Source organism: Sminthopsis crassicaudata, chromosome 2, assembly GCF_048593235.1.
Source record: "Sminthopsis crassicaudata isolate SCR6 chromosome 2, ASM4859323v1, whole genome shotgun sequence".
In the NCBI taxonomy this organism is placed as follows: Eukaryota; Metazoa; Chordata; class Mammalia; order Dasyuromorphia; family Dasyuridae; genus Sminthopsis; species Sminthopsis crassicaudata.
The window spans coordinates 436,146,691-436,207,688 of record NC_133618.1 but is presented as its reverse complement, the minus strand read 5'-3'; the positions used below and the strand labels follow the sequence as shown (position 1 = coordinate 436,207,688).

At 32.9% G+C, this 60,998-nt stretch overlaps 1 protein-coding gene across 4 annotated transcripts; it reads left to right on the top strand.

Moving 5' to 3' along the window:
* The first annotated feature begins 483 nt into the window (after positions 1-483).
* CNOT6 (CCR4-NOT transcription complex subunit 6) lies at positions 484-50,394 on the top strand. 4 transcript variants are annotated; one of them, XM_074292330.1, is made up of 13 exons: positions 486-768; positions 9,253-9,372; positions 22,829-22,942; positions 26,012-26,198; positions 27,937-28,022; positions 36,127-36,231; positions 36,316-36,384; positions 37,347-37,504; positions 38,401-38,555; positions 39,346-39,500; positions 40,044-40,274; positions 42,553-42,755; positions 47,502-50,394. In XM_074292330.1, the coding sequence occupies exons 3-13, from the start codon at positions 22,831-22,833 to the stop codon at positions 47,712-47,714; spliced, it is 1,674 nt and encodes a 557-aa protein (XP_074148431.1). In that variant the 5' UTR covers positions 486-768; positions 9,253-9,372; positions 22,829-22,830; the 3' UTR covers positions 47,715-50,394. The 4 variants fall into 4 exon arrangements, with proteins under 4 accessions (XP_074148433.1, XP_074148431.1, XP_074148430.1 ...); XM_074292332.1 differs by lacking the exon at positions 9,253-9,372 and having other exon boundaries at positions 484-768; positions 36,127-36,216; XM_074292329.1 differs by lacking the exon at positions 9,253-9,372.
* The last annotated feature ends 10,604 nt before the right edge of the window (positions 50,395-60,998 follow it).

Below are 60,998 nucleotides of genomic sequence, written 5' to 3'. Positions count from 1 at the left end.
GGGAGAGGAGGGAAGGGGAGGGGAGGGGAGGGGAGGGGAGGGGAGAGGAGAGAAGAGAAGAGAAGAAAAGAGAAGGAAGAGAAGAGAAGGAAGAAAAGAAGAAAGAGAAGAGAAGAAAGAGAAGAGAACAGAAGAAAGAGAAGAGGATAAGGAGAAGAGGGAAGAAGAGAAAGGGAGAGAAAGCAAACGGGGCAGGCTAGCTCAACTGTAGCCCTGTGGCGGGGGGAGGAGGGGAAACAGAGGTGTTTGTTGTGTTGCTCCCCACGCTGGTCCCCACATGGTCGCGTCCAGAGCCCTCGGCCAATGGGCGGCGGGGATGTTGAGAGCCGGGGCCGCTGTGTGGGCTCTCGCTGGCTGGGGACGGCGGCCGCCGCCATGATGCTTGTTTGCTTTCAATGAAAACGAGGGGGGCCAGGAGGAGGAGGCGGCGGTGGCGGCGGCGGCGGCGGCGGCGGCGAGGAGGAGACGGCGGTGGGGAAGGCGAAGAGGGCGGTGGCGAAGAAGAAGCGGCGGCGGAGGGGAGGTGCTGGTGGAGGGAGTAGCGGCGGAGGCCGGGCTCAGGGCGGGCGGCCGCGGGGCCCTCGGAGGGAACAAAGAGCAGCGGGAGGCTGAGGCTGAGGCGGCGGCGGCTGAGGCGGGAGCGGCGACGGCGGCAGCGGCGGCGGCGCGGCGGCAGCTGGGGGGACTGGTATGGTGGTTCCAGAGGTCAGACCCCGCTGCACTCACAGGGAGGAGGAGGAGGCGGAGGAAGGAGGCGAACCCCGAGAGGTAAGCGCTTGGGAGCGGGACCCCTCAGGCAGCCCGGGGCACGGAAGGGGCTGAGGCTGAGGAAGGGCCGGGGCCAGAGGACGCGGGCAGGCGGGGGGAAGGGGGGGAGGGGGGAAGGGAGCCGGGGCGGGGTGGGCGCCCTGGGCCGGGCTCCCCTCGAGGGGCTCCCGGGCACCGAGGGCGCCTCTTCGTGCCCCCTCCCCCGTTTGCCCCTCCAGGAGCAGCCGTTCACCCGGGAGAAGTTATCTTCCTCCGAAACTTCCTATCCTTGACCCACCCGGGTCGAGGGGCGCACACACGCCCTCTCCCCCGGGATGGGGAGACTTAGCATGACGCGCGGCTGCCACCTCCGTCTCCGCTGTTGCCACCTTTCTTCCTCCTCTCTTAGTGCCCTCTCTACCTCGAGCTCCTTTTCCTTTCATTCATCTCAGCCTTAAGTACGATTTTTTCTGCCTCTTCTTTTTCCCCTCGCCCCCCAACAAGCACGGAAGCAGTAACACTTTTAATAACAACAACAAAACCACAACTTTTTTTTTTTTTTTTTTTTTGGTCTCGTGAAAGGGAGAGAAAACAAAACAAAACAAAACACCGCACCACCTAGCTGCTTTCTTAAAGCAGGGCTTGTCGGTTGTTGTGATAAGAATCTGCAACTGCTGTTGCTGCTGCCGCTGCAGGTCGGGATGCTGAGGCCTAGTTGGCACTAAAAAAAAGCCACCACGGCAGCTAGCTGGAAAGAGAGTTAGGGCTTTGATTGACACAAAGCTCTGGGAAACCGAAGGAAAGTGGGTGGGACTTAAGATGACTAGCAGGTAAGTGACTGAGACTATGAGGCTTACACATTCAAAGAATCAAAGTAGAAAATAGCTTCCAATTTCCTTGTTTGGCATAACTCCAAGAATATGCCTGCTACTTGGAGATGGTGTTTTTGAAACTCAGAGTGGGTAATTTTGTATCCCGCTAGTAGGAAAAGGGCAATAAGTTAGGCTTGTAACAAGGATGAAATAACTTCTTGGGTAATTTGTGTAACTTTGATTTTAGAGGAAGGAATTGCATTCTCTTTGGTTTCATGTGCAGATGGATATATGCATGTTTTATATGAATATTCTTGTATCCAATAATTCATAGGAGCAGATTAAAAAAAAACTATTAACTGGAACAATAACTTTGTAGAATATTTTTATAGATCCTAGCATGTTGGAACTTGAAAGACCTAAAAGATGCTGTAGTCCAAACTCCCTTATTTTGTATATGAGGAAATTCAAGGTCATAGAAAGAGTTAGTGGTAGACACAGATCTTCTGACTACAAGTTCAGTGTTCTAATTCAGACTTTTGAATGCAAGTTTTGCATTATTAATTAAGAGCGTTGTTAAATATATAGTGCTATATGGTTTGCTGAGTACTTAAGTTGACTTTTTTTCCCCTTCATTACAGTTATATGAGAAATGAGGCTATTATCTCTTTCTTAGATAAGGAAACTGAGACAAAAAGAGTAAATTGCTTGCCAAGGTCACACACATGGAGTTTGAAGTCCTCCTGGGTTGTGAGTTCTTCTGTTCTATGTGTTGTTCTAATAGTGCAGCAATTAAGTTCTAAACCACAGCTATTATTATACTTGTTTGAAACCATTTTCCCACTATTTTGGAATTGGACCTGGAATCAAGGCTGGACTTTAGAAAATTAATTCAGAAGAATTAGGTATATTTCCAATGGTCATCTTGATATTCTGGGATTTGCATTGAGAAACAAATGTGTTAAATAAATATGTCTAAATTTGAAGCAATGCTATTTACATTTTACTTGGTTGTATAGATTCAATAAAATTGTTTTCTCTTTGGATTCTTGAAATGTTTTTTAAAAGGAATAAAGTTGATTGTAAAGAAATTAAAAACATTTAAATGTGACTAAAACTTTAAAACATTTTAAAAACAAAAATAATAGAACTTATATATGGAAAATGACAGTTTTGTCTCTTAAAGAGTACTTTGGGAAGTTCTATATTTACTTTAGTGACAATTCTGTTCTATAAACATTTTTTAGATTATCTCTGGGATTTGTCTTGAGGTTATATCTATATTCAAGTCTTGGCAATTTTTAGTTATTGAGTTAAAATTTCAAAGTAGGACTTTTTTTTTTTTTTTTTTAAGAGCTTTAAGGTGCCTAGGAGTATATAATTTAACTCACTTATTTTGCAAATGAGGCCCAAAGTAATTGTTATTTAGCTATTGTCACATTAAGTTGTAAAAGAGCTTGAACTAGAACCAGGTTCTTTGACTACCAGTTCAGTATTCTTTCTATTTTTGGGGGGGGGGGGAGGGAGGTTTCAAGATGGTTTCTGAAAACAGCTAAAAGTCATTGAATCTGATGAAGCTAAAAGAGTCATTGAATCTGATGGATAAGTTAGGTAAATCAACTGGGTAATTCTGTTCATTTGTATTTATTTATTTATTTTCTCTGAGGCTGGGGTTAAGTGACTTGCCCAGGGTCACACAGCTAGAAAGTGTTAAGTGTCTGAGATCACATTTGAACTCGGGTCCTCCTGAATTCAGGGCTGGTGCTCTGTCCACTGCGCCACCTAGCTGCCCCTGGTCATTTGAATTTAACTAGTTTAGAGAGTAATTCCAAATGTGGCTTAAGCTTTACTAGATTATATCTTCCAATGTATCTGCTTAGTACTCAATATAATTAAAATTTTATTCATATTCTGTATTAGTGAAAATATTTCACTAAATGATTATAAAATTCCAGAAGTTACTGGGAAAAATTCAATTGATCAAGCAAAGTTGGTTAGGAAAATTTCCAAATCTAAGGGGGAGACTTTATTAGTTGGAAAAAACCCCAAATCATATGCCTAATATAGGATAATTCATTATTTCCTGTTATGTATATGATTTTTAAAAGCATAAACTTATTGAATTGATACATTGAGATTTGTGGATATATATATGTATATATATGTATACACACACAGACACACACACACACATATATATATATATATATATATATATATATCTTTGTATTTATGAATTTACAGGCTTATAGAGACATATATCTTATATACAACACTGGAAGAAAGGGGGAAAAATTTTAATAGGGGCCATTTAGCACTGTGAGTTTTAATGCTAATACTTTTGGGATTTCTGGGTAAGTATATTTTAAAGGGTTTTTTCTGAGTAAAGCTTAGTTGTTACAAAGCTGCAATTGTAGCTCCAGACTTTTAGTTGCCAAGTAAAGTCATTAATACTGACACATTTCTTAAATTTTTTCTTCAAAAATAGTTTAAATTTGGAAAGGTTGCCATGATGGGAAAGGGGAGTAGGCTAGTCATATAATGAGACTGAGTGATAACTCAAGCTATATATGCACTTACATAATGTTACAAGACCTGAAAGGAAGATAACTCCCTGAAAAAGATGCACATCATCCCGTTTCTTCATCTTTTTTCCCCTTAGGACTGATTATGAAAAAACATGAACATAAGTTACATAGGATAAAAAGGATTGAATGATTTGAATCAACTGTTAAGAGATTGTCAATGGAGATAAAGTTCATAGATCCATAAGATCTGTTTGGAAAAAAAAAAATTATCTGTGAAACCTAGAAAAGGGAAGAAATAGATTAGCCCTTTGAGCTCAGGACTGGTTTTTGTTTATTTTTATTGCTTCTCTCTGTAACCTGAATGCTTTGAAGAATACTTGGCATATGGTAGGCATTTAATAAATGCTTGTTGACTAATTTTAAAAATCTTTTAAGATTTTAAATGCCTCTTGATTTTTACTTATAATCCATGTGCTTTGGTTTATAATAAGGTATATTATAAATTACTTTAGACTTTTAAACTAATTACAGAGCAAACTAATAGAGAGCAAGAAGGTAGCATGATAACTGGGAAAAAAATTAGCTGACCCCTGATTTTGAATCCATTTTCAACACTTAATTTCATGTATTACCTTGGACAAATCATTTCATTTCTTTGGCCTCCACTTTCATCGTTTGAAAAATGGAGACAACAGCAATAATATTTGTACCAACCACCTCACAGAATTGTTTTGGAAAAATACTTTGTAAACATTAAAGCACTATATAAATTTGATTTGCAGTTAATGTTGAATTTGTATTACAAAAGTAGAAATGTGATTTGGGCATAAGACTGGTACTTAAGATGAATTTTATTGTTGACTTCAATTCTTTGGTTTTACAGTATTATACTTGTACCACCATTTCATTTCTCTTGGTAAACCAATAACATTTCATGGAAAGAGTAATTAAGAAGTCCTGCTTAGTATATAAAACCATCTATATCATTGTTAGATGTTAACATAGGTATTAAATAATCTGAAGATATATTAAAGTGCATCTATTGTTTCCCGAATTTTGATTTTATTGGAAATACCTCTCTAACAATCCTGTCCAAATATATATCATTAAGAGATTATTTGAAATAAAATAAATTGATATACTTAGAAAAGGTTTAGCTATAACAAAATCTGAAACCCATTTAAAGGTATACTTTTAAAACAGTCAAGCTTTGAATTCTAGGGAGACAATATATTTAATCCTTGTGGTCAGAATTTTTTTTTTTTTTTCCAGACTTTAGGTGGGACTGGTTTTTCTCTCTTGTAAGTGAACTAATAATTACCTTTTAGTCTGATGATTAAAAGCTCCTCAAGTACAGGGACTTTTTACTTTAGTGTACCTCTAACAGTTGTCTTGGTGCTTTATACATAGTAAACACTTAAATATTGGTCAGATTGAAATGTTCGTTTGAATTGTTTTTCTTTTTTAATGCACTTTTATTTAAATATTTCTCAATTAGACACACATTTAAAAATATTTTTTAAAAAATTGATTTCCAAATTCTACCTCCCTCCTATTCCTCTACCTTGAGAAGGCAAATAATATGGTGTTAAATATAAATAGAAAACTTTTCCCCTTTAAATTGTTCCACCTTTTCATACACTTATCAAAATTAACTCCTATTCTGTTGTGTGTCCTTTTCCTGGCATGGATGTATGACCCCGAGTTCTCAAACACCTTGCCAGCAGAATGGAAGCTTGTAGCAAGCTGTTTATGGTTCAAGTAGAGTTTGGCAGTGAACTTTGTATCTGACATACAAGAATTATCCTAGCTAAATGTGAAAAGGTTTATTTACAGAAAATTAGCCAGTAGATGATTTTTTTTTTTTTTTTTTGGCTATAGTAATATAAAAAACATATATTGTGCTACATACATGTTAGTCTAAGTAGGCTGAAGGAACATCTGCTCTACTACACTAATAAAATTCCATCTCTTAAGTATTACAGTTGGGGCAAAAATAGTTTTTAATACTTATAATCTGTGCTCATGGTTTTTAGATTAAATACAAATTCAATAATACAGATTGGAACATAAAATAGAATTTATGATTTAAAATATTTGCAGCACCTGTTCCCTTGCCATCTATAAAGCATGATTTTCTGTTCTTTGTAACTTTTTTCTTAAATCATTTTTTCCATGTTAAAACTTTTTTTCTTACTGAGAGGTCCAGAAATACTAACTAGACATAGTATCAATAAATTAGTTATTTTATGTTGTTTGACATTTTTATTAAATTCTATGTGATTTAAAAAGTAAGAAAAAAACCATCATTAATGGAGTAAGACCATTCTGAAATAATTTCAGTAATCTGGGATCTTCTGTTATGCAAACTGATTCACATATTTAAGAGAATGCTGAGCTTCTGGAGTGTTAGCACTAATGGAATGGATATACACTTATAGATTAATGAATTGATTTAATAATGGACTCCTTCCATTGGCATGGAAGGAAGTTTTTTTTTTTTTTTTTTTTTTAAATCAACTTAAGTGTTAGCATTGAGAGTACAAGTGACAGTTTTCTTGTTCTCCATAAAAATATGCATAATTTGAAAAAAAGCATGTAAAAGTTAAAGAATGTGGCCATGGATGAAGGAGCCTTCCAGTTCTCATTCTATGGTCCATTTAAGTAGTTTCATAATTGGTTGAATAACTCTGCAGAGACTGTTGATTAATCACCATCTGTGAAAAAAGTTTCGTTAGTAGTATCCACAGTATTCTTTATCTGGCCATGTTCTGCTGATATTTATCAGTGACTTGTTTAAAAAAAAAAAAAAAAAGATAACCCTGCTTAGCACAGTGATGACAAAATTAGGTAACAATAGATTTTTATTATTTCCATCTAAGCAAGAGATTTTAAAAGTCATCTTCTCCTACAATAACATTAAAATGTAATCAGGAAATTTTTAACAAAATAAAAACACAATAGCATAGATGATGTTAATTTGTGATTTTCTAAACCAACATGTTGCACTCAAATATCCCTTTTTATTTAAATTTGATACCATTGGTATAGGAAATTTATTGAGGGGGAGGGAAGGAACTTCTTTTGGCATTGATGATCGTTGAGAGATTTCAATTTTCAAGGATATATTAAAAATGGGATTTGAATCCTGTTTTCCAACTTTGAGACCAACTTTCTATCTCTTAAGCTAAATAACCTCTCCTAGCCATAATACATGATCATAGAATTTAAAACTAAAAGGAACCTTTGAGGTAATTTAGCTGTAGCTTTTTTGTTCATCAATTTCTTCCTTTATGCAATTATGGGATTTGAGCTCAGGTTTTCTAATTAAATCCAATCTTCCTTTTATACCATACTGGCTTTTTTGATTTGCAATTATTATGAAATGGTTTTTGCTATTTTGTTAGTCCGAAAGTTTTAGGGCAGTTTGAACCTTTAATAATCTAAAACTGCACAAAGACTTTTGGGAGACTCAGTATTTTTCACTTCATTACCCCTCAGGTATTTGAAGACAATGGTCATGTATGCTCTAATGTCCCTTTTTCAGACTGAATAGTTTCACTTCGCAGAATCTGTTTGAAGGGACTCTAGAAATCACTTAGACTAACTTATATTCAAATAGTATTCTCTTTTTCAAGATCTCATCCTTAAATAATAAGGATTTCCAGTTGAAGACTTTTAGGAATGAAGCAGCCCATTGTTCTAGATAACACTAATTTGTAGGAAGTTTTTCCACATATTGGACAAAATCTGCCTCTCCCTAACCAGCAGTTGATTTACAGTGCGCAAAAGCACACAAATCTTATTTATAAATAATATTGTCAGGCCATGACTGCCATATAATGTGCTTGTATATATCTTATTGATCATAATCAGTTTTTCTGTTCATATATATATATTTTTAAAAAAGATCTACTTGTAGAACTTTACTTATTGATGGGAAAAGAAATAATGCATTTGGGGTAACGAGGTGGTGCTCTGAAGTCAGGAGGACCTGAGTTCAAATTTGGTCTCATACACTTAATACTTCCTAGCTGTGTGATCTTGGGCAAATCACTTGCCTCTCCTCTCCCACCAAAAAAAGGAAATAATGCATTTATTAATTACTTACTATGTGCCAGGCAGTGCTTTACAGATATCTTATTTGATCCTCAAGGTGTATCCTGGGAATTTGGTACTCTCATCTCTATATTACAATCAAGTAAATTGAATCTCTCACAGATTAATAGGTATCTGAGGCAGGATTTAAATTCAGGTATTTCTGACCATAAACCTAGTATACAGATTTATGATACTACCTAATTGCCTCTATCAAATTTCATTTCCCTAGTCAGCCTGTTTATTCAAAAACATATGCTGTCTATAAGGCATATTGCTATGTATTGAGATATCTGAAGACTGAAACAGAACAGTCTTTGCCTTGGAGGAATTTAACATATTTATAAAAATAAAACCACACACAATAACATAATAATGGAAAGAAGTGTCAGGAAAAATGAGATGATACCTGAGATAAGGTTTGAAAGAAAGTAGAAGTGAGAGTGGTTCAGAAATGAGGCATATGCAGATCTGATGGTATGAAACTTATGTAACAAGGATGACTGACACAACCAGTGGGACTTTATAACCAGATCTACAAATCAGTCAGTTAATAAATATATAGGTGCCTACAATGTGCTGGACTGCTTAGGTTCTGAGGATTCAAAGACAAAAACTAAAACAGATTCCTGCCCTCAAGGAGCTTGTTTTATAGATTGAATAAGATAGAATGAGCCTATATTCCAGTTATTTTAGCAGATATAAAAATAATATGTACAGTTTCTAGTACATAGAATAGGTGCTTATTAAATGCTTATTAAGTATTAGTCAATTTTGTTATTCATTTGATCTGTTGAACTAGACAACTATGAAAACATCTAGATCAGAAGTGATTTGATATTATGGCTATCTAGAGAAGAGGGAATGAGGATTATAAAAGAAGTAAAGGAGGATAAAGGAAATCTGGGAAACCTGCAAGGATTTTACTATTTGTATTTTACCATTATAAATAATGAGTATATTATTTCTTGTTTGGCTTTAATTTTGTCCTATAACATCCCAAATCCATAACTGTGATATTAGGAACCCGACCTGTTTTCCATATTTGATGTTTTTATGCATTTCAGATTAGCATGACATAGTGGATAAAGGACCAGCCTTGGAGTCAGGAAGACCTGGTTCAAGTCCCACCTCTGATACATACAGTCTGGCCCTGGGCAAATCACTTAATCTCTCAGTGCCCCCAGGTAACTTTAAGACTTTTAAGTTGCAGAACAGTTCTTGATCTGCATTAGTAGACAGACTCCTCAAATTCTTTAAAATAATGAAATTAATAGTCTACAACTAAAATGGTCCAAGTCATTTTTATCAGTAAATTAAGTTTCTTGTAAATTGGGATTGTTTCATTCTCAGTCCCTCTACCAAGGTGCTTAATAAATATTTATTTCTACATCTGATTTCCCCCCCTGTTTTTGAGGATGAAGATTATGGACTTTCACCAAAATTAATCTCTTATGTCTAGCACTTATATTTATAACATTTTATTTTACTGAAGGAAGTTCATTTATATGTAAATAAAGCCCATGCATATTGAGTTTTATTTTATTTGAGCTTAGATTCAGGATTATATATCTGTTGAGTTTTGTTATAGTTTTAGAATACCCTTTGTAATTCTAGTAGATAATTTTACATTACCAACTAATAAATACCCAAAATGGCAACAAATCTGCATTATAATGCTTTCTCCAAGATTTTAGAGAGATTTGGGGGTGGCTTCAGACATCAAGTCATTTCAGAGAATCAGAAAAATAGAAATAACTTTAAACAATACAGATTTAAATGTGCATCTAATTGTTATCTTCAACAAAGTGAGAAGGAGTTTTAGGGAGAATAATTTGAAGTGGTTTGGAGAACCTGGATAAATTTAGGAGTCTGATACCAGAATTGCTCATTTTAATTTAAATACAAATGGAATTTAATATGGCATTTTTTAAAAGGAAAAAAAAATGTTTAAGAAAATATTGGCAGGAAAAATGTTACTGATTAAGTTCCAGTAAACTTAAAGTTATAAGAATACTTGGAAATCTTCTTTCCCCTTGCCAGGAATAAGAGAAAATGATCTTGATTTCTTGATGTATTAAATAATTTTACCTTTTAGATTAGGAAATACCTTTAGAGCTTGAAGTGTCAAAGTACATGCGAAAATACTCCTCCAAGCAATTTGGTTAGGAAAGGTACTTTTCTGTGTTTTGGCCTAATTAAGTCAGCTCTTCTGAAAATCTCAATTAACAAACATTTATTGGTGACTTAAAATGTGCCAAAAATAGCCAGGGGATAAAAAATGAAACAATTTTTGTCCCAAAGGAGCTTATACTCTATCTGGAGAGATAATACATGTTTAAATTTTATGCAAAATAAATGCAAGGTAATGAGTCTAGTGATATTGTTAGATCAGCATGATAAAACTTGATATAACTTTTTGAGCATGGTTTCAAATTGCTCCATGGAATGATTGGATCAATTCTCAATTCCACTATCAATGCTTTAATGTCTCATTTTCCCCACATTCCTTCCAGCATTTGTCATTTTCCTTTTCTGGCCCATTAGCCAATCTAGTAGGTTAGAGGTAATACCTCAGAATTGTTTTAATTTTCATTTTTCCAATAAATAGTGATTTGGAATGTTTTTTATATGACTATAAATATCTTGATTAGTTCATCTGAAAACTTATATCCTTTGCTCACTTATCAATTGTAAAATGTCTTTCTTTTTTTTTTTTTTTTTTTTTTTTAATAAATTTGACTCACTTCTATATATATTTGAAAATTTTGGTCTTCATCATAGAAACTTGCTTCAAAATTCTTTTCAGTTACTGTTGCTAACTGTATTCTCCACCTTTCCCTCAATACCCCCAGGCATTTTTCTCTGATCCTTTCTCAAGTCTGGAATGCTCTTATTGCCCAAATTTGCCTTCTGATTTCCTTTAAGTCCTAATTAAAATTCTATTTTTAAAAATTAAATTTACTTAATATTTTCTCCAGTTACATTCAATTTTTTTTTATATTCTTAAGATTTTTTTGAGTTCTAGGTTCTCTCCCTTGTCCCCACTCACAATTAAGAAACCACATGTGAAGTTATACAAAACATTTTCATAAAAGTCAGGTTGTGAAAGAAAACAAATCTCCCACCCTAATGAAAATAAAAACCATCAAGAAAAATTAAGTTAAAATGAAAGGGAGAAAGAGAGAATGTTTAAATCTATATCAGACATAATCAGTTCTCTGGGTATGGATAGGATTTTTCATCATAAGTTCTTTAGAATAGTGGTGGATGATTGTGCTACTGAGAACAGCAAAGTTATTTACTGTTGATTGTCCCAGGTCATTGCTATTACTTTGTATACAGTACATTTCAATTTGTTCATGGAGGACTTTCCAGGTTTTTTTTTTTTTTTTTTTTTTCTCCTGAGAGCATGCTGCTTATCATTTTCTAGAAAATGATAATCATATTCCATCACAAAAACATACCACACTTTATTGAGCCATTCCCCAATTGATGGGCATCCCCTCAATTTACAGGCTTTTTGTTTCTAGAAGAGCTGCTATGAATACAAAATCCCATCTTTTACTGCCTTTTCAAACTCTTCATCCTTCTACGCTCTCTTTGTTAACTATTTGTCCTGTTTAAAGCTTGTTTGTATATATTTACTTGCATGTTATCTCATATTGTGAATTCATTGTGAATAGTGACTGTCATTTACTTTTTTCCTATTCTCAGTGCTTAGCCTACTGCCTGGCTTAATGTAGTAGGGGCTTAATGTTTATTTATTGATAGGTTGATTGATATATACATGTTACCTCTTTTATTGGAATGTTAACTCTTCAAGGTCAATGACTTCAATTTTACCTTGTATCTTCCATGGTTAGCATAATGCTTTATACTGTGCTTAATAAATGTATATTGATAGTCATTCAAATTAGCCTCGGATTCAGCTTTTCTCCACTCTTCTATTTCTTTCTTTTTTTTTTAAAGTATTTTTAAAATTAATGCATTTTGGTTTTTTATGTTGCATTCATTTCCAAATATACCTTTTCTGGTAAGCTATTTCTTGTAAGACAGATTTTTTTAAAATGGGGAAAAAACTTGTACAAAGTCATTCAATATGTTGAGTTTGAGAATAAATTCAAGGGGCAACTAGTTGGCACAGTAGATAGCATATCAGCTACAGAGTCAGGAGAACCTGAAGTCAAAGTTGGCCTCAGACACTTAACACTGCCCAGCTCTGTAACTCTGGGCAAGTCACTTAACCTAATTGCCCTCCCCATGAGAGAAAGACAGACAGACACACACACACACACACACACACACACACACACACACACACACACACACACACACACACACACACAAATAAATTCAGTATTTCATACTCAGAGTCCCTGACCTTTACAAGGCAAAAAAGAATTTAAAAAAAAACAAAAAACAAAAAACCTTTTGACAGTTGTTAGTTTCTATATTCTATTGCTTTATTTGTCTTATCTTCCCTTTAGATTTTTCCTGAATGCAGGGATGGTCTTATTTTTGTGGCCCTCCCATTGACTATAATTACAAAATTTTGCACTCATCACACTTTTTTACTACATAGAGAACATTAATTTTTAGATTTTATTTGTTTTGCCTTATTCATCTTTGCTCCTGAATTCGGAGACAGAAGATCTGGGTTTGAATCTTACTTCTTCTATTAAAATCTTTTGATAATCTCATATTGCTTAGATGCCCTTAAAACAGTTCATTTTCCCTTAAAAAACATTTTTTTAGATATCTTTTAATTTCTGTCACCTTTATTTTCTAATAACTCCCTTTCTCACATATACATTTTACTTTGTTAGTCTTCCTTTTTAACAATTTTTTTTAAAGAAAGAAAAAATTAGCTTAGCAAAGCTAATCAAAACATCAGGTGAAAATTATAATATATACAATGTTCCACAACCATACCCCTTCCCCTTTGCAAAGAATAGAGAGAAATGCTTTTTCTTATTTCTGGAGCCAAGTTTAGTTATTATAATTATATAGCATTCAGATTATTTTAACTATTCTTTACATTTTATCATTGTTTTTTAATATATTGCTTTTCTAAGGTCTTTTTTTTTTTTTTTTTTTTTTTTTTTTTTTTTACCGTGTATCCATTCACATAAGCCTTCCCTTGCTTCTGAATTCCTAATATTCATTTTTTTATTATAATAGAATAATATTCTATTCATGTACCACAATGCCAGTTATTCTCAGTTCATGGGCTTCTACTTTGTTTCCAGGTCTTTGTTACTACAAAAAGTGCTGCTTTGGAATATTGGTATATATCCCTTTTCTTACCTTTGATTTTTTTGGGAATATACACACCTAATAGACCTTGAGGATTCCTGATGACAATGCTGGCGGAGCACAGAGTTTGGCAGCTTCTCCCAAGCTAGAAACTTACTTTGGATCTAGACTGTATCTGTTGTTCAGTTGTTTTTCAATCTTGCCTGACTCTTCATGACCCCTTTGGAGGATTTTTTTTTTTAAATTGGCACACATAATGGAATGGTTTGCCATTTCCTTCTCCAGCTCATTTTACAGATGAGGAAACTGAGGCAAGTAGGGTTAAGTGCCTAACCAGGATCACATAGCTAGTAAGTATCTGAGGCCAAGGCCAGAGTTGAACTCAAGAAGATGAGTCTGATTCCAGGTTTGGTACTCTATCCATCATGCCACCTAATTGCCCATTGTTATGTCTGTTAGCCTACCACTAACAAGAGGTTCATTATCAGGTTACTTGCAAGATTTTTTTTTTTTGCAGGGGGGGGCACTACTGCAATTCTGGAAGACTCTGCTTAGCTATAAGGTGATGTGGGGGAGTTACTACATTGATGAAATCACAGATCCTTGAAGAAAAGGCCATTTTACTCTTTTGTATTTTACCTATTGACTTATTGCATGCCTTTAGACATTTTTGAGCATTACTAGAATATAAAGACATTAAGAAAAATTATATTCTGTTCGGAAAGATAAGAATGTAAATACTGTTTTTGAAGAAAATTCCCATCCAATATAGTTAAAATAAAAAGATACTTATAAGGGTCAAGATTTAGCTATTTTAATTATCCAAAACATAAATTCTTTGAGTGTTCAAATAACAAGATTTTGACATGGCTAAACTTTGACTATGTTTATTAATGTCATTAATATTCTTTGGTAGGCACTGAAGATCAGATCATACAACTTGTGATACATAAATATCTTAATTAGATTGTGTATTCCTTGAGAACAAGGATCAGATCTTCTACCATAAAGACTCCACAGACTCCACAGTTCTTGCCATGTTTACTTCCCTATGGTAATTGCTTAGAAAAATATATTTTGATTGCTAAATTATTTTAATTTGACTTTGCCAATAGCCCTTCACCCCCAAATTAGCCTGCAGTCATATGCTAAACTACCATAAAGAACATCAAAATTGTACACGTTAAGTGGTGGTTTTTGTTTTTTTTTTTTGTTTGTTTTTTTGTAGAGTTAGGTGAGATTTTTGGCAGAAACTTTGGAATTACAATTTATAGATTATGTTAAAGGATAGCAAAACTTTAAGAGGAATTTTATTTGTAATCCTGATAATGAAGTAGAGTAATGATTGAATTGTCAGATTAAGAACAAGTGGGGAGAGGTGACTTGCACATTGAAGAATAGTTTTAAATTGTCTCTGAAAAACCAGAAATGGTTAGGAACTTACTGAGTGAAATTAGTAGGAACAAATGTAAAATGATGCATTAAGGAATAATTGTTGGCAGAAAAGCAAAGAAAAAAAAAGCTTTAGGCAAGTTATATCGTATTTTAAAACATTTTCCTTTTTACAAACTTGTAAAACATGAGTGCTTCTTTATGCATAGAACAGAAAACAGCATGTGAAAATGAATTTTTATTATATATAGGGTTTTTTGGGGGGAATATAATTAATTTAACATGGAATTTCTAAAACTGCTTTATATGTCTGAATAGCCTTCTGAAATTTTAAAATAATTTGTTAATAAGCATTTTTTAAGCTCTTGCTATGTGCCTGGCACTGTACTAAGTACTGGGGAAACAAAGATCAAAAGGAGCTTACAGTCTAATGGGGGCAACAACATGCAAAGTACTCTGTACAAATAAGATATATGCAAGATAAGTTGAGAATACTTAGCAGAAGGCAAGGGGTAGCATTAAAGAGCATCAGGAAAGGCTTCTTGAAGAACAGGATTTTCGCTGGATTTCAGGAAAGCCAACATGAAGAGATGAGGAAGGAGAAAATTCCAGATATGAGGGATAACCAATAAATATGCTCAGTTAGGAAATGGAGTGTCAGGTATGAGGAACAACAAGGAGGCTAATATTACTGAATTGCAGAATTCAGGGCAGGAGGAGTAAGGCATAAGAAGAGTATAAAGATAGGAGAGGGCCAGATTGTGAAGAGCTTTGAACACCAAACTGGATTTGTATATTTGAACCTAGAAGTGACAGAGAGCCATTGGAATATATAATGGGGGGAGGGAAAGTAGGGTACAAGATAGATCTGTGTCTTAGCAAGAGTGTAGAGATGAATTGAAGTAGGGAGAGACTTGAGGTAGAGACTAGCCAACAGGCTATTATAATACTAGTCCAGGTGTAAGACCTTTATTAGGATGATGTCCCCACCAGAAGAAAGAGGCATACACAAAAGTTGCTAAAAAGGTGGAAAAACAGGACTTCGTCAATGGTAGGATATGTGAGTGAGGAGTATGAGAATAGGAGCTGAGGATGACAAGCTTTGAGCTTAGTTGTATTAGGAGGATAGTGGTTAGATGATCAAAAAAAGGGGGGGGGGCAATGCTTTCCGTTTTCAAATACAGCACAGTACCAAAAATTGTCCATTTATGTCACTTCTAAATAGTATGCATCCCATATACTCTTGACTTCTTTAGAATGAGGGCTCAGATTTTATTCCTGTCTTCTTGCTAGAACTCAGTTTGGAATAGAAGACAGCAATGAAAGTAAGCAGGTTCCAAATTCGCCTCCTTTTGCTAATCATCTATAAAATATACTTTGTTTTTTCCTTTCACATAAACTCCCAAATTTCTCAGCTCCTGATCTAGATCAGCACTTGAGTTTCAATTTAAAAAATACTTTTAAAGGGTAGTGTATTTTTAAAATGGCATTTTCTACAGTTAACATCCTAATTCTATTAGCCATTTAAAATGGTGGAATCATCCCAGTTTGAGAATTGGGTTTCAGATCACTTTTTATAAGACTTTTTACTTCAAATGGCAAGTTTACAAGAGATGAAGAATACAAATTCTATTGGCATTTTGCATTTATGCTATGAACTGTTTGTAATCTTAATTTTTTTTGCCAGATGCTTCTTAAGAAACCAGTTTCTATTCTTGTCTTTAAATTTAGTGAATTTTTTCTTATCTTTTAATCTTGATACTTTTTAATCTGTGCCCTATTCTTTCCTCCTTTGCTCTTTGAAGAAGTGGCCTTTGTCATTAAAGCTAACCCTTTAAGATGTTTCTTGATTCTATTCCTTTCCTTGATCTCAACTTCTCTGCCACTTCTCAAGCAGTTCCTTCCCTACTTCTACAAACTCTCACTTGGCCCTATCAGATACACTCCCTCCCCTTTCAATGTCAAACTCTTAAAAATGTGTATGCTTTGTAACCTCCACTTCCTGTTATCTTCCTGTTATCTACAGTCTAACTTTTGTAGCCTCATTACTTAGAAGACTCTTTCTTCAAAAGACATCACTGATCTCAACAGCTAAATCTAATGGCATTTTCCTCAGTCCTTAATTTTTTTCACCTGTATACAACCTTTTCTTCCTGGATACTCTGTTAATACTGCTTTCTCTTAATTCTTTTTCTTACATACCTGATCTCTCCTATTCCCTCTCCTTTGCCAGATCATCATCCATAGTTTGTCCCATAACTGTAGTATGCCTACAGTTAGGGAGCAAAGTATGGTTTGGTTCTATGCTAAAGTTCTGTTTTGGATGCTTCTCTCTCTCTCTGCATTCACTCGTGGGTAACCTCATGGGTTTGATGATTTTGATGCAGTTATAACTTGTATTTATATGTTCTTTCTCATCTCTCTCCTGAGCAAAAGTCCAACACCATCAATATTTTGAACTATACATCTCATAGGCATCTAGATTTAACATGTCCAAAATTGATCTTAGAACTTTTCCTCAAACCCATGTCTTTCCAAGCTCTCCCTTTTCAAACTTTGAGATGACCACCATACTTCACAGTTCACAGCCTTTGTGTCATCTTCGATTCCTTTCCTGTCCCTTACCCAACTTGTACGGTTACTTGCCAGATCCATAAGTTTATAATTCTAAAACAACTCTCACATCCACCCCCTTCACTCCTTACAGCCACTATCCTAATTCAGGCTTGGGATGCATTAGCCTTCTAATTGGTCTCCTTACCTCAATTATAACCCCATTCTAGTCCATTCTTAGTTCAGTGTTTTCCTGTCATTCTCCACTCTATGGATCCTTTTTATCTCCAAGGTTAAATTTAAATTCCTCGTTTTGTCCATTCAAAGCTTTTCATAGCTCGATCCCAACTTACGTTTTTCAGTCTATTTATACACATTACTTCCCTTGAGGCACTGTGGTTCAGCCAAATTTATCTTACTACTGAAAGTTATATATAACACTGTATTTCTCATCTTTATGCCTCTATATTGATTGTCCCTCATGCCTAGAATTCATTCACTCCTCACCTTTACCTCTTAAAGGTTCTTGTTTTTCCTTAAGGCTAAGTTTGTGTACTCTCCAGCTTTCTTCCCAATGATTACCTTATGTCTTCTTTAAATCTATTTTGTTATGCACTTCATTTGGCTACCCTATGGAATAGAAACTTTTGAGGGCATTTTTTTTTCTTGTATCCTCAGGATCCAGCATATTACCTGATACATATTGGGTAAATAAATGATTGATGATTGATTGCTAATTAAGTTCATGGGAATTGTGTGAAATACCAAATTTCGAAAGTCCACTTCTGAAAATTCCCTCATAGCTATAGTTTTCAAACTACTTTGTGGAAACACAGATTCCTTACAAAACCCTGAAGTTTCTTAATCAAAAGGTGATCCTGGTGAGTGTTTAACAGGTGTTGGGTTTGAGACTTCCAGACTCTTTGCAAACTGTTAGGTTCTGGGTCAGGGCAATGTTTACTTGTCCCCAAGGATTGAATGTTGTTTCTTTTGCATATATGCAGAGTACCTTCAAGAACTCTTGCTAGAGCTGAATGAAATGAAAACATTGTAGAAAAAAGAAAATGATGACTATAAAGATGTGAGGAAATGTTTTGTCTTAAAATTGGCATTTTCTTTGCTGAGCTGAAATTTAGTTTAAATCGTATAATTCTTAAAAATAGTTCGCCAAAGTACTAGGAAAATAAGAGGAAGATTTGGGGTGTTTTATCTATTAGAATAGTTTGATTTAAAAGTCTTGAGTAAGATTGTTACAAATAAAACAACTTAAAATTATTTTATGCTCAATTTTTATATAGTATTTGGCGTGGGTTTTTATGAATTTGCTACTGAACTGATAAATTCCTTTATTTGAATTTTTGTCATTAAGCAAGATTTTTTGATAAGGTTGGATTTTTATTTTATTTCATAAACCCTTTTTCACATAACAAAAAATCCCCTCAACATCATCTTAAATTAATCTATACTTGTGGAAATGTAACCAGAGACTGTAGTCAATGCATCTAGCAAATTAAATAATTGTATTTGTAATATGTTTTGAATATTTTAAATGATCTCAATTCAGTTAAAGACAATTTGAGTATATTTTAGCTTGTTACGGTCCCTTTATACAAAGTTAATATAAAACAATAAGATTATTAGCCACATACATATACACACACAAATATTACAAACCACAAGTGATTTGAGAACATATTTTTAACAATTTTCATATGTTTAATTTAAGGGTATCATTTGTAGCTAAGTATTTAACACATTTCCTATTTAGATTGATAAATATCATGTACCTCATGTTAAAACAAATAGTATTCTCTGATATATTTGAATATAGCTTTGATGCTAGAGAATCACTCCTATAAAGTGGTTCTATGAAATAAAAGTATTAATGTTATCTTTGCAGAAAAGGTACCAAACTGTATTAGTTAGAGGCAGTTAGGTTTCTCATCTAAGAGTTCTCTGTGCTAACTAAATCATAGCTTTAGTCCTATTTCATAACTAAATACAATCATTTTTTCATCATTTGTTTTAATCTAACTAGATTTAAAAATTTTTATTTTCCTACAATATGCTAGCTATTGTTTTTTCCTCTTTCATTTTCATTTCTTTTTTCTTTCTTTTTTATATTTATTAAGTTATTTTTGCATATACATTCTTTTTAACATTTCCATATGAGTCATGATGGGAAAGAAAAATAAGAACAAAAGGAGAAAATCATAAGAAAGAAAACAAAACAAAGCAAAAAAAGGTGAAAATTACATGCTTCCATCCACCTGGATTCAGATGGCATTTTCTATCCCAAGTCTATTGGAATTATCTTGGATCACTGCATTGCTGAGAAGAGCCAAGTCCATTACAGTTAACTATCACATAATCTTGTTTTAGCTGTGTAGAATTTTTTCTTGGTTCTGTTCACTTTACTCAGCATTAATTCATGCAAGTCTTTCTTACTTCATTCAAGGTTTCTTCCAAGCCTTTCTGAAGTCATCCTGCTTATCAATTTTATGCTCATCAGTAACAATCCATTGCCTTCATATAGCATAACTTTTTCAGCCATTTCCCAATCAGTGGGCATCCATTCAATTTCTGATTGCTCACCAGCACAAAAAGAGCTGCTACAAACAGTCTTTTTCCCTCTTTTATTGATCTCTTTGGAATATAGACCTAGTAGCAGTAGTATTGCTGGATCAAAGGATCACAGTTTTATAGCCCTAATTCCAAAGTACTCTCCAGAACAGTTGGATCATTTCAAAACTCCACCAATAATGTATGTGTTACCATGCCATGCAAGTATCTCCGTTTTCCCACATTCCTTCCAACGTTTATCGATATCTTTTTCTGTCATCTTAGCCAGTCTGATGGGTGTAAAGTTACCTCAGAGTTGTTTTAATATGCATTTTTCTAATCAGTAGATGCCAGCTATTTATTGCTTTGCCAGCTGTGAATTCATTAGGAAAACTTTTGATATCTTTAAGTACTTGATAATTTTAAATACAATGTGACCCAAATTTTGAGGGTCCTTTGATACATATAAACACATACTGGCTTCTTATACTTCCTTAAGGGACCATAAGTCAGCTTTTTATTATTTGTTCTAAAACTTTCCCAGACATTTGGTGTCATATTTGCCCATATTTTTAAATCAATTTTTCCCCCTTCATTTGAAAATTGGAATCTTTTGTCCATCTCCATCTTTATTTATCTTTCATTTGCCATTATTCCTTATGGCTCTGAGGTCGTCTATTTCTTTAGCACTTTGGAATATAATTCTTTTGGACATAGAGGCTTGAGGTTTTTAAATAATTGGTAACCAGATGAAATAGTAAATACTATTTTTAGTTTAATGTATTTGAATGTCTGCCAAATGCAAAATACTATTATTTGTAATGAGGGACATACAGAAATGACTAATCTGAATCATGGTTTCTTTTTTGAAGGAATTAATTAACAGGAAAGATAAGACATGTTTAATTAAATAAGTATAATGTAGAATGTAATTGCTGCTGAAGTGTTAAGAAAATCTGAGTAGGGAGCTTTTAGATTGTAAAGCTTTCCTTATGGTGAACAGCTTTTCCAATTTGAAGATCCTTTCCTTGTCAGAAAAGAGAGTAACAATTTAGGAGTTTTCTTTTTTATCATCTTACTTGAACAATACTGCCTATTCCTTGTTTCTATTCTGTTTTGTTTTAACATGGCTAAAAATACCTTTTATATATTTTTAGATCTCCCCTTCTACTTTGGCATATCATGAGTTTTTTGCCTTTCTGATGTTTAAAATTGTGCCATTTAAAAATATTTATATAATATTTTATATACTTTCTTTAAATTCTTCACTTTTTTCTCTTTCTGTCTGCAATAATTTGTATTGTAGGAATTTCATCTTTTAGAACTTTCTATAAGAAAACATATTTTATTATTCCCCAGGTTTCCTTTCCTTTATTTTTATTAATTTTATTTTGTAAGAATCCCATTTGGGGGTTTCTGTATCACTTCTATATCAATATATTTCTCAATTCATGGCCAGTAATATTCTAGCAATGATAGTATTAGCTACCAGGATCATTTGGGAAATTTCTATATCTTTCATTTGAGTGAAAGTTATTCTCATTTTATTCTTTGTAAGATTATTTTGATATACTTAAAGTTGTAATTTTGATTGTCAAATATTCTAGAGGCATTTTATGAAATGAGAGAAAATATTCTTCTGATGTCTATGAGTAATTTCCTTTGGGTAGAATATTTGGGTGAAATTCTGTATGGCATTTTACTGAAATTTGTGATCTTAAAACCCAAGAACCAGGTTATTTTATTTTATACAGTTTAGGATGCACTGCTGCCCCCTGGAATAAGGGTTCCTAATTATAGCAACAATATACAATAGAAAAGACAGTTAAGAGTTTTAAAACGTTTAAGTGGAAGTCCCCTGTGATTATATTGATGTTTACAGGTAGATATTGTAGAATTTTACTTGTGAGAATTTTTAATTTAGTGTAACCCATACATACATATATATATATGCGCCAACTTAACTGCTGCCACATTATATACCACACTACTTCCCCCTAGAGTTTTTCCCAAAGTTACTGATAGAGAATACATTGTAACTGGTAGTGATACCACTTCTGGCATTCTTCTCAAGAGTTCTAATACTCTTATTTTATCTTTTTTTTCTTCATGGTTGCTTGAGAGCACCTTAGGTATAACCCTCAAGTGCTCTCGGAAGGCAAAAAAATTTTACTTTTATACACACACACACATACACACACAGAGAGAGAAGAAATTGGGGTCTGATAGCAAAGAATGATTGTACTTTAGAATACTGAATAATGAATCATGTCAGTAATTTTCCCCATTTAATATGATTAGTTTTGGATTTAAACAAAAATATTACAAAGGGACCCCAAAGGTAATTAAATAAAAACAAATCAGCAAATAAGCAAATGTTTTCATTAGTGCACAAATCCCTTAAGTTATTCTCTCCTTTCTTCATGAATCTTCTTTCCAATAAGTATCTAATGGTAAAGTCAAGGACATTATAAATGCATATTGGGTAACATTTTGTTTTAGAGTTTTTCCCCCCAAACAAGAAAAAAACATTAGTAACCATTGAATGGATACCATCCCCTCCCTATTAATTTTTCAGTGGTTTCTGATATACAGTGTTCCGGAAGTCGGAGTCTTTAAATCTTAAGACTTTTAAAGCTTATAAAAAAGTTTTTAAGGTATTAATTGTGTTTTCAAGGATATTTTCAGAGGGTTTATATTTCAGCTTACTTAAATTTTATGATTTTATTTGAAAAGTGTTTAAAATTTAGGACATGATTTTAGTCACCTTAAGCATGTGAAGCCCATTATAATTTGGTGGGATAGTTTAATATATAAAAGGCATATGCACATATATAGACATATAAACGTATACATTGTTTTCTATTCATTCAACAGGCATGCCCAAAGAAAAGTACGATCCACCTGACCCCCGGAGGATGTACACAATTATGTCCTCAGAGGAAGCAGCCAATGGGAAAAAATCACACTGGGCAGAGCTTGAAATAAGTGGTAAGCCATGGTGAAATGAGTTATGAAAATTAATAAAATGTATAAAGCTTAAGATAATTTTTATCATGAATATATGTGTTCAAATATGTAAATGTAATTAATGTCCTTGGTTAGAGAGATCATTTTGTGTGATTAAAGAATAGTATAAGCTGCTAGAGTGGCAGGAAATAGAATCCCAGTTGAGTAGCTAATAAAAGCATTTTTATATAGAAGTGGTATATAATAAATGTTTTTGTCCCTTCTCTCTCCCCTGACCTCCCCCCCCCATTCTCTGTTTGGGTAATAACCTTCACAGGAACATTCTTATTTAGACTTTTTAGTCTTGAAATTATATATATTTTGTTTGTATACACTTTCATTTTCAAGAATGTCCTTCTCTTTCTTCCCCTCCTCCCCATCTCACCATCTCACTCCTGCCCCAAGCTATCCTTTTTAACAAAGAAGAAAAACATTTCAGCTAAACTTAACACATTGGTTCTTTTTCCCCAGCAACTATATTGCAGTGTCAATTGATATTAAGCTTTTAGTTAGCTAAAATCCCCATATCCTTTTCACATGACCTATCCAGCCAGGTCACATTTACACTCTTATACAGTTTACTTTGCTCTTGAATGTTATCATGCTGTTTTAGTATAATTGGACTGAGTGAAGCTTTCTAAATTAATAACTGACAAGAAAAATGGTTAGCATTTGAGCCTGCCTTTGGAATGGTGGTAGTTAGAAGCAAAGCAAATGTTCTATGCCTGAGGCTCTCCTGTGTCCTTTGGGTCTTAGTTGAAAGCCTTACTTGAAAAGATCTTGAACTCTATGAAGAGAACTTGTTATATAGCTTGTGATACAAATATTTTCTTTTCTTCTCCCCTCCCCCCCCCCATGTTTTCCTGTTTATCTCCTTGTATTCCCTTTCTTACTTGGAAAAATTTCTTTACTAATTCTCTAATTTCCTTCATCCTCTTTAGTGTAAAATATATTTTTTAAGTCTCTTAGTCTTTTTTTTGCAGGTGATTTACTTCATAAGAGGAAACATTAAATTATCACAGTAACATTTCTTAAATCCTTACATAATCTAAAATAATTTTTTAAGTCATATTGAAAACTTCCTTTTTTGGTTTGTCATAGTTCTCAGGTGTACTTGGAAAGGATGCTTTTTTCTATCATATTGATTGCTGTTAATTCAACTGTTTGACTCCCCTCCTTCCCCCCAAGAATGATTATCAGCTCTATGAGGGAAGATATCCATCCATTTTTATGCTTCTTTGTTTTCCCTACAGCACCTAGTACACAGAAAGTGCTCACAAATGTTTTTGTTGAATGAATAAAACCCCTAAAATGTACTTTTTGACAATTATTTTAGTTCTTAAAAGTTTTATGGGTAATTTTTTTTTATATGTCAGTCACTTACTTCCCAGTATACCTCTTCAACTTTCTCATTGACCTTCATTTGGAAAACAGCCCAAATAAAACTACTTATCAGAATACCTACTTTACCTGACAAAACATACATTACTGTGGTACCTCTGTCTAAATATTGCATAATAGAGAATATAATTTCCAGATTTGAGATAGTTTTGAGATTTTAGAAAATTAGTTATAGCATTTTTCCATGAGATTTTAACAGTTTTTCTCAACCATCAGTGACCATTAGTGGAGTAAATATTTATTTATTTATTTATTTTAATTTTTAAAATTTTATTTAGAATTTTTTTCCACAGTATATATGCATGAGTAATTTTTTTATAATATCTCTTGTATTCATTTTTCCAAATTATCCCCCCCCCCTGCCTCCACTCCCTCCCCCCAATGACAGGCAATCCCATACATTTTACATATGTTACAATATAACCCAGATACAATATATGTGTGTAAATACCATTTTCTTATTGCACATTAAGTATTAGATTCCAAAGGTATAAGTAACCTGGGTAGATAGACAGTGGTACTAACAATTTACATTCACTTCCCAGTGTTCCTTCTCTGAGTGTAGTTGTTTCTGTCCATCATTGATCAACTGGAAGTGAGTTGGATCTTCTTTATGTTGAAGATATAGTGGAGTAGATTTTAAATAGATTATGGAAACCAGAAATAGATTGCATTCATATTGGGTCAGAAGTCAGGCTTAATACTCTAGCAGCATTATCATTTCTTTGATTCCATTATCTGGCCTGAAATACTTTTAACTTGATTGCTTAACTATTTTTTAACAAAGATAATCACCATTCTCTGAAAGCTACTTGTTTCTGGCATTGTTGTTCCTCTTAACCATATAAGGTTCCAGTTAAAATTCTTAATGTGTTGTGGATGCAGGTGCAACTTAAATGATCTTGGCAAATTGGATCTACTACTCAAGTTAGGAGTATCACTATTAAGATGAGTTGCTTGGGTTTTTTTTTGTTTTTTTTTTTTTGGTTTGTTTGTTTTGTTTTGTTTTTTCTTTTTTCAATGAAGGAATATGCCCAGCACAGCTTACTTAATTAACTTAGGCTATTTCTTGGTATGAATATAAGTTGAAAGGTATATCCATTTATGATGGAGTTTATTATATATTTGTTGTTCAGTCTTTTTTGTCTCTTCATGAACCCTATTTGGTGTTTCTTGGAAAAAATAGTAGAGTAGCTTGTGATTTCATATTCTGACTCATCTTACAGATGAGGAAATCAAGGCAAGCAGATTTAAATGACATGCTCAAAGTCACACAACTAATAAATGTTTTAACTTCAAGCCAACTATCCTATCCATTGTGCCACCTACCTTCCCCTTTATTATAGATATAAATGATTAATTTCTTTCTACTTAAAATACTGACGGATCTCAGGTCATTTAAATGACAAATCATATCCTGTTTTACTTTGTAAAGAACAGTATCTTTAAAATTTTTAGTATGCTCTTTTCAGCTTATAACTAAGCAAAAAGATGATATTGAAGTAAGTTGGAATATTTGTGTGCACATTGTACAACTATTTTATTTTAAAGTGATTTGTTATACCCCAATTTTTGTTTCATTTTGGAACTAGATGTTGAGGGGGGAAATAATGACAAGTTTAGATTACTTTTTTTCTTTTTCTTTTATAGGAAAAGTAAGAAGCTTAAGCTCATCTTTATGGTCACTGACCCACTTGACAGCTTTGCATCTCAGTGACAATTCTTTATCCCGCATTCCTTCTGACATTGCCAAGCTTCAAAATTTGGTTTATCTGGACATGTCCTCTAATAAAATCCGTAGTTTACCAGCAGAACTCGGAAACATGGTATCACTCAGGTAAATACATTTGACTAAATGTAAAAATAATTAAAATGCATTAGTACTTTTTATGTTGAATATTTTTCAAGTGTTCTTTATCTGTAGATTTTTATAGCATTTTGGCAACAAGTTGATAACATATTTTCTGAAATTATGTAGCAGTCCCTTTATGTTATAGAAAAGACTTATACCAAATGTGTTTCTAAAATTTGGTTGAATACTAGGTTAAAAATTTCAGCTATAAGCTCCTTAATTTCTAGACAGTTTAAATTTGGGGATAACTTCAATGTACAGAGTAGTATGTCCAGTTATGTTCACCTTGGAAATCTAAGTTTTGTATATGGTTTCCAAAAGATGAATGGACCTTGGTCTACCATTTTTGCTTAGCCCTTACGTATGTTGTTGTTGTTTTTTAAAGCAATTAAGAGTCTGTGTACAACCATTTCCTTTGCTTAGAAGGCCCATTTCTCCATTTTTCCTTTCTCTAGCACCTCTCTTTGCTCTGCGTTTTTGCAAGTCAAGGTCAAGCTTAGCTTAAACTTTTATTCAACCCCTGTTCCCAGACTAGAAATTACTGTGCTTCTTGGCACTTTGTTTATTATATTTTACCATGGTTATGTATAAATATGTAATAGTATTGCATATTCATATTTATTTTGTGGTTTCCTTGCAAGATTATAACCATGAAAGTAGGGATTGTTTTTATCTTTGTATCTCTGTTAGTGCTTACAACATTGCTTTGCATATATTATGTGGAAGAAAATAGCTATTGATTGAATCAGTACTTACTTCCTGTGATTCCATTTTATTTGTTTCCTATCTTGGTTCATTTAAAGAAAAGGAGCAAAGCTTGGTTGGCTCTACTGTAGCTCTAATGTATTAGGCTCTAGCTTTGTGTAATAGAAAATAAGTTCCAAGAAAAAAACCCAAATGGAAAATTAAAATTCTTAAAGAGTTATGTGTTGAGAGCAGCTAGAGGGCACAATGAATAGAGTATTGGCTTTGGAGTTAGGAGGACTTGAGTTCAAATTTGGTCTCAGACACTTAACACTTTTTAGCTGTGTGACCCTGGACATGTCATTTAACACTAATTGTCTTGATTAAAAAAAAAAAAAAAAGTTCTGTGTTATCATAGTTTTCGTTTTTGGCCAGGAAAGGGAGCCAAATGGAATACATTTATAGCCCAAGATAATAAATACTTATTGGCATTATTCAAAGTCCTGTTTCTCCTGACCTCTTTCTAGTAGAATCCTTTAGTTTTACTTAGTAGCAAACAGATAATTTTAAATATAAATGAAAGTACCAAGGATTATAGGGACAGTCTTTATGAATACCTGCCAAGAATACTATGCTGCAGGAGGTTACCTTTATTATAAACTGATATTCCTACAGTTATATTTGGTCTGTCCAACAGTCAATTGTGAATGTTTTTAACACTGTAAAACAGTCTGTGCAAAATGAATATAAAGTAAATTCAAACAATAATTTACCACAGATTAAAAATCTAAACATTCCTTTGAATGTTATTGCAAGATCATATAAACCTTTTTTAGACTCCACATTTTTTAATTTATAAATGCTTAGCTGCATCATCATTACTTAGTCTATTTTGTACCCTATATGCTAGACTAAATTCAGGTTAGATTGTATTTTTAAAAATAAGTTATTTGCCCAGTTTATTTCCCCAGGAATAAATTAAAAACCTTTAGTGAAGCCTAATGTTGACTTCTGCCTGAAACTTTTATTTTTCCAACAGGGAACTCCATTTAAATAACAACCTGTTACGAGTTCTACCTTTTGAGCTGGGAAAACTGTTTCAGTTGCAGACTTTAGGTCTTAAAGGTATGCTTTTTTAAAAATTAAATTAAATTAAATTATTATTATTATTATTATTTTGCAATTTGCTCTGTTGTCTCAGTGGGTAAAAGTTGAGAAATAGTTGACATTTTTTGAAATTAAATAGTACGTTTAGAAAAATTTGAAAAAATTCATTTAAGGAAAAGGAAAAAATGTTCAAGTTTTTCATCACCTAAAAAAAGCCAAAATTTTTTTACTTGAAGGACACTATTAGTCCTTGTTGAACATTCCTATCTCAATTCCATTTAACTCTGCAAAGTTTTGAATTGAATTGTTCTATTTGATATCTTTTTCTTCTTGATCATCATTGTTCTAATTTCCTTTTTCACTTACCTTAATTTTTGATCCAGTCTATCTCCCATCTTTCTCCTTCAATCTTTTTTTCCTTGTAAAACTTTCTTACAATTTTTGACTTCAAATTTTGATCATTTTGTTACATGTATTGTAGCTACTTTTTCTCACAACATGAAAAGCCTTAAAAAATTAAGAATGGATAATATAATCTTAAGTTGAAATAACATGAGCTGTTATTTAAGAACTTCATACTACGTGCAGGAGTCCCTTCTATGAAATCCCTGAAAAAGATCCATCTTTTCTTTGAGTACTTGTAGTGTGGCAAGAAGTAAATTATCTAATAAAGCAATACTTTTTTTTTTCTTTTAACAGATCTTAATTACGAAAAAGATCTTCACATTGAACCCCAATATTCTTTCATGTAATGTTCACTCATCAATACTATTTTTTTTTTTTCTTCTGGTAACTATGTAGAATAATTCTTTCTTCTTGCATAGCTGCCCTTTAGATATTTAAAGACAGCTTTCACGTCCTTCATGAATCTTCTCTTATCCAGGCTAACCATGTCCAGTTCCTTTTTATGGAATATTAACATTTCCTATTTTAGGTGATTTCCAGACTAGTCATCCTAGTTGCCTTTCTCTGGACAGACTTAACTCTGTCAGTGACTCCTTTAAAATTTATTATTCAGATTTGAAAAAATATTCCAAATGTTTTCTTAGCACTGTCTAACTACATGACTATGTTTTTCCCCTTATTTGTTCTTACTACTAAATACTGTACTTCTTTTAATGTAGCCAAAGATTGCCATAAATATTTTTTGGCAGTCAGGTTACATTGTTGGTTAACTTTAAGGTTACAAAAAAATTTCTGGGTCTTTTTCATATTATCTATCAATCTATCCAAACATAGTTTAGTGGATAGAAAACCAGATTTGGAGCTATGAAGCCTGAGTTCACATTCTGCCTCTGACACATTCTGGGTCTATGACCCTGTACAAATCACATCACAAATCACAAATCTCAGTGCTTTAGGCAACTCTAAGACTACAAGGTACAGAGAAAATGGCATTCTGTATTGGTAGCAAGAGTTTCCTCCTTCCAAGTTTTTTATACCAGTAGAGTTTTTTTCAGTGTATATTATATACAATATATTATAAACTTTAACAAGATAGTAACTTGTTATATAATTTCCATTGTACTTTTGCACACAAACAAAATCAATGCCGGTAAAATAACAAGGCAAGATGGGGAATGTGTGTGTGATATTTTCATTATATATATCTGATAAAGGTCTGTTATCCAAAATATGTAGGCAATTAACAAAAATCATTAAGAGGTCAAAAATGTGAACAAAACGTTCTCTAAAGAATGGCAAATTATATTTTGTCTTGTGTTTTTTTCCCCCCCTTTTGGTCTAATTTTTCTTGCACGACATGACAAATATAGAAATATATTTAAAAGGATTGCACATTTTTCACTTATATCAGATTATTGGGGAGGAAGAAAAATTTGCCTCACAAATTCTTACAAAAATGAATGTTGAAACAGGACTATTATAATGACCAACTGTGATGGGTTTGGCTCTTTTCAACAATGGGGTGATTCAAGGCAATTTCAATAGACTTTTGATGGAAAGTGCCATCTACAAGACTATGAAGGCTGAATGTGGATCAAAGTATAGTATTTTCACCTTATGTTATTGTTTGTTTGCTTGTGTCTTTTTCTCTTTTCTCATTTTTTCCCCTTTTGCTTTGATTTTTCTTTAATACTATTATGAATATGGAAACATTTTAGAAGAATTGCACATGTTTAACTTGGATTGTTTGTGTCTAGGGGAGGGGAAAAGGAAGGGAGAAAAATTTAGAGCACAAGGTTTTGCAAAGGTGAATGGTGCAAATTATTTTTGCATGTATTTGAAAAAATGAAATGCTATTATAAAAAATGAATGTTGAAAATTATCTTTACATGTATCTGGAAAAATAAAATAGTATTGAGAAAAAAAAGAAAAATGAAAAGGTCTTTACTTCAAAATAGTGGGCAGAATAGAAAAACTGGAAGTTGCAATGGCAAGTCAATCCAAAAAAACAAGAGAGAGAACAATAGATTGGAAATGCAAACATAAAAGTTAAGGACAATCTAGAAAAAGAAAAGTAAACATATAAATCTAAATCATAACTTTAAGGGTCAATTAATTGAACACTTTAATAAAATGAAAAAAAATGACATAAAAAAGAATTTCAAACTATTAATTACCATTTAAGATTGATCCAAATTAATAATATTGAAAGTAAAAATACTATTGAACTAATAAATAAAACTAAGAGTTGGTTTTATGAAAAAACCAATAAAATAGATAAACCTTTGGTAAATCTGATTAGAAAAAGGAGAGAGGAAAATCAAATTGTTAGTCTTAAAAATAAAAAGGGGGAACTGTTCACCAATGAGAAGGAAATTAGAGAAATAATGAGTTACTTTGCCCAACTTTATGCCAATAAATTTGATAACCTAAGTGAAATAGATGCTACCTCCAAAAATATAGGCTTTCCAGATTAACAGAGGAGGAAATAAATTGCTTAAATAGTCCCATTTCAGAAAAAGAAATAGAACAAGCTATTAATCAACTCCCTAAGAAAAAATCTCCAGGACCAGATGGATTCACAGGTGAATTCTACCATATATTCAAAGAACAATTAGCTCCAATATTATATAAACTATTTGAAAAAATAGGGAATGAAGGAGTCCTACCAAATTCCTTTTATGACACAGACATGGTACTGATACCCAAATCAGGTTGGTTGAAAACGGAGAAAGAAACTATAGACCAATCTCCCTAATGAATATTGATGCTAAAATCTTAAATAAGATATTAGCAAAAAGACTACAGAAAATCATCCCCAGGATAATACATCATGATCAAGTAGGATTTATACCAGGAATGCAGGGCTGGTTCAGTATTAGGAAAACTATTAGTATAATTGGCCATATTAATAATCAAATTAACAAAAATCATATGATCATCTCAATAGATGCAGAAAAAGCATTTGATAAAATCCAACATCCATTTCTATTAAAAACACTTGAGAGTATAGGAATAAATGGACTTTTCCTTTAAAAAGTCAGCATCTATTTAAAACCATCAATAAGTATCATATGTAATGGGGAAAGATTGCAACCATACCCATTAAGATCAAGGGTGAAACAAGATTTTCCACTATCACCATTACTATTCAATATTGTATTACAAATGCTTGCTTTGGCAATAAAAGTGGAGAAAGAGATTAAAGGAATTAGAATAAGTATTGAGGAAACCAAATTATCACTCTGTTGATGATATGATGGTATATGTAAAGAACGCCAAAAATTCAACTAAAAAGTTATTAGAAATAATCCACATCTTTAGCAAAGTTGCAGAATACAAAATAAGCCCACATAAATCATCAGCATTCTTATATGTCACTAATAAAATCCAACAGTTAGAGTTACAAAGAGAAATTCCATTTACAATAACTACTGATAGTATAAAATATTTAGGAATCTATCCCCTGTCAAGGGAAAATCAGAAACTTATATGAGCAAAACTACAAAACACTTTCTACACAAATTAAGTCTGATCTAACCAATTGGAAAAAATATTAAATGCTCTTGGATAGGGCGAGCAAATATAATAAAGATGACAGTACTACCCAAACTAATCTATTTATTTAGCGCTATACCAATCATACTCCCCAAAAAACTATTTTAATGACCTAGGAAAAATAACAAAGTTCATATGGAAAAACAAAAAGTCAAGAATTTCAAGGGAATTAATGAAAAAAAAATCAAATGAAAGTGGCTTAGCTGTACCAGATCTAAAATGATATTATAAAGCAGCGGTTACCAAAACCATTTGGTATTGGCTAAGAAATAGACTAGTTGATCAGTGGAATAGGTTCGATCCAAAGGACAAAATAATCAATAACACTAACCTAGTGTTTGACAAACCCAAGGATCCCAGCCTTTGGGATAAAAACTCAATGTTTGACAAAAATTGCTGGGAAAATTGGAAACTAATATGGCAGAAACTAGGCATTGACCCACACTTAACACCATACACCAAGGTCAGGTCAAAATGGGTTCATGATCTAGGAATAAAGAATGAGATTATAAATAAATTAGAGGAACATAGGATAGTTCACCTCTCAGACCTCTGGGAGAGGAATGAATTTTTGTCCAAAGAAGAATTAGAGATTATTATTGATCACAAAGTAGAAAACTTTGATTATATCAAATTGAAAAGTTTTTGTACAAACAAAACTAATGCAGATAAGATTAGAAGGGAAACAATAAACTGGGAAAACATTTTTACAGTCAAAGGTTCAGATAAAGGCCTCATTTCAAAAATATATAGACAATTGACTCTATAAGAAATCAAGCCAATCTCCAATTGATAAATGGTCAAAGGATATGAACAGATGATTCTCAGATGAAGAAATTGAAACTATTTTTAGTCATATGAAAAGATGCTCCAAGTCATTATTAATCAGAGAAATGCAAATTAAGACAACTCTGAAATACCACTACACACCTGTCAGATTGGCTACAATGACAGGGAAAGGTAATACAGAATGTTGGAGGGAATGTGGGAAAATAAGGACATTGATACATTGTTGGTGGAGTTGTGAATACATCCAGCCATTCTGGAGAGCAATTTTGAACTATGCTCAAAAAGTTATCAAACTGTGCATACCCTTTGACCCAGCAGTGTTGCTACTGGGTTTGTATCCCAAAGAGATCTTAAAGAAGGGAAAGAGACCTGTATATGCAAAAAATGTTTGTGGCAGCCCTCTTTGTGGTGGCCAGAAACTGGAAACTACATGGATGCCCATCAATTGGAGATTGGATAAATAAGTTGTGGTATATGAATATTATGGATTATTTTTTGTTCTGTAAGAAATTATCAACAGGATGATTTCAGAAAGGTCTGGAGAGACTTACATGAACTGATGCTGAGTGAAATGAGCAGGACCAGGAAATCATTGTATACTTCAACAACAGTACTATATATTATGACCAATTCTGATGGGTGTGGCCATTTCTAACAATGAGATGAACCAAATCAGTTCCAGTAGAGCAGTAATGAGCTGAACCAGCTACACCCAGCAAAAGAACTCTAGGAGATCATTATGAACCACTACATAGAATTCCCATTTCCTCTAATTTTGTCCGCCTGCATTTTGGATTTCCTTCACAAGCTTTGTACACTATTTCCAATAATACACTATAATTTCCAATGTACACTATATATATATAACATGAAGATCAACTAGAAAGGTCTAATATATGCCAAAATATTTACAGCAACTTTTTCTCTGGTGGCAAAGAACTAGAGACAAACTAGGTGCCCATCAATTGCTGAATAGCTATACAAATTGTGGTACAAGAATGTAATGGAATTACTGTCCTCAAAAATATCAAATGATAAATAGTATGTATTATGTGTCAGGCACTGTGCCAGATCCTGGAAATACAAGTACAAAGAATGAAATGATTCTATTTGATATGAGTTTCATTCTAGACTTAGGAAAGCAGAAACGAGAGAACAATGTACTCAGTGACTATAACTATAGCATTGCAGTGTAAATGGAAGATAAACAAACAAAAAAAAATAAAAGCCCCCAAATGAACACTATGTAGGTGTAATGACCAAACTTGATTCCAAAGAAAAGATGAGAAAATGTCTTCAACTCTCCCTACTCCCTTCCTTATTCCCAAGGGTAATAAAAGGATGGAGATGATGAGTGCGGATTATTGTATGTACTGTCAGGTACCATAGGTTGATTTTGAATATTTTTTTCAAATTTTTTTACAAGGTATAACTTGAATAGGGGAGGGTAAATGATATATTTGGAAATAAAAATAATGTGTGAAAACAAAAAATATATGATTGTTTTTTAAAGATTCAAAAGAATCTTTTCTTTGGTTTTATGTCCAACTTTTAAAATTATTTTTTTCCTTCAGTGTATTTTTCAGAGTTTTGTCATGGCAGAAATTAATTTATGTAGTTCAGGGTATTTATATTGTTATGATTCATCTTTCTTTATTTTGCACTATTACAATACATCTTACATTTCTACTCTTTAGATTGCTATTTTTGTAGATAGTAATATTCCATTTACATAACAGATCACCTAATTATTGACCACTTGATTTCTTTCTAATTTTTTTATTATTATGAATAATGTAGCTAGAAAAAAATTTTTTTTTTATAGAAGGGTATTTTTCCTCTATTAATATCCCTAAGATAGTCTTGGGATCACTAGGTCAAAAGTTTGGGGTAATTGTAAATTATTATTGCTTATTGCCATTTTTCTTTTCAAAAAGATTGTACCAATTCAGAACTCCAACAATTGTGTAATAATGTATTTGTTTTACCTTATCCTTGTAACTTTGAATTTTATTTCTTTAAACTACTTTTACTAATTTAATGGATATGAGGTTAAAAGAGTTGCATTGACACTTTGAATACTAGAATGTTTAAACAGTCTTTCAGATGTTTTTTGATAATTTGCCTTCTGAGCACTTTTCTATTGAAGAATGAATCTTACTCTTAATTTTGGATTTTCATTAGAACTATTTAAGGCAAAGTTTGTTTTCTTTCCCTAGTGTCTTTCCTTTTTATTCTTTTTGCATTGCTTTTGGGCATCAGACAATTTTAATTTTTATTAAAAATCTATTTTGCCTCATGACTAAATAAATTATTTTCCTATATAACCATAATATTGTTTCCCATAATTCATATTTCAAATTTTAAAAAAAATGGATCATTAATATATTGGGAATCTATTATGGTATATTGTTTGATATGTGAATGAAATGCTATTTTTCACCATGCTGCTGTTCTGTACTTAACATTTAAAAAAACTATACAACTATATGTAGTTGTATAGTTTATATATATATATATATATATATATATATATATATATATATATATATATATATATATATATATATATATATAGATATAGATATAGATATAGATATATATATATTTGTATATATATATATGTATATACACACACACACACACACATACATATACACTAACTTCAATAAATAATTAGTGAAAATTGCATTTATCATGTTAACTTTCTTGTTCTGTGCCTGCCTTTCCAATTGGCAAAATCTTTTTTAGATATTGATTTAGATATTGTTCTAGTACAAGAACTGTACCTTCCACTTTTATGCCTTTTTGAAGTTAATAAAGATTGTGACTAGGTCTTCCAAGTCACTGAGAGTCATGGTAATAATAATAATAAAAGTTCACTTCCAAAGATTTTTTTTTTTTTTTTTTGCCACAGCTAGGTATATATTATCTTTAAATGAAGAAAATAAGGGTCAGAAAGGTTCTAACTTGCCAATCACCAATTAAGTAAGTGTGAGAACCATTGAATCAAGCCAGATCTTTGGTTCTAGGTTCTTCTTTATTAGGCTGAAATTCATTAATCTTTGTTAACTACTTTACCTGAGAGAATACTGTAGTTTGAGAAGCAATCATGATGAATTACTTTTATCTTTTCACTTAATTTGATTAAAATCCAAAGAGAACAAAGAAAATTAGTTTGATTTCTGAATTTTTGTTGTTTATCAAGGGTTTTTTTTTTTATTAAAATAAAATTTCATTTAAAATAACTTAAGCTAAGTCAGTTGATAAAATTTCAAAGTCTAATATCTAGAGTTTTTGATATCTCTAAATTGGATAGTCATAAATTAGGTCTTATTTTACTTTTTTTTTTTTTTTTAAATACTTAAAGGAAATCCACTTACACAAGATATATTGAACCTCTATCAGGAACCGGATGGGACAAGAAGGCTACTGAACTATTTGCTTGATAATTTGGCAGGTACTGGAAAAACAAGTAAGTGGTAATTAGTTTAGATTACTTTTTGGGGAAGACAAATAGAAATATTGTCATTTCATTTTGTGTTAAATATTCCACTAGTGGCAACAGAACAACCACCTCCAAGATCTTGGATTATGTTACAAGAACCAGACAGAACAAGGCCAACTGGTTGGTAGCATTGTTTTTTTTTTTGTTTTGTTTTGTTTTGTTTTTTTCCTACTAGTTATTACTTAAATATAATTAAAATCATAGCATAGCGGTTATTTTTTCATCCATAAAGTAGTCTATGTAATAAACTTATCTATAATGCATTTAATTTGTAAAATATTAATAATCATACTTTTGAAAACTAAACTTCTCAATATAGGCATGCCCAGGCTCTATGTGGTGTAGCGTATATGCCTTGTAAAATATTGTCAAATGTAGTTAGAGTAAAAGGGCATTTGCATGATATAGTGGAAAGAGGACTAGCTTGGAATTTGGTAGATTTTAGTTCTAGCTCCAGTTTACTTACTTTGGGCTAGGCCTCACCTTTCTTGTTTGTCATTTTACATGATATCTGAGATCCTCTTATTGTTGACATTATTTCATAGATAGTAAGTCAAAATATTTTAAGACCTGGGCAATGTCCCAACTATATTGAGCAGTGTTTGATTCAGTAGTCATTCAGGTCAATAGAATTCTTAGTTGAGTAAGAAGTTTACCAGTTGACTTTGATGCCCTTTGAAATTCTAAATTTGATGAAAATAATTTTTTGTATTATTTTATAATTAGTTATAACAGGATTTTACTTGTGTTTTTGCTTTAGTTAACTGTATAGTTGTGCAGAAGTGAACCAGACTTGGTTTTTACTATAGCTTTGTATCAATTTTACATATTTCTCCATGAATGTAGTTTCAGGATGGTGGGGCTAAGAATGGGGAGAAATTGGAGAGCTTCAGAAATCTTCATTTTAGATTCTAACACAGTGAATGTCTAAAAGCCAAGTCTGAACTGTTTTATTTCATCAATATTATGTTTACCTCTAAATTGAAGCACCTTAAATAAAATTTTAGCATCTAACAATGTAAAAATCTTTTTCCGATATTTATGTGAATAAGTTAGTTTTTTTGTGTGTTTTTTCCCTACAGCTTTGTTTTCTGTCATGTGCTACAATGTTCTTTGTGACAAGTATGCAACCCGCCAGTTATATGGCTATTGTCCATCATGGGCACTTACTTGGGAGTATAGAAAAAAAGCCATTATGCAGGAAATCTTGAGCTGCAATGCTGACATCATAAGTCTTCAGGTAATTTATGAAGCACAACTTTTTTTTTTAAATGTACAAAATCCCATCTTTCAGAATTGCCAAAGTTAGGAATAAAGTATACATTAATTGGCATCTCTCAATTAACACATTTTGAGTTCCTATATTTATAAATTTCCTATAACCCAGCTTCAGCTTTAATCCCTTGGGTTTTAGACCTGGTAGGCAAACTCTCAGCTTCCTACTGCAACCCTGTATTACCCTGATGAATTAATTTTAATCTTTAATGATAGCTGAGTCTTTCCAACATTGTCCTGACTATTGTAATGTACTTTAGTCTGAAGTAGCTGGGAAAATGGAGTTATGTATATGGGATTTTTCTTTTTTTTCTTTTAGCACCATCTTGATTAGGACATACTGATTTTATATAGGAAAAATATACATGTATGGTGCTTACATACCAATCTCTGTAGTGACATTATAATTAATTACTTAAAAATTGCCTGGGTAAAACAACATCTTTACATCTTAGGTTTTTTTCTGTGTTCCTGGGTACCAAAAGAATTGATATGGGCAGTTTGTACTTGTAAAATGAAAAACAAGCAGGTGAGAACATGTATTGAAAAAAGGGGATGGGCTTTTGCAATTCTTACCTCTATAATTCAAGTGCAACACCTCTACAAATAACATGTGGGTGATTGCCCTGATCAATGCCTTTTTGCAATAAAAAGGTTAATACATTATAACTAAAGTCAGCCATAATATGATCATCCATTAACAGTAGTGTTCTTTTGATACTGACTGCCCCTTTTCACCTAACATTATATTTTAATATAACCAATTAATTATGGTAGAAAGGGCATACTTATAATAGTTTGTGTGTTATAATAAATTTGTTTTTAGGGAACTGAAATGCTGTGCTGTTTATGATTTTTCAGGAGGTTGAAACTGAACAGTATTACAGTTTTTTTCTGGTAGAGCTAAAGGAACGCGGCTATAATGGATTCTTTAGTCCAAAATCTAGAGCTAGGACAATGTCAGAACAGGAAAGAAAACATGTTGATGGCTGTGCAATATTCTTCAAGACAGAAAAGTAAGTAAGCTGTTTTCTTTGCAAAAATAATATATTTAACTTTGTATTCAGTGTGGATTTTTAAGGGAATATTAACCAGTTTGTTAATTGAATGAGTTAAAGAAACTGAACTATTAATGAAAATAAAACTATGGTCATAATTTTTTTCTCATAGAATTGAAGGGAAATTTCAATCAGAATTCTGTACACACACACACACACACACACACACACACACTTTTTGTTACAGTTTAATTCATATCAATGGAAGTACTATGCCCTTTACCTAATGTTTCCAAAGAACTTCTTAATTTGCCTGTCTTCAACCTGATCCTTGGTAAAGTGGGATATAAGAATTATGAGAAGAGGTTGTGTGTTGTGGTTAAGTCAAATTTAAGTTCAGAGAAGAGAACCTCCATATTACCTGTGCAGAACTCTAAAGTCCTCTGTAGATTAGTGCCACCTGAAAATAATTTAAATTTAATTTTGGTAAGTTGCCATTAAATGTGGAGAATTTTCTTTGAGTGATCTTACCTTCATCAGATAAGTGTAAAATTAGAAATTTTTTTTATGTGTTATATCCCTCAGTTTTAAAATTTTAGAATTTTAGAAGTAAAGAGATTAGCCAGATGTTTTTTCCAGATTGAAAAACGAAGTCTCAGAGAAAATGTATCTTACCAAAGTCATGTGTTAGATTGGGGACTTAAGGCCAGGCTTTCTGTCTCTTGGTCCCAGGCTCTTTCCTTTATACCGTGCTGCCTCCCTTGAGAAAGCATTTTCTCAACTGTTTTTTTTTTTTCCCAATATTTAGATTCACATTGGTTCAGAAACACACTGTTGAATTCAATCAACTAGCAATGGCAAATTCAGAAGGGTCTGAAGCTATGCTGAACAGAGTTATGACAAAAGATAACATTGGAGTTGCAGTGCTACTAGAACTTCGAAAAGAATTGATTGAAATGTCATGTAAGTGACTAATTTCTGATGAAATTGGGATCTAAAATACAAATGTGTTTTCTTGACAGTTTTGAAAAGAGTAGAAAGTAGTTGATCATATCTTAATTGATTATTGCCTCAGAAAAAATAGAAAAGTTTTTTTTTCCCATATGTCAAATCATTTCTTCTACCTACAATATTTAAGATAAGAGTTATTTCCTAAGAAAGTCTTATAAAGAATGAGTGAAAAGCAAAAAAAAAAAAAAGCCTTTATTATTTGCTTGTAGGCATTTTTGATTTGAAAGAAATAGAGAGGTAAATATAAAATGGAATAGCTATTCATACAATGAACTTGAACACTTTCCTCCATTTTTTGGCAGCAAAGGTAGATTGGAAGTAGTCTCCTCCTTTTTAGGTTGTGGTGTGGTTTTTTGTTGTTGTTTTTTTAGGATCTTGAGACTATTTAGATACAAAGGACATTTTTAAATGAGTTGAGCCATTTAAAATCATTTGCTTTCAATAATGAGATTACATGAAATGAAATGTTTGGTTTCCCTTGTCCTTTAATTTTAGCTGGAAAGCCACATCTTGGGACAGAAAAGCAGCTTATTCTTGTTGCTAATGCACATATGCATTGGGATCCTGAATATTCTGATGTGAAATTGGTACAAACTATGATGTTCCTCTCTGAAGTAAAGAACATTATTGACAAAGCCTCTCGGAGTCTCAAGTCTAATGTACTGGGAGAACTTGGAACCATTCCACTTGTTCTTTGTGCAGATCTCAATTCTTTGCCAGACTCTGGTAAGAACAACAATGTTTATTTTGAAGAATAATATGTATTTTTTAATGTAAATAGTCACTGAAGATAATATTGTTGCTTAGATTTAGTATTTGATACTTAACATGCAACAAGAAAATTGGATTTACATACATATATTGTATCTAGGTTATACTGTAACACATGTAAAATGTATGGGATTGCCTGTCATCTAGGGGAGGGAGTAGAGGGAGGGAGGGGAAAATTTGGAAAAATGAATACAAGGGATAATGTTATTTAAAAAAAAATTACTCATGCATATATACTGTCAAAAAATTTATAATTATAAAATTAAAAAAATAAATTAAAAAAAAAGATTTAGTATTTGAAAAGACTGACTTCAGATATATATGCCATGAAATGATTTTGTATATTTAAAAAATGAAATAGTATAATGAAAATACTATTAATACTAAAATGTTAAAACTCCTCTTGGCTATTAAAACACATAGTTTATTTTATTTTATTTTATTTTTTTTGAGGCTGGGGTTAAGTGACTTGCCCAGGGTCACACAGCTAGGAAGTGTTAAGTGTCTGAGATCATATTTGAACTCAGGACCTCCTGAATTCAGAGCTGGTGCTCTATCCACTTCGCCACCTAGCTGCCCCTAAAACACATAGTTTAAATTGAGAAATGACTTAATTAGAATTTAGGTTTCTGATTCAGTACTCTTAAATCAGGGGTTCCTAATCTTTTTTGAATCCTGGACACCATAGGCAGTCTAATGGCACCTCTGGATTTAGTCTTCAAAATAATGTTTTTAAATATATGAAATAAAATACATAGCATTACAAAGGAAATTATATTTAAAGTTTAAAGACTATCTTTGCATGTATTTAAAAAAATTAAAAGATATTTACAAAAATTTTAAATGGTAAATAAGTTCATAGTCTCCCCCCACCCCCCATTTAAGATTTCCTATCTTAATTCATTATAGTACTTTAATATTAAAATATGTTCCTCCTGGGTTTTTAAAAAGCAAAAATGATGTTATCTTTTTTTTTAGTTCCTTGAGGGGTGAGGACCCCATTTTAATTATTTTTGTGTCTTTCTCAGAATTATACTCTGCATCTAATATATGATTGTAATGATAGTTAAAAGACTTAATTATTTATAATTCTCTTCATGTCTTTTCTTTTATTTTAAATATATACTATTAAAGTTTGTTTTACCTTGATAAAAATGGATAGTTGTTTTCATCTCTTATCTATATATATTGTATTCTCTATAATAATATATAATATATGTGTGTGTGTGTATATATATATATATATATATATATATATATATATATATATATATATGTATGTATACACAAACACACACACACATATATCTATCTATATATGTATAAATAATCTATGTATTCTCAGCTATTTGGTATATCCCATATTATGAGAAGCTTGTTAACAATGCTTCTTTTGGGTTCCAGCCATCCTTTCATAGAATTTCGGATATGATTATATTTTATTGCCATAAGGTAGGCTAAACTGGTTTTATTTTTTTATTTACAAAATTCAAGGAAATTAACTTAAGCCAAGTTGGGTAAATGAGTCAAGTTCTATTTGAAATACTATTTGGTATGTAATGCAACTGTTATGTGATAAAGTGGAAAGAATGTTGAGTTTTGAATCAGAGAAGCCAGATTCAAATTCTGGCTTTGCTTTTTACCTTTTATTTCTTGAGCTTCATTTTCCTTGTCTTATAAAATGAAAAGGTTGAAATGAAGGCCTCTTAGATTCTATTTCTAAATCTGTCATCCTTTGATCCTATTAAATTGTAAAGCTTGTCCTATCAAACTGGAAGACACTACATTTGTTTACATTTCTCCTCTATATTTATACCTTTTTTCTCCATAAACATCAATATAGTTCAAGACTATTCTTTGATTTGGTAGAATAAATACAGTATAAAATAATTTGCTTATTAAACTGTAAGGGCAGATAGAATAATGAGCTTTTACATTAATTATTTTTATCTCTACAACTGGTCTCATAAAGTGTTCAGAGAATTATTACTACTAATTAAGATTGAGGATTATTCTCTAGAAATATCACCATATAATAACCCCTAGTTTTAGTAGTAAAGTATCTGAAAGTTGTGGAAATGTGATATTAAATAAAAATAAGTTTTAACATGCTTTTGTAAATAATATTTTTGGAGCACTTATATATTGGCATAAAACAACTCTGTAATAAGCCTGACAGTTTTAGCTTTTAAATTTTAATTTAGCTATTAAAAGTTCTTTTGGTTTATTTTAGGTGTCGTAGAATACTTGAGTACTGGTGGAGTAGAAACAAATCATAAGGATTTCAAAGAACTAAGATACAACGAAAGTCTTACTAACTTCAGCTGTAATGGGAAAAATGGAACGACAAATGGAAGGATTACACATGGTTTCAAGTTAAAGAGTGCCTATGAGAATGGCCTAATGCCTTATACAAATTACACATTTGACTTCAAGGTGAGAATTTGGACTTGAAAACATGTATTCTATTAGAAAATCATGTAGCTTTTTCGGTCAAAATAATAAAATACACGTCTTTAAAACATGGACAGATTTTTTTTTAAGTGTGGATAAAAACACTCATTTATACTGTTCTTCTAAAACATTGAGCATTGGCAAATCCTTTGATAAAGTTTATGTGATATGTTCTTCATATTTCTAGCATAAATAAATATGTATATATATATATAACTATCAATTAAAGGGAAAATTTTACCTTTCATAGATTTGTATTATACTAACTCCTCATTTTCTTGTGGGAAATTGAGGAATTCATAGTAATGAATGTTTTAAATCACCATCTTCTGATAAAATTTTCTCTTTTTAAACATATACTTATATTTCAATACTTCATTGATCTATGTTTTAAGACATAACTCCTTTATAATTTAGATAGTTTTTTTGAGTTATTGCTGAAAATTATCAGCTGGTACTCTTTTGACAGCTCACTATCTCAGGGAGGTATGAGCCTCTCTGAATTTAATTATTAACCTTTGGACCAGATATAATTTATCACCAACTCTATGATCAAGAACTTCTCCACCCTGGTAGAGTTAGTTTTGTGCTCATCTGATTTAGACTTTGGGAAATCCAAAGCCCTTTTCATGTTTCAGGGATAACATTAGAGGAGAGGAATAGATAAAAATATTCTCTACTTAATCTTCTCTTAATAATTCAAGATCATGACACGAATATATGCTGTATAAAGTGATGAAATTGTTGAAGTTTTTAAGACTCTATCCCTGTACTATGCTATACTTTTAAAGTTATTTTTGTTTTCCACACTATTTCTCTCTTTTTACTCTATTGCTCTAGCTACTATTCATATATCTTCTAATAATTCTCCCCACTCTAGTCTATCAAATTGCTGCTTTTTGTGCTTCTCTGTGCTAAACAGATTACCAAACTCATGAGGTACACATCTAAAATAAGAGTAAATAAACTGTGAAGCAGGGACTGTCTTTTGAGGAATATTCTCATGTTTCAGTGTATATACTTCAAAAACATCTGTTTTGTTTTCTCAGAGACTTCTTATGCTTCTGTCCTCCCCCCCCTCCTCTCAGCTCTGTTTTGGATAGTTAAAATTGGACATGTTAACAGTTTGTTTGTTTTTTTTTGTTTGTTTTGTTTTTTTAATGACTACCATATTTCAAGATTGCAAATTGTTTAACTGAGGTATCTTTGGTTTTACTATCAGAATTAAACAAAGTTCAATTTATTTTAAAACATTAAATTATGGGGAAAATTTATTATCACTCCTGATTTTCTTGTTGAGATCACTCAAACATGCAGCTTAAGAGTACAAGTTGACGAATGGTTCTTATAACCAAAGTGTAGCATGTTTCTTCATTGAATTAATTTGTCAGCTGCTAAAATAAATTTGGTGAATGAGGTGGTAGCTTGAAAAAGAATGTATTCTCAATTTTTATGCCAACTTATCTAGCAAATCTTAAATTTCCATTAGTTATTTGCCTTCATCTAAGAGCAGAAAAATAGATGTGAAGTATGGTGGTGCCTTTTAGTTCCTATTGAAATTCTGCAGCAAACTCTAGATTTATAGACTCTTAGAGTACTAGAGCTTAAAAGGAGCTGTAAAGCTTATCCAGTCTACTCTCAATTTCCCATTTTACAATTGAAGAAGCTGATAAAACAGAGGTGAGCTCTAACTTATCTGGGACTCAAACCTTGTCCACCCATTCCATTGTTCTTTATACTAAATATTGCTCTTTTTTTATATTCACAGGCTAGGGGGAAAAAAAGGCATTCTCTCCCTTACCCACATATCTCCCTGTAGCTTTAAAAGTTAAAAAAGAGTAAGAATAGGGGAATGGATTGATTTTAGGTTAGAAAAAGACATCTTCATATTTACTCAGTATGTGCTTATTTGGATGAAATTTGTCATAAAATTATACAGTGATAAAAATGTATAATTCTAAGGGGAAAGAACTCATCTTCTATTGCTGATGTAATAACATTTAACTTCTGTGTGAAACCTAAAGTAAAGAGATCTGCCTTCATGAACTGTAATGTCTAGAAGATGATTTTTATAATGCCATTCCTGAGATACTATGATATCCTTTCAGAAATTAGGTACTGTGTAGTGTGTTCTAATTTTTAAGTTGATCATTATTCTGCATAGAATATAGTTTTTATTAATCAAAATATTTGACTGATATATCTCGTTTCTTGATCATGCTTTGGTAAATTTATAGAAACCCTACATTAATGTAATTTATTGTGTTTGCATTAGACAAATATCAGAGTGCACTGTTGACCCCAAGATTAGTTTTATTCAACTTGTTGCCTGTGGATAAAATCTATAGAGGAATTATTACTTTACATAGGTAGCATAGTTAATAGAACACTGACCCTGAAGTCCAGTCTATCCTCAGACTAGCTGTGTGAATCACTTAACATCTGCCTCAGTTTCCCCAATTGTAAGAGAGGAATAAAAATATCATGTTCCCCGGATTGTTGTGAGGATCACATGAGATAATGTTGGTAGATCATTTAGCACAGTGCCTGGTATATATAGTAGCTATTTTAGAAAATGTTGTCTTCTGAAGGATATCTACTTCCCTCTTCATCTCCCAACTTTCCATTAACCCAGTTAACATGACTGTGTCTGCCATATTGCTCAAATGGGAGGATTCGTTGATACAATTGTCAAGGCAACAACAAAATGCCCTTTAAGACCTTGGATTTTGTAGCCTTTTTTAAAAAGAGGAAAAAAAAACTTTTCTGAATGTTGGAGGGAAATAAAAAGTTGTTGGAAGACAAGTGCAAAAGGCATCTGATTCATTATATATTAAACCTGAAACCAAAAAAGAAACTAAATATTAATTTATATTGGTGTTGGTACTTGCTTTTTATTTTTTATTTTATTTTATTTTATTTTTTTACTTTCTACAATATCTTTCATATTCTTGTGCTAAATTCACTATGTCCCCATTTGCTTCTTCACCCTAGCTTGCTGTCCTGATCTTAATTTCCCTGCTTACATTCCTTTTCCTCATTAAAAATGTTAGTCAAATACATGGAAATGTGTTTTGCCTGACTATACATATATAATCTATATCAAATTGTTTTGCTTTTTTTACAGGGTATGGGGGAAGGGAGAGAATTTGGAACTCAAAATTTGGAAAGAAAATATTAAAATTGCTTTTACATATAATTGGGGAAAATAAAATATTAAAAATTTAAAAACATCAGTCAAAACTGACTGCTCTCACTAGCCTTTCCAGATTCATATTTTTAGTAAGGACATTGGGTTAATCCTCCTTTCAGTATTTCTATTGATTATATAACAAAAAGCCCCTTGCAGTAGTGGAAGTAAACATTGACCTTGGGCATGGGAAACCTGGATTCACATTCCAGTTCCAGCACTTGTGTGACCCACCACAGGCAGATAGTTTAATCTTTTTGAACTCATTTGTTAAATGAGGTGGTACCAAAAGTACCTACCTTATAAATAAGTGAATGTATGTAAAGCACTTTACACATTTTAAAGTGCTATTTAATTAAGTCAGTTATTACTAAGAATAATCCCATCCCTTCTCTATGTACTTAGCTGCAGCAATGAAGGAGGAGAGGAGCCAGATAGTGTAACTACTTACCTAGGCAGCTGATTTCATTTATAAAAGTAAAATATTTCACTGAAATCTGTCTTTCTGAAAGCATTGCCTTTGTGTATGGGTGGGCCTGTCCGAGAAGGGTCCATCCTTCCTTTTTTAGAGAGAGAATTCTATGGATTATTTACCTGCATGTCATTTATTTATGAATTATAAATTATTCAGACTCTCTTATTTTTTTACACCTTAAATCTTCCAATAGAATGTTTGCCTTGTCATTTCTACCATTTTATTTTAAGAGTCATCAGTATAAATCTCAGTGCTGATTGTAGCCCCTCCACATCTTGCACAGTTCTTTGTAAATTTATGTAGCCAAAAAATTTCATTATCTGGTATAGTGGCCAGCTTGCTGTTTATGAGTTCCTCTTCATTTAAATAGGTTAGTGTTTAGATGAGACATACACAGTCTACGATCTATGCTTAAATTCAGCAAGCATGGTCTTTGAGAACCTATGGTCATCACCTCATGAGATATATTAATAGGACTTGGTGGTGGAAGAAGGGAAAAGTGTGCTTATATTTTTAAAAAAAAGTGTTTTCAGTTTAGTGTTCCTATGGTTTATTTCCTCATAGAGATATGTTCTAATTGTCATAGCTGGAGCCATTCCACCCCCCAAAATTAGGTAATTTAACATTTTAATTTGTATAATTTTTACTACTCATTAGAACTAATGATCCCCATGCCTTTCAGCTAGTCAACTTTTATCTCTAGTGGAACCAGGTATTTCCTTCCTACCATTTCATATTCTGCTGGGTACTAGATTAGTGGCAAGGCTAAATCAGGACAGGTCTCAGGAGGCAGGATTTATGTTGATTTCATTTGAAAGCTAAATAGCATAATCTGGAAGCCACTTTTATGCCCTTTTTGTTTTGTATCATTGATTTGACTCATATCCTTAATATTGATTTATATTCTCATTGTTTTCTTTGACTGAAGTTGTTTGAATGATTTGGTTTATGATGGTCATATTATGGTAATTACAAGTGATAAAACTTTAAAACTGTGTTCCCCAGAAAAAGCCCTTGATGTTTCAGTAACATCTTTTGGGTTTTGTTTTTGTTTGTTTTCCAGGGTATAATTGACTACATCTTCTACTCTAAACCTCAGCTGAACATCCTAGGCATTCTTGGACCTCTGGATCACCATTGGCTAATAGAGAACAATATAAGCGGCTGTCCACACCCACTCATCCCTTCTGACCACTTCTCACTTTTTGCACAACTGGAGCTTTTACTACCCTTCCTGCCCCCAGTCAATGGTATCCACCTTCCTGGCAGGAGGTAGTCAAGTACATTGAGAGGGCAACCTCAATCTGATTTGTACAATTGTAAAATCTGAATATAGAGGAGTGAGGTATGGCCAACAGGGATTTTTTTCTTAATGATGATCCGAATTTTGAATCTTGATTATTTGGTAAAGACATAGTAAAAGCCAGGTGCTATCAACAGAGACAAAATTCTGAGCCCAGTCTGCTTTGTGTACTGTTAGACAGGGATTGGTGCATTTGCACCTGTCTTTAATTTGTTACAAGTAATCTTCCTATTTCTCCTATCCAGCATAATATTTTCATGCCTTGAAATAGGGAAATGTTTATAGAGCATATTCTCTTTGCACAGAAATCTGTAGCACTACTTTCTGAGGCCAGTAGTAACATCTAGAGACCATTCTTCTGTACTTCACTTCCTCCTTTTTCAGACTTATTTGTAAAATATAGAATTTGAATTTAGCCTTTATGCTTGTATATGAATTACAGAAGACCTGATTTATGAGATTTTGTACTTTAAAAAAATCAGATTTGGAAATGATTGTATTGTAAACTAAGGCTAAATTTTTATTGGTTTCATGTGTTAGGCCAGCTTGTAAGTAAAAGAAGCTGCCACAGGCTTTCTCTGCTAAGGATTTGCACTGTTAGGGTTGTGTTAGCCCTCTTGAACTACTTTATTTTTAAATTGAGAACATTGCTTTCTAAATCAAAATCTGTTTAAAGCTTAAGACATTAACTCTAACCAGAGATAATTTATCCATGTATTTCTGAATTGTATGAAAAAACATATGACTCCCAGGACAGATAAGCTAAGCAGTCAGTAATCAGTAGACTTCTATGGGCTAATGTGTGTACATTCTAATATTTTTAAATCTTTAACTTTTTTTAAGTTAAGAAAAATTAGGGATGCTTATGTACAGCTTCTTAACTTCTGTTTAAAATACTACTTGTCCTATCTCCACTGTGCCTGCTCTTATTTGTTCTCAACAAGCACTGCCTGTGCATGCAGAGAGAATCTGTGCATCCTCTTTTATATTTTTAAAATACTGTTAACATTTGTGAAAATTTTATGAAGATGCTTTTGTAGAAGCTGTGGCATTTTTCCTTTTGTGAAGCATTGAATATCACATATTTGAACTTGTTCAGAATGTGGGTCCCCAATTCCTAGCTCACCAAACCCAAGCACTGCTCAGAGAGTCATTGCACAGTGCTGCCTGTCACTCAAAATACTACTATCATGTGAATTCTTTTCAGTTTCAGTGTGTTCCTTTCTCCAAAAAAGAGAATATCATTTCTTGGAAAAAAAAAAAGTAATGTTTTCTCATTTATGAAGCAGTGTAATTAGATTCAGTATTGTATATTCAGAACAGGTTCCCAAGACAATTCTTCAGATCATTTTAAAGTGACCAAGTCTTATTTTAGTGTGTCAAGCAATATCATATCCTGTGTTTGTTGCTCATAGTGCCATTAGTAGCTTAGAGATGTAACGCCAACTTTTATCTTGAAAAATTAACTTATATTTTCTCTCCCCATTCTCTCATCTTTCAAAAATCAATTAAATGAATTCCAAAAGAGCTTGGTCTAACTGCTTTTGTTTCAACTGCAGGCAGGGAAGCAAAAGGGGCACTGTATGAATATTAAAGGAAAAATTGCTGAATGCTGTGAGCATGTTTTTTTGTTTTTGTTTTTGTTTTTTTACCACAGTGGATGTCATTGCCAATATGACTTAAAATTTTATTGTAAAATCTCAGCAATTAAATGTGCTTAACCATTTTAAGATAAAATGACATAGTTTATAAAGTCTAATATTTTCACTTTAAATTTCTAAAGTCTTGATCTTGAATTCTTGTCTGGGACCTGGTTTTTGTTTGAGGTGTTTTTTTGTTTGGTTTTGGTTTTTTAAAGTTGTGCAGACATCAAATGTGTCCAGTTTATAATCAGTACATTGAAATGCAGGTAGAATTGATGTAGTAGAGTCAATGCATAACTTTTATGTTCTTTTTTGGTTTTGTTTTTTTTTTTTTGTAAAGTGTGAATAAAAGGTGTTTACTCATGTTTCTTTAACAATGTGTTGGTAATGTGCATCATGACAATTTCCAGTGAAGATGAGCTAGTTGAGCTCATCAAATTGAGTAAACTTATTTTTTTGATGATCTGGATTATGTAATAATAAGTCCAGAAAGCTTTATGGCAGGTTTGGGGGAAGCACTTATTCATTTTGTATTTGTTAGTAGGGGATATTTTACTTTAATAGATGCTGGAGCTGGAGTGCACTTGTTAGATTCTTAAAGGTTTGAGCTTTACTCATTATGTTTCATCTGTATTTGTTACTGTCTCAAGTAGATTTGAATTTATGACAGCAGAGTAAATATTCTGACCTATTGTGTCTTGAAGATACTTGTTCTTGCCTAGACCAGACACATTGCAATCTTTGTGTCAGTTTAGACTGCTTTTCCAACCTTTTAGATAGTGATAAATTGAATTGTGAGGATCTACTAATGGTTTACAGCTATAACTTCAAAGGAGAAATATTTTGAATCTAAAGGGGAATAACAGTTATACCCAAACTGAACTGAGATGCTTTTGTCAAGCAAGTTTTGTGTTAAAATATTTTCCTGTGTCATGAATCTATTTTCAACATCATTTCCAACAAGCCGTACCCAAAAAAAGATGCAATAAAATTCATATGTTTTCACAGTGCAGATTTTTTTCTTCTAAAGCCCTATAACAAATATTAATTAAATGCAGTTTTGGTGTTGCCATAACAGGCCTTCAATGTTCTTGTAAGCACATCATACAAATGTTCTTAAAGTGGGGTTGGGGGTGGGAGGTGGGAAAAGAATTTAGTTTTCTCTCTTATAGGAAAACAAGTATTTTGGAGCCATTAAATTCCATTCTGTAAAGTGTCTTGAAGTTCAGGACAGTTTGCAGTATTTATGGAGGTTATTTATCCTTTGAGAAAATAATGTTCATCTAAATTAGATTGTGGCACAATTTAAACTAAAGCTGTGGAAATATGAACTAATTGAAACTTTAAAAAACAAATAGCATTAATTAGGCAAAGAAGACCACTAGAAAATTTATTAATTTTGTGTAACTCAGTGACATCCAGTAAGCCTTAGTTTGGCCTAATGCTTTTAAATCTAGGGGAATTATTCTCCTGAATGTTGGATTTTAAATTCAAATTTTTTCCTAAGATGCAAATTCTCAACAGATAATTTTCAGTATTCCTTTTTTTTTTTTCCTTCTTTTAGCTATGTATGGTATAACTCTAAAGTAATGAGGTTGAACTTCTATAAGCTACATAAAATCAGTCTCGCTACATTAGAGCGCCCTACCTTTTATAAGGAAACAAACCACCTAAGGCAAAAGAATTCTAAGATTTCTTTTTAAAGCATTCCACCAAACTCTGTAACTTGTTAATATTCAAGCAACTGCTCCTATAGGCATTTCTTACCCAGCCTAAAACAGTATTTTAATATATGTTAACTTTGCAATTTTTTTTTGGCTACATATGTTTTAATAACACATAGATGTCTTGGTATGTTCAAGTAGTGTCTAAAATAGAATATCTAGTCTTTCTTCACAGTACTTCTGTATAATGTGTGATGCACTGGACTATCTCTTGTTTACCATTCATGTAATACAAACCAGCACATTATCAGCACTAAGCTCAAAGAATGTTGCATTTGTTTAGGCAGCTCTTTAATAAGATTATTGGGAAACTGAATATGGTCTGATGGTAAACAAGGGCTTTTACTGTTCTCTTCAGTGGAACTTTTTCTTGGTCAAATTGTAACTAGCTAGTATTATATTTATATACAGGGTCTTTTTTCTTTACCAATGTATTTTCCTACTCATAGCTGACCAATAAATTCATTATCTGTTTCAAACTATTTTTATGTGTAATTTCTATAGCAACTGTTTAACAAGTATCAACAGTAAATATTGGTGTACTATCTTCATATGTAAAATGAAAGGGTTGGACTGGATGCCAGAGCTTTTCCAGCTCTGAATCTAAGATCTTATGATCTAAAGAATGAGTCTCAAATCTTGTAATCCCTAACACAAGATCCAACTCTTAATTTCAGAGGTATTTGGTGAACATGAAGCCATTTGATAAAGTGAGCCTATACAAGGGAAGGCCTGGGGGCATACAATAAGTTTATTTCAGAATATGCTTAGTCACTAGGTATAATACTATATCTTTACCAATATTCATTGCCCCATCCCAAGAGAACACTGGAGGTCTTCAGGCCCTTTGGATTAGATGATGATGTGTCTCAGTATTTTAGAAGGAATTCTTGCTTTAGGTACTAAATGAGGTTAGATAATACCTTGTAACTCCTAGAAAATTTTAGAAAACGGAACTTCCACATGAGTTTTGTTTCATCTCTGATAAAGCAAATAGGAGGTCAAGGCATCCAATTGGGAAGAATGTAGTCATTACATATTTAATATAGTTGTCTTAGTCATTCATTTGCACTGTTCCAGCAGGATTGAAGGTAACAAAAGGTGTGCAATTAGTATTTGCTCTCAGACATAATGGAGCTACAGTGGTATAGATTCTTCCGCAAACATTGATGTAACATTTTGTCTTGTGAAAAAAAATTTTTTAACATGTTTGTTCCTACTCAATCACAGTCATTTGGAGGGAGACAAAAAATTTACTTTCCTGCCTGCTTCTAATAATAGAAATAGTGTATCTAGGTTTTTTTTTTTTTTAATAGACCTGCTTTTATATGCTTTTTAAAATAGCTATTTATAAATGAAATGTTTACTAGTATTATTAGGAGACAATTCAAATAATACTTTATTAAATGCTTGCCAAAGCATTTTTTAATGCATGGGAAAAGTGGTCTTTTCTGCTTCTGTATTTGAGGAAGCATGAATATAAATATTAAGACATTGATGTCTCTTTTTTTTCAGGTATTTGTATCTTTTCTTGTTTTGTTTTCATCTATATATTTGACACCAAGTTTTTGTAAGAAGGTTGTTGAATGCAATATGCTATTATGTGCTGTTATAATAAAACCAAAATTTTGGTAGTGTGATTAAATGAGAGAGTCATAGACTTAAGGTAAATTTCCAGTTTTTGGAGACATGTTTTGTGGACATGATTTGTTCATAATGTACATGTTTTTACATATGCTCATACTATGAATATTTACAATATTCATGATAACGAGTTGGCCACATTTAAAATTTTAAACATTCATAAATACAACATTCATAAATTCACCTTAGTTGTGGACTCAATTTAATTATATTTACTGAAAATTAGTTTCACAAATGTTTGGAGGATTTGGATCCATTTTATTAAGTTAAAATATACACATACACAGTGTAGTACATTAATTAAAGATTTTCAGTCTTGAGTTCTAGTTTTTCTTATGTCACTAACTCAAGAGGTGGCTTAGGCAAATCACTTTACCTTTCTGACCCTCATCCGTGAAATGTAAAAGTTTGGCTTTATTATCTCCAACAGCTCTTATATTCTAAAAACTCTGAATTGATATCTGAATTTTATAAATTGTAAGTTAAGCATTCAGACAGATAAATGTAGAAAATCAAATAATGGTAAGTCATAAACAATAATTTCAATAACTTAGAATTATATAGCCCTTATAAGTATTTTTCTTCATAGTAATCCTGTGACATAGGCAGTGATTGCTTCTCTACAATTTTACAAGGCAGGTATTAGAAGTGGTATTAGAAGCTGCTTCCTAGCCACTGACTCTGGCTCTCAGTCTTTCTGTTTCTTTGTCTCTCCATGTTTCTCTCTCTTTTACTTGTCACTTGTTTGAAGTCACACTGAAGAAATGGTAGGACTAGGATTTGAACTCAGATCTGATTGAATCTTTATCCTATGTCTTATTAGAGTGGGACATAATGAAGAATTTTGTGGTATTTTGTTTTTCAATCGTTTGTAGTTCAGGATAGAAATCACTCCCAAACTGATAAATCTATCCTTCCATGTCCCTATTTATTATTTAGAAATAAATGTCTGCTAACTAGCCCTTTTTTAGAATTTGAATCATTGGAAATTTCTCAAATCTTTCAAACACCTGTCAGTTGAAGATACTGCATTTTTAAAATAATGAGTAACCTAAGGTAGTACTTAGAAGTTCTTAGAGGGTCTTGATCTTGAGCCAGCTTTACAGTCTGGCTAGTAAAAGTGAACTACCTTGCCATACTACTGCCTCAATGCTGCTGCCTGATTACAAGATAAAAATAAAGAGATCTGGAAGCTTATCCAGCAGCCTCACCCAGCACTTTCTGGCAAGACCAGAAATATAGGATTAAGCCATTTGGGTGCAAGAGGCTGACATGTATAGTACAATACAAATATTAATTTAAATGTCTTTTGAGATTAGAATACCATGCTTAGTATTGGGGAACATGCAAAGTTTAGATGGGAAGATCTTTTAGCCTTTCTATTGATATTTACAATCACTTAGAATAACATATTGAGTTGCATTGTTGTTAAATCCAAATTTCATTGAAATGTTTGTCTCTGACAAGGGTTCCAGAAACTGGTTTAAGAAAGGGAAATAGGCTAGCTAACCATACAGAAGTTTTCTAAATCTTTGATATCAAGAAACAACAATGTTTGAACAGTTGATCAACTGAACTGCTACATAGCTTGTATTTTTATATATTCTAACTTTTATCTTACAGCACCATTATGTTGTTTTAAAGTGTTCATTATAGTGCCTTCCCTTAATGTCTATGAATGTAGAGATGTTCCTTGGCTTATCATTTTTGATGATGGATATAGAATATCTGGAGAAATAAGTAAGTAGCTAATAGAGTGGTTTTAAGAGTCAGAAGTCAGCTGTGACTAGGAGGGAGGATTGGTGTAGTAGGCAAGTAGATGCTTGTTCCCCCATCTGTTTAACCTTGGATCACAAGGTTTAATAGAAAATAGCTGAAAACCAGCTATTTACAAGTACATATGTTTGGATATTAATATAGAAAACCTTTCAAAATATCCAATTAAAATATCTAAAGAAGAGGAAAAGGAGATTAAATGGTGTAAGAAATGCTGAGAGTTAATTAAAATTGTTAAATGTCACAATTCTATCTTCCTGTTTCACAGAGTTCTTAAGTATATTCTTTGTGAAGTCTCATTGTGGTGGAACTACAGGGTTCAAAGTAACTGCTCTTTTAATTTTTTTTTTTATTATTTTTTAATACTTTATTTTTAAAATTAATTTTATAATTCTACCTTTTTTTTTTTTTTTGACAATATATATGCATGGGTAATTTTTTGCAACATTATCCCTTGCACTCACTTCTGTTCTGAATTTTCCCTTCCTTCCCTCCATCCTCTCCCCTAGATGGCAGGCAGTTCCATACATGTTAAATATATTAACTGCTCTTTTTAAATCTGTTCAGTCAGACCTAAAAGATAGCTTAGTCAATATAAAGAGAAGTATATTAGAATATCTAAACATATTTAAAATAATAATAAATTGGAAATGGATCTGCATTGTATAAAAATACAAAAATCTTATTTGTGCTATTTTCTTCCATCTTTGTCTGCCCATATGATCCTGATAACACAGGATCTTTGTTTCTTTGCCACTGATTATATTATATATATATATATATATATATATATATATATATATATAGCCAACCAATAAATTCGTTATCTGTTTCAAACTTTTTTTTTTCAATGTAATTTCTGTAGCATCTGTGTAAGATTTGAAATAATATTAACCTGTTTTGCTATCTGTAAAATGAGTGTTGACTAGATGTGAACTTCTGAGGATTTTCCAGTTCTACATCCATGACATATGATTCTTGTCAGAAAATACTGTTGTCAAGCCAGTGGCAAATATTCTATTTGGGCATTTGAGAAATGCCCCTACAAAGACAATTGTTTTGTGGCTCCTCCTTCACATTTTTCAAAGATTTAGTAGTTCTTTAGTGGTCAAATGCTAAAGCATGATATTTATGGCTCTCCATCCTCAGGCCACAAATTACCTTTCTAATTCAAATTCTATTCACTATTCTACATATATATTCTATGCCAGTAGTTATCAGAGTGTATGCCTAGATGCATAGTAAATTCTATACAGGTGTGCCATGAATTATAATAGAATTTACATATGCAATTACATGTTCATGAGATAGGAATATGCTACATTTCCTTACAGCAAGGAATAATGACTGCTATGAGCAAAAATATTATATCTTGATATTTTAGCTGTGCTAAAGTATTATTTTCTAATCTCCCTTTGACTTTGATAAGCATATTCTTTTTCCTTTTATGCACAAGTATTCATCTAGCTCCCAAGTCTATATCTATACCCCCAACTTCCTCCTTGAAATCTCCCTGATCTACTTATTGCGTATGTATTTGTAGAAATATATCCATATATGGAACTCTCTACCAGGATGTTCCATTGTCGTCAAACTCTGCAAGTCCAAAACAAAACTTTTTATCTTCCTTAGAACATCTGTTCTTCCCCTTAACTTCTCTATTTCAGTGTATAATACCACCGTGCTTATGGTCATTCAGGATGATTAACTTTGGCATCTCTTCTTAACTTGTTTCCTTCATAATTCTCCCTCCCAATGCAATAAATTGCCAAGTTCTATTGATTTTCACCTTGATAATATCTCTTACATTCATTTCCTTTCCACTCTGGGTATAATCTGGATTCAGATTCCTCTCCTAATCTAGACCATTGGTCATGCACAGGATTCTATAGGTTTAAAACAAACAAACAAAAAAAAGCTCTTCAACATATACAATATATGCATATACTTATAAATTATGTAGCCACACTGTAAAACATAAAAGGACATTTTGGAAGGATAAGATAATGAAATAATATTTGATCCTAGAGTCAGTAGAGAATCCCTGGAGTGACCTGGTCACTTAAGCTATAGGAAAATCAGCTGTGTGGAGAAAGAAGGAAAGGGGGTCAGGAAATCGAGACAACTTGAGACAGAGTCCAATTAGGCTATTGCAGTAGTACAGGTGAGAGGAATTGAGGGTCTGAATAAGAATGGTGACTGGATAGAAAAAGGGATAGATTATAGATCCGTGAAAATAGAAATGACAAAATTCGCTAACTGATTGGCTATGTGGAATGAAAAAGAATAGTCATCAATGGTATCAAGGTGATAAACCTGTGTTACTGGAAGGATGGTGATGCCCTTAAATAGAGAAATTTGAAAGCAGGTTGTGTTTAGAGGTAAAGATAATAGGATAAGATTTGTTGTGATTGCTCCATTCCTACCCATCTTGCACCACTTTCATCCCAAATAAAAAAGAATAAGGGTGAGCTCTCATTCCTCAATTATTTCTCTGGGGGGTCAGCTTGTAATTTTTCCCCTTGGCAGCTAAACTGCTACTATTCTTGGAATTTGGAGGAGGGAAGTTAGTGCAGCCTAAAGAATGAAAGAAGTTGGTGGGGAAAGGAGGGTTGAATGTGCTTAAGTGTGATAATATCACACCACTGTTTTAGTGAAGAAGGTGGATGAGACTTATTTCCCCACCACCCAATTGTTTGATTATACATCCCTTAAAAATCAGACTAGGGTCCCACTTTGGAAACCACTGGTCTAGACAATTGCAAGCGCCTTCTAATTGGCTTTTCAGTTTCCTCTATTTTCTCTCCAATTCATCTTTCATACCTTTCCCAGAATGCTTCCTAATGCACATTCTAATCATGTAACTCAAGAAATCTGTTCTATGTTCATCATCTCTTGAATAAAGTATAAATAATTGGTCCTGATATTTAAGGCTCCCACAAGCTAGCTCCAAACATTTGGGAGCTTGCCTCATTAATCCTCTTTAGTAGAAAAACAATTTGTTATTCTCTTATTTCCCATCTCTTCCTGCTCTTTTCTGTTTCCTAGCCTTAGCTCACACTATGCTTCATGCCTAGATTGGACTCACCTCCCCATTCCCATTTCCATCTTTTCTACTACCTCCATTGTTCTTCCTAACCATCTGTTGAAGATACTTTCTCACCTCCAATTTCTTCTATGATAGGGAACCTTTGTACTCCATTTCTGTTTTATCTTAGTTATTCAAGTGTGTGTCCTATCTCCTTATTAAATTTAATTTTCCTAAAAATAGGGTTCATGCCATAGCAATTTTGTTGTTCTCAGGACCCTAAAATATAGTAAGGCTTTAATAGATGTGTGAATTCCCGTTATATAATGTTGCTTCTTACATTTTTTGAGGGGTCTTTATGTATTTCTAGCTTCGTGAAAAGCAAGAAACCTTAAATTAAGCAAATACAATTCCCTTGACATGAAGTCATTCGAGATAACCTCACCACTGACAAGTAACAGAAATGTTCCAAGAGATACTATTTAAAATTTTTTTTTTAAGTATTGCCCCTTATTTTGAAGGGAAAGTTCCCAGGGAATAAATGACTGAGATTATTAAGACTATTGAAGAGAGAGAAAGCTTTTCATAGTAGCTGTTACAGAGATATAGAATAGTTATCAAGGAAAAGCTAACCAAAAATCAACGTAATTCCATCTGTTAATACTTAACATTTCTGAAGCAATTTAAAGTTTTCATAACAATCCTATGAAGTGTCATCAGTAATAGATATGGTGTCCTCAAAATCTAATGTAGTTTTAAACTCTAGTACTAAAAAACAATGACTCAAAAGCTTTAATGTAGTTGTAAGTGGTTTGGGAATACAGGAAGACTTGTGGGACACTGATCACCACTAGTAGATTTTAAGTTGGTTGGCTGGAAGGAGAGGAGAGGAGAAGAGATACATAAAAGAGTGCAAAGGTGTATATAAGAGGATCAAGCTATTTTCCCTAAATTAGCTTGACCCTTTTCCCTTTAAAGCTCTGTATGAGTGTCCTTCAGCACTGGTCAAATTTGTTATTTGGAAAGTTTTATATACTTTTCATCTAAATTATCATCTATAATGAGGGATTTTGCAAATAGTATTATTGTCTGCTACCCTAAAGGGCTATGTCTCCATAACCTGGCATATTTGTTCACGTACTAACAAGGCTCCTGTAGCTTTTGTTAAATCATTTCCCTTGATTTTGCTTATATTTGGTTTTGGCCCACTTTATTTTATCTTATTTTAGCTGTGACTTGGATAAAGCATAGATGATATGCTCATCAGAGTTTCAGATGCAAAGTTAGGAGAGCTTATAGTCTAATGAACATGTCAGGATCCAAAAAGATCCTATAAGCACTGGGATAACTAGAAAGATGGAACTGAATAAATGTAAATTCTCAAACATAGCTTCAAAAAACCACCTTCAAGAGAATTAAATGGGAAGCATGACTAAACAATTTCTCTGAAAAAGATCCAATCTTTTAATGGCCAACAAGTTCAGTAGCAGCAGTTTGAACTAATGGTGACCAAAAAAACTGGTGTAATTTTAGGCTGCATTGAGAGACAGCGGTCGGTATCTTTATCTTATTCAGACCACTTCTAAAGTAGTGTCCTAAGTTCTGTGTATCACATTTTAGGGAGAATATTGATAAACTAATGTGTCCAGAAAGCAAACAGGCTGGTAAAGGATCTCAAAGTCATTTTGTATGAGAACTGGTTGAAGGAACTTCTTGTTAATCATTTGTTTCAATCATGTCCAATTCTTTGTAATTCTATCTGGGGTTTTCTTGGCAAAGATACTGGAATAGTTTGCCATTTCCTTCTCCAGTTCATTTTACAAATAACGTTTTATAAGGATAAGTGACTTGTCCAGGGTTACATAGCTAATAGAGTTTGATACCAGATTTGAACTTGGGTCTTCCTGACTCCAAGCCTGGTTCTTTATGCACTGTCCCACCTACCTGTGGAAAGAAGTCAGGGATAGAGAAAAAATGATTTTCAGTATATTTATATTTGAAGTATTTGAAAAGTTGTTGTGGAGAATAAATCAAACACTTATTGAGTGCCCTACTGTATGTTGGGGATTCCTACAAGTCCTGAGGATTTCTACAGAACTAAGAATACAGGAAACAAACAAAAAACTCTACTCTTGAAGCTCTTACATTCTAAGAAGAGGACCATGAGCTCTGAGTAGAAGTTACAAAGAGGCAGATTTTGGTTTGATGTCAAGGAAAAAAAAAAGTCCTTACAATTAGTTATCCAAAAGTAGAATGAGCTGCCTTGAGAGGTTACAGATTCTTTAAGCAGAGGATGATAGCTTGTCAAGTATGTTATAGAGGGGAATTTGACTACATGGCCTCTGAAGTCTCTTCCATCTCTGCTTTTCTGTGATGTTAATATGCATGAATATTCAGGAAATTGACTGCAAACACCAGAGGGAATTGCAGATGTAACTAAGGGGTTCGTCTTCCTTGCAGCCACTAGGTGCCAGTCTATTCAAAAGCAAAGATACTGGAATCAAGAAAAAATGTATCTTTTTCTGATCCCTCCCACTCTCCCCTTTTTTCCATCCTCCCCCAAAAAGTTCCTGTTCTACCTAGTACATCCACCTCCTCCAATCCACAAAAGTCACCCCTGTTGCTATTGCTTCAATTGTTTCAGCATGTCTGACTCTTCATGATCCCATTTAAGGATTTTTGTTTTTTTGGACAGATACTAGAATGGTTTGCCATTTCCTTCTCTAGCTCATTTTATGGACAGGGAAACTAAGGCAAACAGGGTTAAGTGATTTACTCAGATCTCACATCTAGTTAATGTCTGAGGCCAGTTTTGAACTCAGGAAGATGGTATTCCTGACTTCGTCTGGTGGTTTATTCATTGAGCCATTTATCTGTCACCTCTGGCTTGTCCCAGGTGACAGAGAATTGACCTATTCCACAAAATGTCAGAGCCTAAGTTCTCTTTATTCTCCTCCTCCCCAACTCTCTAGGAGAGTTCCTCAAGTGCTCCCAGCTGTACCCTGAATTTCAAGCCCTGCTCTCAGGGGCAAAATACAAAGTCCTCACCCCTCTCCATTATTCTATCTTCCTAGGCCCTAGAAATTCTCAGCTTTTGTATTTCTCATCTTGATTTATGCCAGTCCTATCTTCCTTTTAGGTCCCTTCTCCAAACATCTCTATTTTCTATGGACTAATATCTGACCTGGAAGAGCAGCAGTAAAACTGCCCTTTGTAGAATCCCAAGTAGTCATCTACTTTCTGTTTGAAGACCTCCCTAGTGATTTCTACTTCACAAAGTAGCCTATTTAATGTCAGACAGCTGTAATTGTTAGGAACAGAGTAACTATTTTCTTGCCTCCAAAAACCTGATCTGAAAATATATAAGACCCTAGAAATGGTTTGGAACTATCTCAGAACCTCCTGACTAAGCCAGGCTTTGGTCTATCTAGGAGGTGGAAAT

Bases quoted from the DNA above. Each gene is read 5' to 3' on its own strand.
- CNOT6 (XM_074292329.1), top strand. From the start codon at position 22,831: ATGCCCAAAGAAAAGTACGATCCACCTGACCCCCGGAGGATGTACACA. The intron at 26,199-27,936 runs GTAAATACATTT...TTTTTCCAACAG, and splicing joins GGAAACATGGTATCACTCAG to GGAACTCCATTTAAATAACA. The intron at 42,756-47,501 runs GTGAGAATTTGG...TTTGTTTTCCAG, and splicing joins ATTACACATTTGACTTCAAG to GGTATAATTGACTACATCTT.